Here is a 68,282-nt window from a genome sequence, read left to right on the forward strand (position 1 = left end):
GTCCTTGCGGCGCAGGCGCGGCATAGGGCCAAGCGCCTAAGCCCCCGCCCCACGACCGCTCGAGGCCCGCCGCCGCCACGTAGCTCTACCATTCTTGGCTGGCGGGGTTGCGGATCCAGCGTGGCGTGGAGGGGCAAGTGGATCCGCGGCGACGGTAGGGCAAGCGGCCGAGCAGGGTGGCGGCGCGATCCGCGGCGAGTTGGTGAGCGGGCGAGCAGGCGGCGTGGGCCGCGGTGAGCTGTCGAGCGGGCGAGTAGGCGGCGCGGGCCGCGGCGAGCTGGCGTGCGGGCAAGCAGGCGGCGCGCAGGTGAGGGCACAACGAGCGGGCAACCAGCCTGCTGTTCCTTTTGTTTCGGGGACGGATCCCCGTCGGGTGCCAGATCCCCGCTCGGGGACGGGGACGGGGACGGGGAAGAATCCTCCCCCGCGTGCGGGGACGGGGATGGGGACGGGCTGTTTTTCCACGTTCGGGGAGCAGAACGTCTGCTCGTTACCCGGCGGGGATAGCCCCGTTGCCATCCATAAGTTTGCTTGTCGTCGTCAACCCAAAGCTGCTCATTCATCCGATCCTCGCGTGCGCGAGTTGGGATGGACCGATCGAAACGCTTCTGGTTCCGTGCGGACTGCCTCGCTGATAAATTCGGCCTCGTCGCCGTCCCTGCCTCTGCGCCGGTCGCCGAGATTCGCCCGTTCCCCGTTCTCCATTCCCAGGGTGGTTTCTCCGCACGCAACGACAGACTAGCTAGACCGCCGCCGCGGACGCCACAGCACGCCGGCCGGGGTTCCAGAGCACGGAGGCTGACGCGTGATTTGGCCGCCGCGCGCATGCTCTCGCTCGCTCGGCGGGGCCGGTGGTTGACGACGTACAGCAAGCGCCACTGCGCCAGCCGTGTGAGCGCGAACCTTTCGCTTCGCGGTATCGGGACTGATATGATCGAGGTCGACATACTTACGCACGCACGCCCTATATATGCTTATCTTATCCAAGTGAAAGAGAGAGTGATTTGGCATACTCGTACTCGTTTCCACAAAAACAAAAGAAAGTGAAAGTGAAGGAAGTAGCAGTACGCGTTAGTCAATGCATGCATCGCCGTCGCTGACTCCATGGGATCAGACTGCAACTGCTGCTTTAATTCTGGCGAATCTAGCAACGGAGCTTTTAACTTCTTTCTTCTCCTTTTCATTCACCCTTTTCTCCTTCTCATTCTTTCTTACTTCTTTCTTCTAAAATTTTTAGGTGAGACTCAAAGAGGCTCCCATTGTCCGCAGGGAGGTAGCCGGGGCTCCGACCACCCCCACCGCTAAATCCGCCCGTGGCTGCTTGAAGCTTCGGCGTGGCCACGCTAAACAAGTAAACAACTAAACAAGCACATCCGAACGGATCCCAGGATCAACAGGGCGGGCGTATTGTACAGTGGTGATTGGCGGCGCCGCTCCCGGCCGCTCCGACGAATGATTTTTGGCGCCAGCGTTTACGAATTACGAGACGCGCGCGATGATTGGTTGGACCTGCCCGGTCTCGGTCGCGCCCCGGGGATTGACCAGACAGCCCGGGGCGTTCTGGCTTGTTCACACACTTGCATGCCATAGTAGCGGTAGTAGTGGAGCTTGGCTTGCATAATTGTCAAACCCAAGATGCTGGCAAGTCACGGAGAATGAGGCCACTTGAGAACGTTACTATTTTTTTCATTTCTTTTTGTATATAACAATGTGTTGACTTGACGAGCTGACTCGAGCTTGGTTTACCAGCAGGGTGAGTGGTGGTATAATACCTGAAATGTCCCATCAAAAAGTCTGCACACAGTCAGATTGCATATGGGACAAATGCATCGATAGTTATTTGTTTTCCTTTTTTCCAGCGAAACTCTAGAGCCTGATCTGAACGGGTCGTCATGGCACCATCTGTCAAAACAAGCACTGCAATTGTAAAAAGAAAATATTGTAATTAAGAGATGGAAGTTCAGGAAATGTTAGCAGTTTAACGCCTTGTTCGGCTGAGAGATTCAGCCAACCACAACAGTATTTTCCTCTCACGCCAAATCAGCCAGCCAGCCAACCAACAGTATTTTCCTCTCACGCCAAATCAGCCAGCCATCCAGCCAGCCAGCCAGCCGAACAAGGCCTAAGACTCTGAACCTTGGGTGTCTCTGGTGGGACAAAATCATCAATGGGAAATAAAATATTACTGCTAACATCATCATCTAGAAGGCCCTTCAATCTTCTGCCTCAACTGTTCGTAGTTCTGAAGCTCCTCCAGTGATAGTGATGGTGATATATCTCCTAATACCTGTGTAGTAACAACAATGTTTTTTTTATTTCCAAACATGCAACCACAAATTACCATGCTTACTCAAAATGGTTCAGAGTTTTACCGTCATAAAATCATCAATCTCAACAATGACCTCTTCAGCGCTGACATCGTTATTTCTTGAAGGATCAATTTCAAATGTTTTAACCTGAAAATACCACATGTAAGTTTAACAGAGCAAAGATAAGAAAAAACCAATGTACAAAGCAAGAGAGCAGAAACACTCACGGATCTCTTTGCTGCATGAAACCATGCATCTGCACACAGTGCATAAATATCGGCACCGGTAAAGTTTGGAGGACAACGCTGAGCAACTGACAAGAGAGAAACATTACTGTGGAGCTTATATTTGCGCGTCTGTGCTTTAAGGATCCTGTATATGCCAATTAAACTGAGATCACAGTTCCACGAATCTGAAATAGACAAATTGAAAACTACAGGTAACAACTAACAACCTTTCCCTGTATGATGCATCAGTATTTACACCAACATAGAGAAGCTTATCAAACCGTCCAGGGCGAAGAAGAGCAGAATCAAGAAGGTCGGGCCTATTGGTAGCCCCAATAATGAAAAGGTCCTACAAACAATTTAAGAAAAAATCCTTTGATGTCAAGCATCCTTCATGGAAGGTAAAAGCAAGTATAGCATGGTGGAGTAAACCTGGCTGTTATCGCTCAACCCATCTATCTCCACAAGTAACTATCAAACACGAAAAAAAGAGAAGTGAGACAGGACGACATTTTCAACAGAAAATTTATGAGGAACGGTGTCACCAACTCAGGAAAGAAGACAATTATACCTGGGAAACAACTCTGTCCATAACACCACCAGAATCTGCCGAGGATCCTCGTGCTGGAGCTAGGGAATCAAGCTCATCAAAGAAAATGACACAAGGGCGTGCAGATCTAGCCTGGGATTAACAATTAAAAATTGGAAAAAATAAAATCTATGTATTTTTACGATAATTATATGGCTGTGTAATTTTTCATACCTTCTCAAAAATGTCCCTAACATTCTTCTCTGATTCTCCAACATACATGTTTATCAGTTCTGGACCTTTCACGCTAAGAAAGTTCAACGAGCATTCAGTAGCTACTGCTTTCGCCAATAAGGTCTAAAAGTTCAAGTAAGAATCATTTTAGCGACCCCATATCATAGTGCCTTTGGATACGCTTATCTATTCGTAGGTAAAAATTTTTAAAAAAAATCAGCTCATTTTTAAGGACGAAACCCTTTAGACCTACCTTCCCTGTTCCTGGAGGTCCATAAAGCAGGACACCTGATCGCTTCCGCAATTTAGAAGAAAAAAGGTGTTTGTACATCAGTGGCAACTGAAATATCAAGTAAAAAAAGGTCAATATCCCCCAAAACTGACAAACCTAGTAGTGCTTAAACTACTGTAGACAAAATCTCATTTTCATATATAAGAGCGAGTAATATTGATGTCGTTGATATTTACACCTTAATCAAAGTCAATTTACCTGAATAGTATCTAGAATAACCTTTTTCACTTCCTCTAGCCCACCAACATCCTCCCATTTGACATTGGGAACCTAAAAACCAAACAAGGTGATCAGAGGAATCAAGGTAAAATCGGTATATACAATTCATGGGCTATCGACTGCTGGTCCTGAAAGTTAGAATTAAAATGTTTACTTTGGGTGTGCCCAGTGCAGCACGATTCCTTTTCTTAGCTCGTTCCAAGGAACACAGAATATATTCTTTGCAGAAATGTATTTCCTCATTTTGAGTGGCAGAAGAGCTTTCTGGAAGGATCTCCTCATGATCACTGATTCCTTTGCTATCTTTCTCTGCTGCAATTTTATGTGCAAAAGACACACCAGAATCTGCAACCAGTGCAAGTATGTCTCTCGGCATGAATCCTGACGTTTGTGCTGCTAAGTCTTTTACGAACTTGTCATCAATACTCTGAAAAGGGAAAATGCATAAGCAGGAGATGCATCGCAAGTGGAGGGAAAAAGGTTTTGGGCTGAAAAATGACTAAAAGGTACCTCATCTGCAACTGTTGCAATGCCTTGAAGTGTCTCAGATATCAGTTTCTTTCTCTGCTCTTCATTCATAGTCTTCATGTCAATCTCATGGCGGAAACATCGCCTAATTGATTGTTGCATTCCTTCAGAACTGTCTGCAGTTGCAATTAGTATAATCTGAAGAGAGCTTACATATTCAGGCTCCACAGGGTACTGCAAGAGACAACCCAATAATAAGGAATCTGATGTATAGACGGCCTTATATCATTATATCTTGTTACTAATAAGAGGAATCAAGACTTACTGAGATCCCATTTACATCTCTTCCTGGCATCGAGTCCGTAGCAGCCCAACTTTGTCCAGTGTACTGCTTGATAACAGATTCAATGTTTGACGCAATCCCAGATTGCTCAGATTCTGGGCCCTCATTGGAGGATGCATTCCCAATTGCATCAAAGTGTCGAAGAAGCATTATACAAGGGGAATACCTTCACAAAGAAAGTTATTAAATAAAATAAATGTCAAAGAGATAAATAAACCACATGAAAGTCAATAAATGTAATGTATTCCACATAAGAAATAAAAAATAAAGAGTACGGTATTTTCATAAGTTTCAATAACAGAGAATAAGAAGGGGAAAGACAGAAAAAAGTAGGTACTTCTGAGATTCTTTGAAGGCAGCTGTAAGTGCAGCAGGTGCACCACTTTCTGACGAAGTCATGAGATCATGACAGCTACACTCAACCACGTGCAGACCAAGATGGCTAGCAACATGCCTCACCACTGTGCGCTTTCCGCATCCTGTTAACCAACCATTTTTGGGGACACAGGTTCAATTGGAAATTGATTAGTAATCTTTAGAGATAAATTTAATCAAATTATCACTGAAGTGCACTAACCTGAAGGGCCGTATATAAAAGTGGAAAACTTGATTTTTGGTAATATATCTGAAGGGCATAATGCTGGGGCAATGATAGAGGCTAAATGCTCCACTATTTCACCATGCAAAGGAAGTGAGTCACCAGAAGCAGCAAAGAAGGAGTAAGGGGGGATTGCAGCAGAAGCAGCTCCCCCAAGCACAAGGGCTGTCTCATTGCAATTAACACGAAGAATAGGTTCATCTGATGGTTCCATGCTTGTCACCTAGCAAATTAAAACAGTAACAAATCAAAACTCTTATACAATTATGAGTAATGCAGCTAAGTGTAAGCTAAGAGTTCATTATCATCTGTCGTATTTATGGATTATAGTGTATTTGAAGTATGAAAAATAGGTAATTTACCTTAAAGTAGATCATATTACGAGGACGCAAATTATCATCCTGCCTATTGCATGCTAGACAGGAGCTCATGCCACAATTCCAATTGTTCCGTATGCAAAAGACATCCCCTCTTGCTAGGAACCTATCAAACTTAAAGTACTCGTTCAAAGCTTGATCCACCATGTCTTGGTAGTCACTTTCTCCAAAGGATGAATTTATCTTTAAAGAAGCAAGCACACCACATTCAGGAATCCTCACAACAGAAACCCGTAAATGTGAAGCATATTTAGGAACTTGAGCACATGGAAGAAGGTCTAAGTGAAGGGAAAGATCACTCCCAGCATTGGAAGCAGAATGAAGCTCTTCAGATCGAGAACAAAACTTGAAAGGCTCCTGTCCTTTTTGGATAAGAAGCTTCAGACAAGAAACATGCAATCCCAAGTTGAATGCCAAAAGTGGGCTGACATAAGCGATATCTTCATCCACAGATGCAAAACCAGTAGCAGGAAACGAACGAAAAGGTAAGATACCCATAGCACGACCATGAGGAGAGGCAGATGCCGCATGATCAGTCTGTTCTGTCCCAGACTCGTCAAGAGATGGGCGATCAAGTAATATTGCTTTAACAATTCTCCCGACATTATTGTCAGCATTCTTGACAAGCACCTGCACATCAATAGCTGCATATTATTTCACTAATATCAACAGTTGATAATCCTACACAGAACTAATTCACCATCTACCATATATTATATCAGAGATCAACTTGCTAAACCATTAGTCAAAATATAAGCATATGGGATATGACTGCAACGGTTAATTTTTGCAACTGCAATGCTCCAAACCTAATCAACAGAAGAGAATCCTACGCAGTATTACTAGTTAAGCTCAAAAAATTGCACAGAGATTATATCAGAGATTAACTTGCAAAGTCACTGTTGAATATACAAATTCATGGCCACAATGCTTAATCGTAGCAGCTGCGATGCTCTAAGCTTATTGCCCATGGCACCCATTCCAAATCTGGATACAGAAATCACCAATTCCCATGTATTTCATCACCAAAAGTGATGATGACAGGACAGCCTTTAATTTGATGAGAAAAAAATTCCAAACGAGATCCGATTCGCTCCTTAAAGCACCAGGCAGAGTTTCCTACATAGTACTCCTACCAATTTCCCATTAAAGCTCAAATGGTTGCACAGAGGTTGTATCAGTTAAATTGGAAACATAAATGCACGCTCAGAATGGTCAGTTTTTCCAGTATCCGTGATCTAGAAGTCATGTTCATTATACAGTAGTTATCAATTATTGGAGCCCATTCTGACTATCTAGCAGTCAAATTCATCCTTCTAGTTCTATGAGCAACCCAATTCCACGAGACCCGAATTTCCTCCTGAAAGCAGCAAGCGTAGCTTCCTCAACGAAGCCCCTAACGGATCGAATTTTGCCGCATGGACTACGCAATTCGCAACAAACAATTGTGTCCTGGCCCGAATCGAAACAGGTGGGACGTACAGGCGTGCCGGTGACGACCGCGAGCCTTCGGAGCGCTGGCGCGGGGAGGGCGACGAAGGTTGCGAGCTCCCCGAACTCGGCGCCGCCCCACGACGGGAAGCGGAGGACGCCGGCCCGGAGGCGCACCGGCTCCTGCGGCGGCGGCGGCGGGCGGTCCCCCGGGAGCGAGTCGAGGAGCGCCTGCGTGGAGGCGAGCACCAGCGGCTTCCTCCGCTGCGGCCTCTCCACCATGGCTGCCTGGCTGCTGCTGCTGCTGGGCTGGCCTGTGGCGGCCGCGACGGGCGCCCGGTGGTGAGAGAGAGAGAGAGAGAGAGAGAGAGAGCGAGCGAGCTTGACTTGAGGACCCGGTCCAGGAAGATGGAGCAGTAGCTGGGTAGCTGCACAGCCAAGTTCAGACCTCGATGAATTTGATGCGATTTGTTAAGTTTGTAGGATAAAAGCAGTTGCAGAGGTCGCGGATTGAGCAAATTGGCAAATTCTGCTCCTGCTCATCGCTCGAATTTGGACGCGGAAGACAAATAAACAGGAATTTGAAGCGAATATGATGGAATGCTTTGAAAATTTCAGGTTGGTTGGTTCGTTCGTGAAAGCCCCAAATATCTGAAGATCGATGATAACCATGCATCCCAGCCCAGCCCAAGTAGAACAGAGCTTTCTGGCCTAAGCCCAATAGGTAAAGTCGGAGCTGAACAGATCGTCGAACAGGCCCACCACCGCTTGCCAGGCAGGTTGATGCTGGGAGCTGGCGGTGCGAAAGCCCAACGACTCCAACAAAGCACATGCAACGCGCGCCTCTCTCCCTCTGTATATCGGGCGAGCATGGGCTGCCGTAACAAGCGCTCTTCTAGGATTCTGTATTTTGAGATCTAAAACTGGCCAAATAAATCGGTTTATATGTATTTTTTTTTCGAAACGAGGCCTCCCCCAATTCCATTCAAGAACAGAATTACTCTGAGTGTAGGGAGCAGAGATGAAGGAGGGAAGGGGGCAAGCCCAAGTTTTTCTAGCCTGACTTTCAAGCAAGAAAGTTCAACGGGAAGAAGCCTAACACTAGGATTCCTAGGTAGACCGATGGTTCAGAGTATAAAGAGAAACATATTATAAACCAAAATAAACGCCACAACATGGTGGACGCACAGTACTGAAGTACAGGAGGCGATAGAAGGAAACAGGCATCATCAGTCTTCCTCAGTTTCCTCGACTGTAGGGGTAGGCGGGGCCGGAAGCATTCTTGAGGCCGCCGTACCTTGAAGCGCCAGGGCCCGATGAGCACATGCGAGAAGAGTCCCGACTCCTCCAGCAACCCCAGCTGCACCTCCTCATTTTGCAAACATATCCAATATTTTAGAAAAACACAAGCATGTATTAAGATCTCGGCCGGATGTCGAATTATTTTGTTATCAAAGATAACTTTGTTTCTGCACTTCCAAATCGCCCAGCTGATAGCTGCAAAGCCAAAATCGGTTTATATGTATGATCTAGTCGAATTTATTGTGGGGATAATCTTTTTATTGTAAAATAATTTTTTAATTGTTCTAATAATAAAAAAAATTCTGCAACAAACAAACAGCTCCGTTTTGCATAATGATTTGACTATCAATCAAACATGTAACTTCCAACAATTGTTCATATTTCGGCATGATGTGTTGTACACTTGTACTCACTCCCCGTATCTCCCAACTCCCCTTCAGCGGCAGCGGAAAACGAGAGGCAAACTATCTGTCGCCTCACCTGTCTGTCCCTCCCGGAACGACCACCGGCATGGCATGCGAAAATGGTGCCGCCTCATGCCCTCTGATGCATCCGCCGACAACGCTGACGAAGAGGTTTCCGCATCCTGAAGAGCCCAACTGAAAGTCTGAAACTTCGATTTTCAGCAGCTGATCCAGAAAGAAGAAATAGCGTGTGATGATTAGTCCACGTGCCCCGCCGCGCGCCCCTGGAATGGAATGGAATGGCCGGGCCATCTCTGCTCTGCCTCCGCAAGCAGGCGGCGTGCTGGGGAGACGTCAAGCCGAAGGCAGCACGAGTACGTAGCACCTAAACCCGACAGGGACGTCGCCGTGAATGCGGGTCTCGACGTCGACGGTCACCGGCGCCATTAACTGCTCTGCCCCCAGTTCATGTTCCGTCCCTGCCACGGAGGAGCCGAGCCGAGCCTCCGCTGCCGCTGTGCCGTGTGCGGATGCGGACGCGGCTGCTGCATCGCATCGCGTCAACAGTTCAACACCTCCTCGATCGACCGCCTCCTAATTAAACTCCGGTCGCCGTCCGCCCCTCGACGGTCTCCGTCGCCGCCATCCCACTGCAAAATCTCGTCGCCCATAAATGCCGGGCGATCCCCCGCTGGACCTGACCTGACCCGACGGACGATCTCAACAGGGGGGCAAGCAGCTTCTCACACGTTTTCGCTGGCGACGTGCTGCGGACCCGTCCCGTCGTCTCAACTGTGCCGCGCGGTGCACGTACGTCGTCCCATCCATATACCGCTATTGGAACGGCTCGCCTACCCCCCCTGCAGACCGGACCTACCCTTTTTCGCGTGTTACACACACAGGGCGATCTCGCAGGGGATGAACGTTCAGTGCATTCAGTGGCAGTGGCACAGAAATATTATTTGGACAAAAGTGGCTCAAAGCCAACTACTAGCAAACTCATTTTTCATAAAGGTCTGCTGGAAAAATTACTGTTCTTACGGTGTTTAGAGTGCAGTACTAGACCGGTAAGCTAAACGTAAGCTACGCGTGATGTGATTCCGATCCTATTCCAACGACCTAGTATATATTTTTCATCTGCTGAGACGCTGTTGGCTACTGCCTGAACGTAACATAGGCCGTGTTTAGTTCCTCTTTTTTTTGAATTTTGAAAGAGAATCTTTTTATATTTGAAATACTAAATATAAACTAATTACAGAACTCGTCTGTAAACTACAAAACAAATCTAACGAGTCTAATTAATTCAGCAGTAGAGCATGTTCACTGTAGCTTTACTGTAGCAATTTAGTGTCTAATCACGTCCTAATTAGGTTCATTAGATTCGTCTCGCGATTTACAGTCTATTTATATAATGTGATTTTTTTTCCGACTACATTTAATACACCATGCAAGCGATTTACAAAAAATTTGAAATTTGAAACTAAACACCGCCATAGAAACATGAGCATAGTATCACACAGATGCTATGTACGTAATAACGACTTAATGAGGGATAGGGGTGCTCCATCTAATCGAGTACAGTAACCTCTCTGTACTGTACTGCAAGAACGCATTAAAATTCGAGGCTCTCGTTCGTCGTCCCCTCCTACTACTATTTCTATTTTCCACCGTAAAAATTTAAAAAAAACGAAGCTACTATACGGCTATCACTAGTCATCATTATCCGAACCCGGGCAAGTCTTTGTAGTACAGTACATGGCGGGCCAAATTAAAATCCCGATGGGTCGCCAGCTGCATGCTGACGCGGCGCCATACATCGGCGGCCGTCGATCGGGGACGGGATCAACGGCGGCGTCCCCGATCTCAAAAAAAAAAAAAAAACGGCGGCGTCCCCGTGACACAACCTCGCCTGATTAGCACCCACGGTCGCAAGGTCCAACCCCGGCTTTCAATACGAAAAAGATTAGGTGGACGCAGCCATCGCGGGATGAATGAATGAACTACGCCAACGAACGTGCCCGTTAATTTAATTTAATTTAACCCCGTCACCATCACCGGTCGCCGTGCGTGCAGTGGCGGCTTTATATTAATTAATTAATTAATTAATTATACCTGTACTCGCGGTGGAACCGCCAATCTAATCAGCGAGCGCCCCCATCAACGAGGTAGGAGGAGTAGAGCCACAGTTAACCGTGCATTAAAACTGCTTAGCCACTTCCTAATCGCCATTAGCGCGGCGATTAGTAATTAATTAATTAAGGGATGGATGGATGGAACGGGCCGGGGCGGGTCTCTGTCTGCATGGATTAATGGGCATTCATTGCGGGAGCGCGGCAACTAACCAGATGGATCGCCGAGCTAGCCTGGTTTGCCTGCTAATGACCATGTTAATTGCGCGCCTTTGCTTTTCCTGCCACGTGAGCCGCCGCTGTGCGCGCGAGATATGTGTGGCGCCCTCCCATCCCCATGCATTAATGCTTCCTTGTGATGCGCTCGCCATGAAGATATATACGAGGATATCTCATTGGATCTCCGGGTTTTTCAAACTGAAATTGATCGAGGCCGCAAGGGGAGACGCCATTCCCAACTTGAGATTCTAAAAAATTCATTGATTTCATCGGTTAATCTTTTGTCGCGGCAAATTTTCTTTGAGATGCAATTCGCTCAACAATGCAAGTTTGACTGAACTTTACAGTAAGGATGAAAACGAACCGCCCGAGTGGAAAGCTGAGATTATTCATGTATGCTTTGGGAAGATGATCCAGAGAATTTCCAAACCCTCCCTCCTTTTGGAAAAATAAAAAGAATTTTCAAGTCGTGTGTTAGTGGCTTTGTTTTAAGCACGTGAAATGAATAAGAAAAGTAGAAAAAGTTTGACAAAAAATACACATAGTAGAACTGTTTGGATTCGACACGTGAAAATGGTATGAGTGGATTTGTCATGGAAAATACTTTCGTTACTCCATAACCTGAACAAATTTTGGTACAAAATAAATATGGAAAGCGATGTCAAATTTTTTGGAGTTCGCAAAAAAATGGTTAATAAAATTGATATATGGAACAAGGTTTCGTAATTGCGTAGTAGCATCATAGATGGGATGACAATCTACTACAAGTGAGAAATCCAAAAATTATCATGTAATTTAATAGGATTACTCAGTCCAAATTGATTTCCCTTCTCCAAATGCAAACAATTCTAAAGCCCATGCGGTTTTGTATCGTAATGTGATTCGCAAAAAAAAAAAACTGTTTCATGCATCCAAACTAGTATGAAAACATTTTACTAAACCAACAAAAATGGAGACAACTATTATTTTGTACATAATGAAGACTTTAACAAAAACGAAGAAATTAAATAACAGCCTAAATTGAGAGAAGTAGTCCAACTTCTACTCCAGCTGTTTTGATCCTATGATCATACTCTACAAATATAGAACCCCCTAATATACTATAATCAGGAAATTCTTATCAGACAAGATGCTGCCTAAAGATCTCCATTTTCCGATTTCTATTTTTCTTTTAAGTTTCCGCTTCTCTCTTCCTCCATTCACTCGGTCTCATCGGCAGCCGCATTCAGGTCGATCCTCGGCTTCTTGCCGTTGCTGTCGTCATCGGCGGCGGACTTCCCGCGGAGTGGTGGCACCCTCGCCGCGCAACGCGGGCAGCGGGGGTCCTCCTCGGCGATGAGCACGTAGGTGAGGCAGGATGGGCACGCGGCTGCGCGCATCGCGGGGGTCGCGGCGGTCGGCGGCGACCTGTTGCGCTTTCCCGCGGAGGAAGACGACGATGAGGTGGACGCGGACGATGTGGTCGACGTTGCCGGCGAGGTGGCGGTCCTCCCGGCGGCAGCACGCACCAGAGCGGAGCGGACCATGTCGAGGGTGCAGACCGCGGCCGTGGTCGTTGGCGGCGCTGACGCCGGCGCGGCCGGCGGAGGAAGGTTGAGGTCTTGGTGACCGTCCAGGACGCTCGGGTGACGAGGGGTCAGGAACGTCCTGCCGGACTGCAAGAAAATCAGCAAAGATCGGGTTCAGTGCTTCGCGGAAGAAATTCTGAAAACTGATCAGTGCATCTCCCAGGCATGATTAACCAAGGAAATAATCTCATGTCAACAACTCAAACGAAAAAATTCCTGTTCGGAGGTATAGGGAATTTGGACTGTCTCTACCCCTTGCAAAAAACACGACCAGATTGAAAACAAGAACTTGATCCAGATATCCATCAACGACGACATGAACCCTTGAGAACAGTAGAGCGGCGGAACATACGAACCAGGAATGAAGAGGAAAGAATCAACTCACCAGGAGGTCAAGCCGTCGCTCGAACCCGGCGGGCACCGAGACCTCGAGGTCGACCACCTCGTCCTCCGCGGCGCCGCCGCCGCCGCCGCAGCTGCTCAGAAGATCCATCGTCACAATCTCCGGCCCGCCCTTCTTGCCCGCCTCTCCGCGGAGCAGCCTGGCCACAGAGCTCACGTCCGCCGCCATCCCCACGCGGGCCTCCTGGCCTCTCTACTGGTTTCCTTTCTCGGCGGCGGTCGTTGGCAATGGCGCACCTCTCTTCCTCGTTTGCGCGTTTGCTCTGCAGACTGCAGGAGAAGCGGTGGGGTTGGCACGCCTATATATATCCCGTAGGCCGCCGCCCTGGCCGACAATTGGGCCCCGCTCGCCAGGGAGGCGGGGTCAGGTCAATGAATATGCTAGTGAAGGACTGCGCCATTTATTGGCATTGTTGGCAAATGGTTGGCAATTTATATTCATCAATTGGCTATTAATTGAGTACTAGCATGGGTTTGAATTTATTTAAACACGGCTTTCCACTTATTCTTAAATTCATGCAGGGCATGGAATATTATTGGAATGCCACATTTCATTAATTGAACCTTTTGAGATGCCCGTTTAACCATCACATAATTTTATACCATTTTTCAATAAAATTATTTAGCATATGCCATTTTTCATCCCACAAACGACCATGCGACTTATTGAGTGTTTTTTTTCCCTTCTAGAAACCATGTTGGATATACTATGCCCTATTATTCATCTCAAGCAACTAATCCCATATCTTTTTTTTATGAAAGCCATGTTGTAATATGTACTCCTTTATTTGGCATTACCAAGCCACAACATTTAGTGCGGGCGACTTGCCAGTGCCACTACAGCTACATACCGCGTCGTAATATCATCCAGTGGCTTCTCCTCTTAATGAATTCGTGCTCAGGCACGTTCGCAAAAAAATATCATCCAGTGGCTAATAAAGCCAAAGATTGCATACGTTACCATATCATCTGGAGATTCCATACCATTTTGTTGCCAAACAAAGGCTCTTAGCCCTCGCTGTACACCCAACGCATCAACATATATATAGCTGTTTTACACATTATTATCATCGACTAATGATGACTTCATTTTTCTAGTGCCATGTATCCAAGATTTAAACTATATATTTAACATCTGCCATTTCATCTCATTGCGGCATACCGTGCGGCTTATTTATTTTTTTCTTAAAAAATATTTGACAAATGCATCATTCTTCATATAAATGTTTGCTAAATGACTAACTCCATATGTTTTTTTATAATACACATATTTAACATATGTGCCATTGTTCACCTCATAAACAGTATTGGTGAGTAACTATTGTCGCTACAGTTGCACACCACCATATTGTCTTTTTTTTTAATGTTGTGGCAGGCGCTCGGCCTTTCAATAAAGAGAGAAAAAAAAGAGTTTATGGTGCAATGCGTGATATTCCGTCCGCAAACAAAAAAGAGGATCGACCCTAAAAATTGAAAACAGCCCCTAAAACTGAAACAGAAATTGAAACGTGAAGCAGCCCCTGTATCCTTTCCCCCCAAAACTAAAACGAATTCCAACCTCTACAAAGTGTATACGGCCAATTAATTATTACAAAATAAAATTGTTGATTGGCTATCTGGGGAAAGGAATAAAGAAAAAAAGATTTAAAACAATACTAAGTTATGCTTCCACTCCTGATTGGCTATCTTCAAGGCGACGATCTCTAATGCAAGACTCACCCTTCGCAACAGCATATTTGTCATATCTTCATGCTGTAGGCGATCGTCTAATATAATGGTTATAGATATTACATATGCCACTACAAAACAAAGGCTATCGCTTCTTGTAGATGTAGGCCATCAAACCGCACGTCAACACATCCGATTTCCCATATCAAATGATGCTTTTTTGTGCTGACGGACTATTGCTGCTCTCCAAATTAGAGAGAGAGAGGTAAACTTAAAGGTTATTTATTTTTATATTCATTGCGCAATTATAGTTCATCTACAAGATGGCATGATAGATGGAGTAGTAATTAAAAAGAAAGGAATTGGCTATAAATTAAACAATTGCTAATGTTTGCACCACATTGTGAGTGGAAAAGACATTTTATATCTTTAATATAATTATAAATTGCCAGTTTTATGCTTAATTTATTCCTGCCAGGCTATGCAGATGCAAATGGAAAGTTTGAGTAGAAAAAATAAACACAACTGAGGGGACTGCAAGTCTAATAACTAGCTAGTAGAGTAAATTAGGAGTACACTTCATCATTAGCAAACGGTAGGATGGTAGGTGATCACAATGATCAGGAAGAAAAAAATAAAATTGGGGTACGTATCTTTCATATTAAAAAGATGTACTCTACTCCACTGGCGAAGCCAGGTGCAGGCAAAAGTGGGCTATTGCCCCCCTTGCCATGCAAAATTTCCACTAGATAAATAGTAAATTTGACACTATTTATTATTTTAGCACCTCAATTACCAAAGGTTGCCCCCCTAATTCTTTGTTCTAGCTCCGCCACTGCTCTACTCCACTCCACAACGCAATCACACTCATATCTTGTCACGAATTGATGGTGAAGATTGTTTTCCATAACCACTGAATAGAAAGGCTTTTAATGTGCACCAACAGTAACCAGCGAGATCGATGCATTGCACGCATTAAGCTGGGGAAAACAACAACCGTGAAGACCTGCTGCCTCGACTGATTCGTTCGATCATCCATCGAGAGTACTCGTAGAGAATGCAGTTCTCGTGTTGAGTAGTACTCCATGTACAACTATCTAATCATGCATGGCTAGGTATCAAAACTGCCATCTTAATTGTACTTATCTTTCTATAATTGCAGCTGTATTAAACACGCTTCTTGCAACTTTTGAATGGATCAATTTTGTCCATGCAAAAAAATCGAGGTTGTTGGTTGTACTACATGGCTATAGATGAGTTTATAAAGATAAAGAAATGAGTGGCAAAATTGAAGCAGTCTCTAGCAGTATCACTACCATTTTCCGTCCATTAATACTACTTCCCAACAATAATATTTTTCCGTACTCTATCTCCATGCCAAACCTATTTTCTCCTTTATGTAGCAGATAATTAGGTGGGGCTTGATTTTCAGTATAATTTTTTTTAGATTACACAGCACAACTAAGACACTCAACGCACGCACACTCACACCCTTATAAATACACATAGGCAAACCCTACTCCTATGAGCATCTTCGAAGACTGAGCTGGCAAATCCTCGAGATTGACGAAGTCACCACACAGGCGCCTCGCTGTCGACGGGAACGTCACCTACCACTGAATGCACAACGCCGTTAAATCCCAGAATATTCGCTCCTATGAGGAGTCGAACCCAAGACCTCAGGTGCTACCGAGACTCTTGTAACCACTAGGCTACAGGACTTTTCGCTTCTTTATAATTAATTCTGAATGAATTCGATCTAGCTAAATATAAACATTTACAGTTGGGTCAGAATGCTCCATTTCGCTGCATTTCCTTGGGTGTGGGGCCGGGTAAAATGACCCGCAACAAACGCATTAACTAACACAACGGCGACTGAATTGTCATGGGAAAAGTAGCTTCCTAAATCTTCACACCCAAGAGTTCAATTGCTCATTCAATGCAATCAATGTCTTCATCTTTGCCCTGCACTTATCAATGAACGGATTGTTAGGGGCCTTTGGTTATCTCCGCATTAATGGCGGGGGCAAGTGCCCACCCGGGATCCTTTGTGGTAGCTCAACGGCTGGTTATCGATCGGCCCTGAACTGAAGAAAGGCAGAACACTACAGGAATTGGAGTAGGGACACAGCATCTGTGTGTACTGTACTGAAATCCTATAGAATTTGGAATGCATGAGTTAAAATTTTCCTTTATGAGTACTTTTGTTACAAAAAGGCATGGCACGAGATTTTTGTGATATTGATGGCCAACTATCTCTCGTTTTGAGATCAAACTTATGACTAGCAATTTGAGAAGATCAATGGCTTTTATATGCATGCTTTGTATAAGTAAAAAGATACCAATAGATTCATTTCACAAATGTTTTAGTGATTTTGTATAAATTATATATTTATATTACAACTATATAGAAGCCACAATAGTAGTTGTAGTAATAATTAAACTGGTAACCTCAAATAATCTGTGGGTGAAGTAAAATCTCACCATAGCCGGAAAATGGGGGAACTTAATGAATTTCTATTTCCGCTCACTGGAATCCCAAAATATATATTTCTTGCAAATCCATCAAATGAGTACTGTCAATGATAGCACTTTACCCATGTTGTTCCATGCCCTCTATTTAAATAATGAACTATATGTTAATCCATGCCAATTATTTGTCACCTATTTTAATTTGTAACTATACCAATAATTGATGGAAAATGTCATCTCACATTAATGAGTGCACCCAGGCCTTAATGAACTTATACTATTTGGAATGATGGAGTATAATAAAATGTTTTTTTTGCAAAGATATTCATAGCATTTGAATTATTTGACATTCATACCAAGTTTTCTAAAGAAGGCCTCATCATTCATTTTTTTTTGGACAGATTACAATATCTGAGAAACAAACACCGGAATACTAAAGAAAAATAGAGTGAAAACCTGCATTGTCCACACCAAAGCCTTCGTTGCGCATCAGTGTCCTGTACAATTATTCGCAGCCCGGCAAGCATGTACATTATTGTTGTGCTTGAATTGCATAACTCTATCAGAAACAATTTTTCAGTATTACTGGATATAAGAGATTTCTATTTTCTTTGAGATATAGTATTTTTTTCTTGTGAGATATAGTATTTTGCCAGGAACTAAACAAACAAGTGTGTGGGGGCATGCTGGGTGACTGGATGAGCACCTTCTCCACCCCCTTGCAATCGATCCATGAATCATGATTGTGCATGCAGGCGTCATATGACTGTCCACACTTTTGACCGCCATTAAAACTGCTGACGGAGCCTGGATTCTTGACATGTAGAGAATGAGATGTGAAATAATGGAGCATCCAATCCAGTTCCTATTCTAATATTAAATACATATCTGTTGACCGTGGAGAAAAACATATCCGTCCTACTATGCGGCTCTGAAAGAAACAATATTTTACATGATGGGATGCTGGCCAAGCCCATATATATGGTCAACTTGTTGGCCAACCATAATCAATTAATCCTGAACAACTATTGCATGCATAGTCTAACTTGAGTTAAAAAATGGAAGAACCATGCTGATTTGACTGTTCAACTTGAATTTGAGCAAAAAGAAAAGAGGAAAAATAAAAACGTCAACAGGTTGAGTGGCCTCCCATGTGTCAACTTGCAAACAAGCATGAAGTATACTCTAGACTCTATACGCGCATAGCTACACGTAATCAATGAATGCATGGCTAGGAGGAGCAGTTCACAGGATGGACTTTCCGCTTGATGATCTGTGCAAATTGTTCAGAGGTCGGCCGATCCATAACTGGATGACAGTACAGATTATATATAGTATTAGCCCGTCTTTAGTTACAAAATTCCAAATTCCAAAAAAAAATTCCGGCACCTGCATGGAGACTTAAATCTAGACGAAATAAAAAACGCATTGCGACTGCTGCCTGTAAATGGCGAGACAAATCTAATGAACCTAATTAGGCTGTAATCAGACGCTAAATTGTTACAGTAAAGCTACAGTAAACAACCTCTTGTGACGGATTAATTAGGCTCATTAGATTCGTCTCGCGATTTACAGACAAGTTCTGTAATTATTTTTGTGATTAGTCTATGTTTAGTACTTCAAATATAGAAAGATGACTTTTCAAAAATTTTACGGAGCGAACTAAATATCCCCTTTACTCAAGCAACAGTGTTAGCGTACTGACGATCTACCTTCCAGGATCAACGAGGACGGGCGACGGAAGAACAGTTGCATCATCAGTAGCGTATCGCAGACGATGCAACCAATCGAATGCTATTGCTGCTGCAAGTACGCGCAGGAATCAGAGGAGCTAATAATCAAATCAAGGTCGTGATGAGCCCTAGCTAGCAGGTACTGCACCTTTCAGCGACAAATTCTCATGCAGCAGTCTTCAGTACCAGCTGCCCGAATGTACAAGCTGTGCAGTTAATCACGGCCGGGTAGGGTACATGTAACGCCCTGGCTCGCGGACAGTCCGTTTGGTACGGCGGATGGTCCGCGACGGCTCTGTTTCACTTGCTCTGTGATTGAGGATCGTCAGTCGCCGCCACGTGCCGGACATCGAGCCTTCCCCGGCCATTCCGTACGCCGCATTGAAGGCGAGCACATCCTCCTCCACCCATCCCGCGCCCACGCCCTCTCTCTCGGTTCACTCTCCCTCTCCCTCCCGACGCCATGGACGGAGCTTGAGCTCCTTCCGTTCGCCGACCGATTTCGCGAGCTCCCTTCCATGGATTTCAAATCCACCGCACCCAAAGCTCAACCACCTCCCTAGCTCCCTCCTCAACCCCTCCAACCACAGCCACAACCCCCACCTCGTCGGGAATCCCGGATTCCCCGGCCGCCAATTCAAGTTTCGCCCAAACTCGACCTCGCCGTGGAACACCATCGCCCGGCCACCATTTCTTTCGTCCAAGGACTCAAATCGACTGTAAGTGAGCCACTCATGCTCGTGCTCCCCTCGTTCCTCCACGTTCACATCGTTTCCATGCCCGTTCTCGATAAAGTCGTTTTGACCTCCACGGGCCGCACGTCGCCGACTAGGTTAGGTTTGATTTCTTCACGTGCATCACCCATGCCCATGTGCGTCTCGTCCAGTAGATGGTGTAGTGCTGGCCTCGCCGTCGGTTGGGCCACCGTCGGCGGGAACGGCGCGCCGCGCTGCCGCGCCGGCATCACTGGTGGCGGCGCGCGGTGTTAAAAGATATGAACTGCGGACGGTCCGTCTAGGAGGGCCGGACAGTCCGCAGGTTAGGTTAGAAATTGTCCAAAGACGTTGTTGTCTCTGATGGGTTCGCATAATTGAACTGCGGACGGTCCGCTATTGGAGAGCGGACAGTCCACCGCAGAGTTCGAGATTTGTCCAGAGACGATGTTGTCTCTGGTGGGTTTCGCAGGGTTGAACTGCAGACGGTCCGCTAATGGAGAGCGGACAGTCCGTCGTAGAGTCTAGAGTTTTGTCCAGAGACGTTATCGTCTCTGGTAGAATTGGCAGAGTGAACTGCGGACGGTCCGCCAAGGAGGGCCGGACAGTCCGCCGTAGAAATTAAAAATTTGTCCAGAGGCATCGTTACCTGTGATGGTTTTGCGGAGTTAAACTGCGGACAGTCCGCTATTTTGGAGCGGATAGTCCGCCTTATAGATTTGAAATTGTCCAGAGAGGTAGTTGGTGTCTGGTGGTAGCAGTTTGGGTACGGCGAGACGGATCTTACTTCTACCTGCAGCGATTATTGTAAGCATTTCGCTACTGTTTCTAATTTGTCACCTAACACAAGAAAGGTCTGATGAACTACAGTGTTGTTTGACCGTGGAGTTGATGATCTCCATCTCCATTCAGCTTGCCAATTCTCTGCAAACTCTCCAAGTTCTCGAAGCTTGCAAGCCAGCACAAACCTTGGTTGCTAACATAATTAAGCTGGTGCATGCACCTGTGCTGGCATGTGTGTCATGCTGATGATGGCAATGGAAAGCTAAATCCCTGTTTGACAGAACTGTGTCAAATTCTAGCAGGATCAATGCTTGGGAGAAGAACTACTCTTCAAGTAGAGGAGAGAGGAGGACTCCGATCCTATGGAGCACGAGCATGCAGCAGGTCGGGAGAAAAGTACAAGTCTTCAATAATACGCCCGCGCAATAAATGGTTCCATGAATGCAGAGTAGTTCCTAGTTGAAAAATTTAGGGGGTGTTTAGAAACAGGGACTTCAAAAAAGTCCCAGGGACTTTTTAGTATTTAGAAGTATTAAATAAATATTAATTATAAAACTAACTGCAGAACCCTGGGGCTAAACTGCGAGACGAATCTAATGATGTATCTTAATCTATGATTAGCGAATGGTTACTGTAGCATCACTGTAGCCAATCATCGATTAATTAGGCTCATTAGATTCGTCTCGCGAAAAAGCACTAGCTGTCAAAAAACATTTATAAACAGATTTTATTTAATAATATAAAATAGTAAGATTCCTTTTGATGTGATAGAGACTTTTGAAAAAAGTCCTGGAGTATGCAGACGATGGGGGAGGCGTCATTTTTAGGGATTAAATGAGGTGAAGTAATTAGGGTTAGGCTAGGGCGGGTCCACCACTCATCCATTCCTATGCCACCTACGCCTCCCTAGGCCTGCAAAGGAACAAAAGACACGCACATTTATCAACCAGGCTGATCCAAGCACCCATTCCCACCATTGAAATGAAATCTTCCTCCTCTCCGTCCCGTTATGTTTGGTTCCTGCTAAAAATTATATCAATTTTGATCGCTAATTAGAAGAATTAAATTAAAATAGTTTTTAAAACTAACTTCAAAATTCATGCGTTAGGACCCTGAAGAATCTGACGAGACTTTTGACCGTATAATTAGAGGATGATTACTGTAGCATCACTGTAGCCAATTATCGATCAATTACCATCATTAGATTAATCACAAAAAATTACACTCATTTCTAAAAAGATTTTTTATCAATAAATTTTATTTAGTACTTCATATATATAAAAAATTTTTCTCGAGAATCGTGTGCTATAAGAATCAAACAAGCCCCCTGCTAGCTAATCTTTTCTGCTGTGCAAGCTGTGGTGTGCGTCAAGTTGCGCCAACTGTTCCCAATAAATGCAAATTGAATGGCTGGCTATCTCTATCCCCGCATTCAATTTCCTCGCAACCAAAAACGAAGAGAAGACTGTGGGAGGCCAAGGACAAGTAGGATTAGGGCCCTGTTTAGTTGGCTCCTGTAAAATTTTTGAAAGAGTATTTTTCTATGTTTAAAGTATTAAATATAGATTAATTATAAAATTAATTACAGAATTCGTCTGTAAATCGCGAGACGAATCTAATGAGCTTAACTAATCCATCGTTAGAGATTGTTTACTGTAGCATTAATGTAGCAATTTAGCATCTAATTATGACCTAATTAGGTTTATTAGATTCGTCTCGCGATTTACAGGCAAACTGTGCAATGTATTTTTTATTTAATCTAGATTTAAGTCTCCATGCAGGTGCCGGGAAAAAAATTTGGAACTTTGAATTTGGGAACTAAACACGGCGTAGGCGTAGGACTCGTCGCTGCTCCTGTTTGGCTTGCTAATACTTTTTTTTTTAGAAATCGGGTTGATATTTTATTTATATTCTTGATGATTACAGCCCATGTTACAAAAATACTCTTAAAAGAAATAGAAATTACAACCCAGTCCTTGTAACCATCTCCCGGTTTTCCTCGCCACCGGCGACTGGCATCCACGATCTGAGGCCGGCCTCCTCCCTGGCGAAGAAAGAAAGTTTGTTGTTGCCGTCTTAAGCAGCATATTGAAAACAACATGCTTTGTTGTCGTTGAATGATCCGGCTGTAGAAGATGACCGGTGGCCAGCACATCGTCGGGCCATGGGAATCTGACAGCCCAAGAACATACAGACGCTTCAATCCGCCGGACAACGAAGAACCCCAAAGGGGAACTGAACCACCAAGACAGGTGGAAACTAGCAACCAACTCGATTTCATTTCTGGTTGGTAAGCAAACCTCTCCAAATCGACGACGACAAAAGAGGGACAAAAGAACCCAACGAGACCTGGAACTTCCATATCCATGGGACACACACCACTCCGGCTCATCACTGGCATCAGAAGACTCACCAGCGAGGTGGAGAAGAAGTCAGAGTTTCTTATTCCGCCGCTACAGTCCCGCCTCCACCGTGTGAGAGCTGTCTGGGCTGAGTTACCTATAGTAGATAGGTACCTATGCACCGACCATCTCACTCCTCGTTCTCCATCCTCTCCGGCGCCTGTCCGGCCACCGAAGTGGAAGGGGAACGGAGGAGATTGGCGCCGGACGCAGATCGCCTCGCGGTCTCCTGCTCTTAACTGTAGGTGGCGAGAGAGTTCGAGAGTACTAATCAGAATCATGAGGGTTAGTTATCGATTGCTATATTTGCTTCGCGTAATCATTCACCTCCAAGAACAGTTGCACGTAGCCATTCCTGAACAACTGTCTCGTGCAGTATTTTGTTTCTCTTTGATAAAGGAATACAAATACTTTTCTTGTTTTTCTATTTTTAGTTTGGAAAAGTGCATGCCCACGCTCCATTTCACTGTCTTCACCTTAACACGCGCCAGCTTGAGCGCTGATCTTTCGAGCCATGTAAGAGTCTTCATCAATGCCCCAGTGTTTAACTTAAAATTTCACTAATTTATGCGCAACTAGCATTTCAATATTGATTTTCAGGAGGATTTATAATTATTAAAACAACAAATTTCTAAATTTATCTTTTTAGTCACTTTTTTATTTTTTGAGACACTTTTAAAAATTATCTGAAAGTAATTAGTATAGAAAAGTACTATAAGCGATGGCCCAACGACGTGTTTTCTTCAATCCGCGGGCCTGCAGCCCAGAAAATGAACCATCTAGGCCTAAGAAAATTACTATTATAGAATCCCAGACAAGCGGCTTCGCTAAAATAGGACTCCTAACATTCGCTTCCCTAAAATAACACCTGAAATATTGGCACTTTAAAATACATAATATTATAACCATTTTAATTTCATTTTCAATACTGAATACATGTTTGAAGGCTTCATATGACAGTTTTGCCCTTGACCTGGGCGCCTGGCCGGGCTCGCCTTGGCTCGCTGGCCGTGGCCTGGCCGCATGGCTTAGGAGAGCTGGTGCATTGGCACTGGTGGCACGGGGCGCAGTGCGGCCGGCGGTGGCGGCGGCGGCGGCGGCAGGCTTCTACAAAAGCTGCCGGAAGAAAGGGTGCAGCCCCGTGGGCCGTGACCAAGATGTTCGCGCGCCACGGGTGCACCATGGTGGTACCAGGCGTGGACGCGTGCATGAACAAGCAGCACCATAGCGCCGGCTCCAACCCCTACCAGCTGCTTGTGCAGACCAAGAACGCGTGCCGCCGCCATGGCGCGCGCATCGGAGGCGGCGCGGCAGAAGAAACGTCGGGGAATCGATCGACAAGGTAGAAAGGATGGGGGCAATACGGGTACTATAGAAAAATATATGTATTTAGGATTATCAAATGAGATTAAAATGACCATAATTTCATGTATTCCGAAGTGCCAACATTTTGGGTGTCATTTTAGCGAAGCGAATGTTAGAGGTCCTATTTTAGTGAAGCCGCTTATTTGGGATCTTATAATAACAATTTTCTCTTGTGTGGAGAAGATCTCTATAGAACATGTGAGCAGAGAAGCAAACCAGATGGCACATGTTCTAGCTAGGCGCTATCATCACAAATGAGAATTGTATGTGAGATGATGAGCCCTCTAGTTTTATTATATCTTTCTTTGCAAATGATGTAATCTTACCCAATCAATAAAGCTTGCCTACGGAATTGTTAAAAGAAAAAAATAGTTGCAAGTATTTTCTTCAGACGGTCCAGCAAATGAACGAGGGCCAGCCCAACTAGTAAGCGAAAACAGTCCGTCCAAGGCCCAACGCGAGCGAGTACCCAGCTCCCCTCTCCCCAGTCCCCACTCCGCCGTCCGCTCCCACCGCGCAACCCGTCGGGGCGCCGCCGCCGGCGATGACCACCCCGCGGTCCGTCTCAACCTCCCTCGCCCGTTTATCCTACACGCCGACCTCCCCAGTTCCCAAATCCTTGGGGAGGGATTGCGGTCGGGTCCCCACTTTCCCCGCTAGGCCGCGCGGTTTCGCGCTCCGTCTCTGGTCGTCGCCTGTTATGGCCGCCGCCGGCGTCGGCGGCAACGGCTCCCCTGCCGCTCCCGGAGACTCCACAGGTACTTTACGTGGCTGGATAGTGGAATTCTCGCACTCTGTGCCGCGTCGTGTGGGCGTCGTTCTTCAGCTGTGTTCAAGCCTCAACACTTGCATTGTTCATGTTGTGCTCCTCTGGTAGCTATGTCGATGAGTTTTATTTATTTCAAGTTCATTTATTTATGATCGAGTTCAAAATCTTCAGGGTCTTCTAGGATTGGAGAGGTTAAGAGAGTGACCAAGGAGACAAATGTGTATGTGAAGATAAACCTTGATGGCACCGGTGTTGCCGACTGTAGCACAGGGATACCGTTCTTGGATCATATGCTTGATGTGAGTATAGTTTGCTTGGCTTGTGTGTTATCAGTAATTAGTTTTTTTGGGGGGGTGGGTGGGTGTGTGTGTGGTGGTGGTGGGGGGGGGGGGTATCTGTTCAGATATAATATGCTTGTGGTTTGCTTTCTATGTAATTTCCGGACCGAGATCGAGTGCAGTTGCTACTGTGACTGTAACTTTAGCAGTCGCCGATCCTCAGCCGCTCAAGTACCATCTGATGGCCAAAATGAGCTAAGCTTGCTTTCTTCTTCCTCCTCCGCTGGCGCCTTGGAAGGAGAGGTAGCTGTTGCTGCTGCCGCCGCTGTGATCTTGCATCCCGAGAAGAGCGGGCGGCGGCGCGGCTGCTGTCAGCTGCTGCTGGGTGTAGCTGTCGTCGCTGGATGCTACGACCGTGGCGCCTGCATGGGCGGCGGTGGAATCCACAATGGCGGCGTTGGCCGGCGGCGCGGGGGGCGGGTAGGCGTGGAGCTTGCTGTGTGCGAGGTACTGCGGGAGCGCGGCGGGGCCCGCGGAGAAGCATCGTTGTCGGCGCGCGGCGCGACGCGCGCGCCCGCTTCCTCGACCCCTGCGCCGGCGCGGCGGGCTGGGCCGCCATCGCCGCGGCCGCGTGGTCGGCCGCAGGCGCGGACGCTGCAAGACCGCCATGGTACGGCAGCGAGGCCGGGGCGCCAGCACCAGCGCCGGCTTGCGGGACGGGCGGCGCCGTCGGGCACCAGTGCAGCAGTGCGACAGCGGCGGCGCGCCGAGCTCCTCGATGCCGTAGATCAGCGATGACGTGCCGCTGCCGCCGAAGCCCGGGTGGTGGCATAGCAGCACGGAGAGCGGCGACGAGGAGTCGGCGGCTCCCCCGCCGCACGCTGCTCGCTGCGTCGAACTCGTTGTCCCCGCCGCCGCTGGACGACTGCAGGTTGGCGCTGTTGCCGGAGTCCATCCCGCCCACACGAAACGTACGCGCGCGCCCGCAGCCGGCCGGGGCGCTGGGCCATGGCGGTGCGACCAAGCTACGACCTTGGGGTCATTAACAAGTTGCAACAGCGGAGGTGGCCATAGCAGGTCGTCGGACCTTGGAGGGATCCCAGCTACGACCTACGAGTGAACGGCCGGGGGAGCTGAATTGCTACGATCTCGACACACCGAGAGGGAGGAGGCGTTCGGGGAGCGATGAAGTGTGTGTCCGTGTGCACGGTGCTCTGCTGCGCGACGGGCGGCGCGCGCGCACGGTGGTTTTGTTTGGAGAGGCGGACGGCGAGCGGGGGACACCGGGCCTGGCGAGCGCAGGTGAATGCACGCAGGTGAATGCAGGAGGAAGACGAAAGCGCTTAGCTCATTTTGGCCATCGGATGGTACTTGAGCGGCTGAGGATCGGCGACTGCTAAAGTTACAGTCACAGTAGCAACTGCACTCGATCTCGGTCCGTAATTTCTAGTATCCACGGGTGACGGGAATGGGAAAATTACACCTTATTTTTTGCAAAAGGGGAGAAAACGAAGCCTCGTAATTGGACGAGTGGAAACATCTTCTGATAGGAAAAAAAAATTATGCATACTGCATGCTGCTCATAGCTTCAGATAAGAGGGCCAGTAGCAGTCATATTATTTTTAGGAAAAAGGTGATGTGCTGTACCATTAGAACCAGAAGCAATATGGGTGTGCAAATTTCTACCACTTTTTTAGTTCCATGTGTTGCAGGTGATCACTCTTGGGACTCCGCTATCGAGCAATTACTTTGCAAAATGCTCATTTCGTTTTTCCTTTTCCTAGTATGATGTGATCGATGGGAAGAGTTTTGACTTCTCTTCCTCCGATCAACTAATGTAATGAGTGAGATGGATGGCTCCGGTTATTCCACATAGATGACAGAAATGACCACTGTAGGTGACTAGCACTTGTGAAGAGAAATAAATGTAAAATATTGGGTTTCATCTCTAGCCTACCCCAACTTGTTTGGGACAAAAGGCTATGCTGCTGTTGTTGTTGTTGTTATTAAAATACAACCAAAGCCAGCATGCAAAAAATTGTCTAAAAATTCCCAGCTATTTTCCTTATATTCCTTTACAAAAGCATTTATTTTTAATAGGTTTCTGCTGTTGAAATGCCCTACTATTCTATCCTACTTATATCACGTGGTCCAAAGTAGAAAGTTCTAATTCATGTTAGATAGGTATGCTTTTTTAGTCAAAGTTGTCCATTGACTTGAGTTTAAACCTTTCAGCAACTGGCATCACATGGGCTCTTTGATGTGTACGTTAAGGCAACAGGTGACACACACATTGATGATCATCACTCAAACGAGGACATTGCACTGGCAATTGGAACGGTGATTTTTATTTTCTGAGAACATTTTCAACTTGATATTTCTACTTCTAGAAGCACTTGTAGGGATCACTATTAACTTGTGGTTAGGATATCCGTATATTTTCATTTCCTAACTTTTATACTAAATTTAACATTGCACAAACATACTGTATTTTCAACTTATACCTTATGCTGAACCATTTGTAGTTTAGTTTCATGCATCTGCATAGGTAGGCAACAATCAGTGACATGACCTTCTCTGATTGTATATGCAGGCACTGCTTCAATCACTTGGTGATCGAAAAGGGATTAACCGATTTGGGCATTTTACTGCACCACTCGATGAGGCAGCAGTTGAGGTTATACTGGTAAGTCGCAATCTCTTGCTATATTTACATAGTATGGATGTGCAATTTTTCGTAAACCTGATGTGCCTATATATGCATCATTTATGCATTCATAAGCCTCCAATGTTGTGCGAGCATATACCTGAGTTACTCATGCCTGGCTCTAGTGCTCTAGACTAAAGAAATGCTCTAGTTTTTTTTTTTCGATTTCTACAAATTCATGCCTGGCTCTAGTGCTCTAGACCAGTGGCGGACCTAGGATTGAAATTTAGGGTATGCCATGTCAAAATTTCAACATACAATTCGGTATTCGGTACAATCTAAAAAAAATACTACACAACAAAAGAAATCCACCAGCAATTTGGTATGCAAGCAATTAGGTTCAATACTTGCATAGATTACAATATAAATAGTTGAAGCAAGGAGCAGTTGGCTTGAGCATTTCCACAAACACCTTGTGGTCGTCTGACATGAACGAGGCCATCATGCTAAACGCCGTTGCATGGCAGAGTACTGGTGTCCATCACTGATGGCAACCACGGCAATGCACCGTCTGCAGCTGGAGGCGAATTTGGAATTCTCGCCTAGCTTCCGGCTTCGGCGAACATCTGCGCACCATGGTGCTCTGTGCTCCGGGCGGACGGGCACGGAGAACGGCGGCGGGCGGTGGCAAGCCGCGAGAGCCGAGGAGAGGGAGTCGTGGGCGCAGCGAGCAGGCTCCGACCGGATCGGTCGGGCGGCGGCTGGTGGCGAGCCACGAGCGGCGCTGCTGGGTGAGACGCGAGAGTAGGAGAGGGAGTCGGCAGCCTAGGACTAGGAGTCGAGGGCGGAGGCGGTGTCCGCATGAGGAGCCGAGGAGGCGACGTCGCGCTCCATGTTGGCCGAGGCCGAGGGGCAGCCGCACACGCCGATTACGGGTGAGCTGGGGTGGGCTGGATTTTAGGGTATGCCGTGGCCGCATACATGGACCATCCTGTAGGTCCGCCCCTGCTCTAGACTAAAGAAATGCTCTAGTTCTTTTTTTTTGGATTTCTACGAATTCATGAGCATCTACTGTTACTAGAAGCTCGTACATATGCATTTTTTTTTGACAATTAACATTCAGACTTGTTTGCTGAAATTTTTCATACTCATGTTTCACATAAACAATGACAAATACAATTTATGTTACGTTACTCTTATTATATATTGTTTCCTATTTTTTTATCAATGTTTTAACTTGTCGTATGAATACACAAACTTTAACCACCTCATTTGATAAGCTGAACCAAACTGTGCTGTGTTGAGACTTCATGGGTCATTATTTCCCCCCTGTACCCAGGATCTGTCTGGTCGTCCTCATTTAAGTTGCGGCTTAGATATTCCTACTCAGAGAGTTGGTACATATGATACACAGGTAATTGTGAGATCTGCAAACTTTTTGTCATTTATCAGCCATCTGTTCAAAGAAAACATCCTTGATTGCCACCGCTTCCTGTGTTTAAAAAGAAATAATTTTTGATGAAATCTTCAAACAAAATTTGACAGTCATTTTATTCATCGTCAATGTCATGCAATCCTATTTGTCTTGTACACTCCTGCAGTCAAGTTAGGCAAAAGTTTTATTTATTCATTTTGGTTCCAGCTGGTTGAGCACTTTTTCCAGTCTTTGGTGAATACATCTGGGATGACTCTTCACATCCGTCAGGTAACATATTGCTATATGCTCATTGCTCAAATCAAATTCTCTTCAAAATAGCTGGATCAGTGGTACAATTTCAGTCGTTAGCAATCAAGTGCATCATAGGCTGAACATAAGAGTCGAGATAGTTGATTTTACCTTGTTACTTGACCTACTTGGCATGACCATGACCCTGCTCCTCTACTGCCTGATCCCGCTCCATTTTTTCTTTGAAGCTTGCTGGGAAAAACTCACACCATATTATCGAGGCATGTTTCAAAGCATTTGCTAGGGCCCTTCGACAAGCAACAGAATATGACTTGCGCCGTCATGGCACTGTCCCCAGGTTTGTCTTCACTTCCTGGCAGAGGATAGCTGGGGCAGATAGTTAACAAACATACACCCTGTCCTCCAATTCGGATTCAACCATTTACATCCCTGACGATACCTTTCTTGCTTTTCTATATGGCAGCTCCAAAGGTGTTTTGTCAAGATCATAGCATTACAGGTTCAAACGGTTGCTTGTCCGCTTTTAGCTCGGTGCGATCATAGGAAACAGAGCGGGCAGCTGTATACAGCTTGGTTTGTTCTGCTTTACATCGGGAGTCTGCATACAAGTTATGGCATCATTGCTAATGAGATTGTCAAAAATCAAATGTACCACCAATCAGTATTGGGCTTATTTATAACAGCGCTATAATGTATCTGCTCGCTACTGCAATTTTCTCTGCTCTCTGGAGCTACGAGATTATCTGAAGATTGGAAAGGAGTGGACAATAAGCTGCGACTCTGAAAGCAACTCCAGTCAGGATTCAGGAATAATGCTGTGCCTTGTATAAACTTTGCAACATGGGCTGAGTTAGCCGCATTTGTAATGATTGTCCGCGTTCAAGGGAATAAAATTGGTTTCTGTGCGTCTGTTTCTCGTGATACTGGAGTTGAGGAAACTAGCGGGGCTCGATGCGGTGCGGCGGTCGCGCGTCAGCCGCTGCGGGGCACGCTGTCCAGCTTACCATGGACCTTCGTTCCTGAACGTTACTCACCGTTGAATTTATGATGCTAAAGTAAAGCCACAACAACTAAAATGATATTTACATATTTTTTTAAATCATAAAAAGATAAATGGTCAAACGTCGTGTCCAAAAGTCATCGGTGATAAACAGAGAAATTTAGAATTTCACCATTGTCAAAAGTGGAATTCGCCAAAATGCCATCCCGCAACTGTGCTTTGCCAGATTGCTATTATGAAACAGAGATCATCTCGCTGGAATGCCTTTTCACTCTTTAGCAATTCATTTTGCGTTTTCTTTTTCTATTTGGCACATGACCTGCTCCCTTTCTTTCTTCTGTCTAGGTCACGAGAGCCCAGTCCTTTCTCTGCTCGAGATCTGCTGCTGCTCGGCCTCTCCTCTTTGCACTTAATTTAAGTTTATTTCATATAGAGGCAACGAACAATAAAGTTTGTAGTACACTTGTTGCCGTTTCGCCACACACTCCATTATTCAACCCAATCGATGGAGCTTCTACTCCTCGATCAACACAAACACATATGCTAGTACACTACGTGTGTGCTACACCGTGAACCTGACCATCACAATCTGCAAGTGGCTTCATGCATGTTTGGAGTATACTATATATACTTGTGTAATGACGGCCGGCCTGATCGATCGATGATCATCAGCATCTGCTCTTGTGCAGCAATGCTAGGCGCCGTCGAGGCACACCGCCTCCACCTTATTAGGGGTACCCTGGCACGCCGGGGTAGCCGCCGCCGGTCCCGTTGCCAGGATACCCGCCGCCGGGGTAGCCGCCGCCGGTCCCGTTGCCAGGATACCCGCCGCCGGGGTAGCCGCCGCCACCGGGCATGCCGCCGCCGCCGCCGGCCACCGGGGCCGCGCCGAACGCCTGCTGGACCCAGTCGACCGTGTCCTTCTCGAGCATGAAGGCCTTGGCGAGGATGGCGTCCAGGATGGGCGGCTTGGAGCCGAACACGGCGTTGGCGATGGTGACGGTGCCGGGGTTCTGGCTGCTGAGCGCGGCGATGGCGACGGCGGGGGCCTTGCCGTTGTTGAGCTGGAAGTGGATGAGCCCCTGCGGGAAGACGAAGACGTCGCCGACCACCAGCTGCTTGGTGAAGAGCGTGTTGTTGAGCAGCTGGTTGGAGGTGACGAAGCCCACCAGGAGGGTGCCCTGCATCACCGTCAGGATCTCCGACGCGCGCGGGTGCGTGTGCGGCGGGTTCTGCCCGCCGGGGACGAAGTCGATGCGCGCCAGCGAGATGCCCAGCGTGTTGAGCCCCGGGAGCACGTCCGCCGCCACCCCCGCCACCCCGGAGCCCTGCGCGTTCGGGGTGGCCGGCATTATCTTGAAGAAGAAGTCGTTCGCTGTCACCACATTTGGGTTCTTGCACACCAACCCGTTCACCAACACTGCACACATCATGCATATATATACATATATATATCATGTCTAGAAACGTGACTATACATATATATCATATCTAGCTAGAAACGTGACTATATACAAGTTTATTTACCAGCTTTGTTATTGTTATCAGCGACACAGAAGTCTTGGAGCTGGGTCGGGTCAGTTGCCAGAGCACGGGGAACTGAAGCAAAGCCGACAAACGCTAGCACAGTGAGCAGCGCAGCGAGGGCACGGGAAGCCATGGCTTCGTCTGCACTAGCTTAGCTATGGCAATGTTTGCAAGTGAGATCGCGCTGCGTCTTGTGATCTACCAACACTTGCCATAGGCACCAATTTATACTGCCATAAAGGTCACTGGAGTATGCTGTAGTGGACTGCTTGCACGCTCTACTACAAAATTCACCATCACTGTGTAGTAGTTGATCGAGTAGGCATTCCACGATGATACTACCACCAATGGCTAGCTGACGCAGGATCTATTTGTGTGTCCTGTTGTTACAGTCCCACTAACTGTTTAATTTGTTTACAGTGTGATCACGTGCCCAATGATGTATATCTATCCTTGTTGAAATACAAGCGTGCACACGATTTGGTTGGAAAATGTGGGAGAAGATAACCAAAAATTTCAATCGGTGCAACAATTCATCCACTAACGACAACATTTCTACGCCACTTGTGCCATTGATTGATCCACATCCGTAAACAAGTGTTACTATGTACTGAAAATTCTTCGTGTGCACCTCCTGAGAAGATGACCATATTTTTTTCTTAAACGTACCCATACGCCACCTCTTCTGTTTTGTATAAATTATTACCCAACTCTTTAGCTCATGTCTCCAAGAGTCCAAGTCCTCCGCCATGTCACAATACCTTTTCTCCCACCTCCTCCTTGCCGCTCTTGATTGCTACCTCGATAACGCGGAAAGGCCACAAGAAAATACGCTTCCTCGTATGCATGCATGCTAGCAGCTCTACCGCACCTACCCACTATTTAGCGTTCAAGAAGTGTATGTCTTATTCTCTACCTTCAACTTGCATTGAAAATAGGTTTGAAAATAGGCAGCAAGAGATAACAAAAAGTCCTCACATGCGCGCAGTTCAGAACATGCATCCACCAGACCACTAACAAGCAAGGGTTTCCATGAGCTCCACTTCATTTGTGACGTCGGATACGATCAGTTCGTCAACAAGTTTATTGGTTTGCAGCACTGGAAATCCCACTCGTCGGCCAGGATAGCTTAACAGACAGTACGGTGGTGAGTAATGGCATTAGGTCATGTGCCATTCCCCAGTGCTTATCCTCCCCTGCATTAGTATTTGACTTTTAATTGCACATTAGTGAGTGGCGGCTGTGCAAATGAGAAGGTGTCACAATCTCACAGATATCTTGGAAAAGAATGAAGTGGGATTATTCATAGCACCTAGCTGAATTTTGTGTAGTGTTTATGTAGTGCAGGTTGTGATCTTTGAGGTTAACTTTTGGAGAAAACCATGTAATATGCTAGTTCCTAGGACACGTATCGAGCACAGGTCTCATGGGATGGGACCTGGCATCTTTGGAAGGAAACTTTAGTAAAATTGATATCTCGGAAGAAGCTACCTACATATAACTTTAGCATAAATTTCTTCCAAAACTCGGTGTTTTGTTCTCATATCTGCTTTATTCGCTCTTACTTAACACCACAACATGTGCGAAAGGGCCTGTAGCCTATTGGTTACAAAAGCCTCGGTAGCACATGAGGTCCTGGGTTCGACTCTCCACGGGAGCGGATATTCTGTGATTTAACGGCATTGTGCATTCAGTGGTAGACGACATTCCCGTCAACAGCGAGACGTCTGTGGTGACTTTGTCAATCTCGAGGATTTGTCACCTCATAGGTTTAGGATTTGCGTACGTGTGTTTATAGGGTCGTGAGTGTCCGAGTTGTACTGTGTAATCTAAAAAAACACCACGGTATGCTGTTCTTTGTCTGAAAAGACCGGTGGGAGTAATATCTCAGCATTTCGTTGTTCTGCCAGACTGACGAATTACTACTTTTTTTTAGACCAGCAGGCGGTGCAAGTTGCCTTCTCCACCTGCTCTTCAATCTTTCAACAAATAGTTTGCACTTTGCATACAGCCAAATTCTAGAGATTTTTATGATAAAAAATTGAGCCATCGATATTGATTCTTTGCGCACTAAAATATACTAGAAACCTGGCGCGCCGTTGGCGCTCCCCACCTTATGACCCCTTCATTTGAGCAATGGGTTAATAATGCTTCGATTAATTCACCTAATCATAATAATGAAGTAATGCAATTACATTAGTACTTGACAATATGCAATTCTTGTCTTATTGATAATCTTTTGGGGAATATGTGCATACATATACGCGGCATAGAAAGCTATTCATTGTTAGTTAGAGACCGTGGATCATAACATGCCGTAAAAATCACTTGCTACAATATGAACTTGGTGCTTAGAAGTGTACAACAATTTCAGAATTGCTGTGCGCAAATAAAAAAGGGCACAACCTGATTGAAGTGAGTTGGGTATCTCAAATATAAAATGGCATATATAACCTGATTCATTTTAGTTGGACATCCACCAAGTAAATTAGTTAGTTTGATCTTCAAATTGACACCACTTAACAATTGAACCTCCAGGAGTTATTATACAGGTTGCTTTCCTCAGTGTAAATCTTCAGGTAGTTAAACACATGCCTAATGCAAGGTCGAAAGGTGAAAAGTAGATGATATTAAGCAATAAGCAAGTATAAGCATGGCAAAAATAGCAAATATATAGTTTTAGGCAATGTGTAGTTCAATCACGGTCATCATATGATATTTTTAGTAATGGATAAATAGAATGCAAATGACTGCTACTGCCTTTCCAGTGAACAAATATTTGCAAAAATAGAATGGTACTTTTGCCGGGCTGTTTCTACTCATACCATGAAGTTCGATGAGTTGACTTTTCAGTTGTGAGAGAATGTCATGCTTTGAAATTTTATTCTTTTTTATCCTTAAGTCGTAAACATAGATGTATTTCATTCGAGGTGGGAGAATGTTCACCAAAGGTCCTATTCTAGATAATAGCAAAAAGAATGAACAATAACAGATTAATATTTCATTTTAGAAACACCATTCCTATATTCTCCAAGGTGGAAGTTGCCAAATCTTTTGTTGGTTTAGAAACCAAACACAAAAGTCTATTTAGTTTTTCTTGGATTAGGACAGAACAAATTGCATTGTTTTTATAATTTTCTGGATAGAACATTGCTTTTTCTTATCTCATCTCCAAATTTTCAATAGAGTGCATAGGAATCCATAATTTTGGGGCATGGAAACAAATGGATTAAGAAGTCGCTAAATATTTTGTATGTTTGCTGAAAAGAAACTGCATTTAATTTCCCTCATTATCACCAATGGAGTACAGCAGACTACAATTTGGAAAATATTAGGAACAAAGATTCGAAGTTTAAGGCTCACAAAGATCAACCAAGGCTAAATTACATAGTCCGAACATGGTATGAGCTGATGGAAACTCTGCCTGCCATCCTCCTAGAAAATATGACGACAGAGTATTACCTTTCTTGCTCTATATGTTGTAGATGCGGGGAGCCGAAGGCGGAGTCAATCACACGGAAAGCTAGATGTAGCACCAGCTAGCGGAGTGCAGAGATAAATTATTAGACAAAAGATGGATCAATCTATGAAGCCTTTCTACCTGCAAATTTCAAACAACTGAAATAGAAGAAGTTTGTCTATTAAACTTGTCAGTTTGGCATTGTCTCCCTAGTAGCCCAATATACAATATGGATACAGAAGCAACAAAGTAAAGGTCATCTGTGTAGCAAAATTGTGACCTAAAAATAGTGCTGGCCTGAAAAGAGTTGGGACCCGTTAACTCAAGGAATTGAATCAATAACATTTAATCTTGAATTACAAAACAAGCAGATTGTAATCCATAGACTTCATTATGGGTCTGAATGTGGAGATCTGATGGCTTCATTTGCTATGTATTTAGGATCTGTGCACACGACAAAAAGGAAAGGACGAAGATCCGATATAACATGTGCAGTTATTGGGAGGGATATTGAAAGACACAGTTGCAGCTGGATTTTCCTATCGTTGCCTGGAGATGCTGGTGAAGCCAAGTGACGATATCAAGGTCAGGTGTGGCTGCAGGGTGGGGAGAGTGAACAGCATGCTATCATAGATTGTTGCTAAAAGATCTTAATAAAAAATACATGGATGTAGAATTGGTAAGCTTCTATGTTGGTGGTATACAACATGGTTGGTGAGCATACCGTTCTAGAAGCTGAACATTTTGCCAAACACCTTTGCAGGCAGCTGAGGCAACGTTGGCTACAGGCTACAACAGCTTCATCCTGGGGAAGGGGCGGCGTCGGACAGTGCCAGTAGCCTAGGAGGTGACGGAGCCCGTGTCGCCACCATGATTTCAGCCCGCTGTCGTCTTGAGGCCGCCCGCCGCCGGCGCCCAACATGGCAAGTCTGTCTACCACCATCTTCAGCCAAGGTTCTCCATGAGCCCACCACTTGTAGTCCAACGACAAGGAACTTGATTCTGAACTCGATTTATGTTGCGGTTAGGCTACAGCAGGGAGAGCTAGCAGCGGCAACCCGTCGGGCGAGAGCGGATCGGTGGCGTCGAGGGCGATGTAAGTGCTAAGTCAGCACAACGGATGAGGCAGGCGGCAAAGGGGCGCTCCTGTGTTGCAGGCGAAGGGAGGCACGGGCGCGGCGCAGCAGGTGTAGAGTAGAGGGCAGCTGAGAGGCAGAGGGGACAGCGGGTTCGCGAGGACTCGCGAGTGCTCTGATTGGTGGATTAACGGGCGACAGACCCGCTCCGTCTTGTATCGGACAGTTGATATCGCGAGTTCGTCCGTCCTGTATCGGACGGTTGATATCGCGAGTTCGTTGGATCCAACAGCTAGTAGGTTACCAGGCGACGTGGACCGATCCACTACCCGCGAAATAACCCAGCTTTCGATTCTTAGAGATATGGATATGGTAGGCTGCGATGTTCTAGCAATCGCGAGACGGAAATTCCAAAAATGTAAAAGGTGACAAAAACAGTTCGACCACGATAAATGTAAAAGGTGACAAAAAACAAGTTCGACCACGATGGGACTCGAACCCACAATCTCCCGCTCCGGAGGCGAGCGCCTTATCCATTAGGCCACGCGGTCGTGTCGTGGTGCTAGTCACACCGTTAGACTTTTTATAGATTATAGTTGGGCTTCCTACGGAACAGCCCAACAGGCCTTTTTGCAGAGTGGATGTACAAGGCCAAGGCCCACCATCCTTCCTGGCTTTCTGCTCTTCTTCCTGTCTGGCCACTTCGCCGCCGGGGGACGGCCGCCGCCTCCGCTTCTCCACCTCCGGCTCCGGTCCTTCCCCTCTCGCCGCTGGGCGGGTGTCCGGCACAGTTGACCTCCCTCCCGCAAAGGTATTCCGTTCCACTCCGCCCCTCACCTCTTCTATACGCTCCCTCTTATCACAGTAAAGCCTGAAGCTACATAGTTTTGATGCCCTCCGGCTTCTGATTCCCTCCCTCTAGTCCGCAGATCATGTCGAGAGCCTTAGCGCGTCGCCCGGTGCCTCCTTTCCTGAGACTGCGCTCCACCATTTGCGACGACGGCTACTGGATGGGTAGATTGGACCACAAGGACTGGCTCGCCCCAAACGAGGTGCTCAAGATATTTGCCAACATCAGGGACCCTAGCCTGATAACCAGTGTGTTCAATAAAGCATGTAACCGAAGGGACTACAAGCCCAGTGAGGCGCTCTACAGCTTGATGATTGACAAGCTGGCCTGCGCCAGGAGGTTCAGTGATGTAGAGGAGTTGCTGGCCAGGGCAAGGACTGAAAAGTTCAGGTTTTCAGACGACTTCTTCTACAGGCTGATCAAGATGTACGGCAATGTGGCAGAACACCCTCAAAAAGCCATCGACACGCTCTTTGCGATGCCTGGGTATAACTGCTGGCCTTCTACAAAGACATTCAATTATGTTCTTCACATGCTTGTGTGTAAGCGGCAGTACGAGGTTGTCCATGAGATCTACTCGAGTGCGCCCAGGCTTGGGGTGACGTTGGACACATGCTCCTTCAATATTCTTGTCAAGGGTTTGGCCCAATTTGGTAAATTTGATGAGGCAATCTCTTTGCTGCATGAGATGCCAAAGCAGGGATGCCGGCCTAATGTGACGACCTACTCAACTTTGATGCATTTCCTTTGTCAGCGCTGTCAGGTTGATAAAGCATTTGAGCTGTTTGAGAGAATGCAGAAGCAGGATATTGCCGCAGATACAGTTGTGTACAATATTTTGATCTCTGGTCTCTGCAAGGAGGAAAGAGTGACTGAGGCCTTCAGTCTGTTCAAATCAATGACATCTAAAGGGTGCTATCCTAATTCAGGGACTTATCAGGTACTTCTTGATGGTCTTATCAGTTCAGGAAAGTTCGTGGAGGCCAAGAATCTAGTTAGCATCATGAGTAGAGAAGGCGTAAGGCCTAGTTTCCAATCCTACAAGCTGCTGATTGATGGCCTATGTAGTGATGACTGCTTAGACGATGCACACCTTGTCTTGAAGCAAATGGTGGGCCAAGGTTTTGTTCCTCGAATGGGCACTTGGAAAAAACTTCTCACATCCATGTGCTAATATTTTTTTCATGTTGGCGCTTTTATTGACCTAAGAAGACAACTAAAGGAGATCTTCAAATTTCTCAAGACATCTGAGTAGAGAACTTCAAGTTTTGCCAGAGGAACTGCAGGATCAATAGCTTAGTTTCTGCAACTTTTGCATATTGCAGCCATATTGGAAAGAAACAGTGATATCAGCCAATCCCAAATTAGTCTATTTTTTTTTTCTCAAACATGCAGGAGAGCTGCGTATCTTTATATTAAGAGAGAAAGAGTGATCCAATTACAAAAAAGATTGAGTAATGTAAAGAAACTAGTAAAGGGTTGTCACAAAATCTAACACGCAGGACCGGACAACTAAACCCAAGAATCCTAAGTTTGGGTTCCTCCCAGCTCGAGGCAGAGGATAGTAAGCCTTTTAGCCCCAGAAAACTGCCACAGGCTGGCCTCATCCTTGAAAGCTTGAATTGCCACTTGCAAATTTGGGGGAGATCCATCAAGCACACAAGTGTTTCTATGTTTCCATAGTGTCCAAGCTCCCAGAATGCAGAAGGAATTGAAACCCTTTTTAAGCTGTTTTGGAATCCTCCTCTCAGCTTTCTTCCACCAACCAGCAAAAGAAACTCTCCTTGCAGGTGTCAAACTTTCCAAGGTGAGAGGCTGCAAAATAGCGCACCAGAGCTGTCTTGCAAAGACACATGTCGTGAGAATGTGTTGGACTGTTTCGTCTTCTTGATCGCATAGAGGGCACCGCTCAGGATGAGGCAGACGATTCCGAAGGGCCAGCCATAGAAAAGTTTTACATTTGCCCGGTGCCCAAGTTTTCCATAGTTTCTTCCACGGTTCGAAGGTAATGGAGCCAACAAAAATAACTTTTGTAGGCAGATCTTGTAGAGAAAACTCCAGAAGCTTCGTGTCTCCAGCGATGTACATCCTCTGTATCATTCAAGTTAACCTTAGATAACAAATCTCACAGCTCAAGTTATTCTGTTAGACCACGCAAACCAAGTGTATTTCTAATATCTGCCACCCAAGCATTATTATTTGAATCCTCCGTTACTGTTCTCCTCTGGGGCTAGGTCTGCAAGACAGCAGCGATGCATCCACCGATCGGTTCAATAGAGAGTATTACTTCCATTCCCTACCGTAGTTTCAATTGAAATTGCAAACATAGCAGAAGTGTTGGAGTAGACCGGTACTTGTAAACCTGCCCAAGGCCGATCAGGGCTGGTCTTCTCGAGCCAAAGCCATCTCATTTGGAGCGTCCACCCCAATATCTCAAGGTTGTGGATGCCCAGTCCTATGAATGCTGCCTATAAGAACTAGTAGTACATGATTATAGTTTGGTGTTAGCTTTCACGGATGTTAATATGAAATGCATATTTGGTTGATGTAATGCTGACAAAATACCTGATTGATTTTGTAGATTTGTATCTTCAAATTAAATACTTTAGATGGAAAATTAAATAACTAACTGTTCAATAGTCTAAGATTGAAATGTGAGGTATTAATCTGAATATGTACATCTGTGAATTTGCAGGTGATTTATGCTTGAGTGGTGGAGCCTTCTCTTCTTCTCTCGAGATGTGGTTTGCTTCCAGGCCAACAATATGAAGATGCATGCCATGAGGTAGTAGTCCTTTTGGGGGCTTTTACATCCTTGAAGCGCAACAGAGCATCCTAAGTAGTTCTTTTCCTGGTTTTTCTGTTTCCTGTCCAGCTTCTTAAGTAGTTGCATTATCACTATATTCCGCTTGCTATGTTAGCCTTGTATGACAACTGTCCATGGAGAGTTGTCTGGTTATGGAACATAGAGGGCCTTGTAAGGTCCCGAAATGAAGATTTTCAAACTATTTGTCTCCTTGATTTACTTATTGCAATTCTATTTGCAGTTTTGATTCGGTCAACTTGCAGCAGGGAAAGAATGTAGTGAGTAAGGAAGCAGCTGCATAGCCAGCAAGCATAGGACAGCACTGTTGTATCTCTGTTTGACAGAAAAACCCTGTGCTATGAAGCTGTAGAGGCAGCCAAGGCAAGGCAGGGAAACTTTGATTTGGTGTGTAGCTCTTCGCAAAAAGTTTGCAATTTATTCTCTGAGTATAGCATGCATAACTTGCACTTGTTCTGTGCAGCCAAGCGTCAGAATCTAGATTCTTGTTGGAGTCTGCATAATATTGCTTCTCAAATTACAGCCGGAGAAATGGGGACGACAATTTAGATGCCCATATATAGAGCAGCATATCCTTCAGAAAACAGAACTACTCTGGTTTGAGGGCAGACATATGTCTACCTAATTTGTTTTTTTTTTCTGAACGAATGTCTACCTAATTTGTAATGTTTATGAGGAAATTGTGATAGTCTGGAAGCACCATCTTATTAAGTAATGGCTGACTAATGTGTACATAGTACTAGACAATCATGTGCACATGACTTGGATCGTGAAAGTCGTATGTGCTTTCAACTATCTTGTACTGGAATAGAAGTGTATTGCACAGGACATTTATCATGGTCGGTACAATACTTCATTTCAACAGATCCTCTACGTTTTCTTTTCAAATGCGACCTGTTGAGAATTTTGTGACAGGATAACTTTTCCAGTTTCCCACCCTGGGATTATTGGTGAGGCTCCAGTATTCAGAAGCTAATGGTTGCAGTATCATCCTTTATATTCCCATTTCCATCTTTTTGTTTTTATAATTCCAAAGCTGAGGTTCCTGTATTTGAATCCTGAGCATGTGCTCCAGGACTGTGTCCACGTTGAGGAACATGTGCTTAACAGTTCCCAGCGATGCCAACAGAGCATTCCTCACTGATAGATCATCAGGCGGCTGCAATTGAGCGTAAAAGCTCTGGGTTTTGTTGCTTTCACATCATTTCGTTTTGGGCATCCCATTCAGCTTTTTCCTGGCGTCGAACATGACTGGCGAGCCAAGATCTGGACTACTCGTCACCAAACCAAACCTACTGAAGACGAAAGCTCAGGCTCGGGGAGCTCTCGCTCCATTCTTGGCTGCCATTGAGCGCGGCAATTGGCAAGCAAGCGAGTACCAAAAGTTGAGCATGAGTAGTTTGCCCATGACGCAGGCAGGTGCCGGTGCACTATTGCGATGGGCCACCGCTCGCCGTTGTCGAGTGAGCCCTGACCAAATTTTGTCAGCGATTGCAAGCCTCCCAAACGCACACAAACTGACCCAGTGCTCGCTCCAATAATTCAGAGGTGTTTGGTTAGGCAGGATGCGATCTACTCGTCGTCCTGCCAAGTCCCGTCCAGCGGTGGAAGATTCCTAGAAACAGACAAGGAAAAGAAGAAAAGAAAAGAAAAACGAGAGTAGCAAGAAACAGAAACAAAAATGGTGGATGCATCGCGGCCAATACTCCTACAGACTCCTGCTACCGGTTAGGAATTGTTAGGTACGACCTCAATCTCTCGCACAGTGGCGTTGACCGGCACACACACCCCAACCATCGCTTGTTAACTCGCTCTGTCACCAACAGAATTCGATCTTATTCTAATTTACACCGGCAAATACTGACGCCTGACCCCGCCGATCACTGCTGATTGCCCCAACTGATTTGGGGTTAGTGTCGTCTTGCTGCAGCAGGAACGGGTGCCTTTTTTGCATCGCCAGTGGGTCGAACCATCGTCAGAAAAGTACTGACGTATGCGCAGGATTTGATTTTTTTCCATTCTTCTCCAGTGGTATGGGCCTACCTGGTCCCTTTCATCTTGTTGCATCCGTGCATAGGTCAGTGAGTGGATAGAATTTTTTTATCATTGATTGCAGCTGATGAATCAATGCAAAGATATGTATCGACTCCTCTCTCTCCTATATGGTTCGAGGTGCATCATGGATTGATTTGACTCCTGCAGCCACGGAGGACGATGTATCGGTTTGCTTTTCTCATTAGAGAAGCCCTAAGTTTGTGTTTTCTCTCCGAATCCTGCGTTGGAGTGTGCAGCGCCCATCACTGCGCTGACGGGGCCCGGTCGGCGAGGCCGGGCACGCGAGCCCAAGGCCGAAGCTGCTAGGCAGCGGAAGGAAACTCGTGGAGATCGCGTGGAACAGTTGAAGTGAAGGAAACGAAAGGGGAAATCCATCTTCCAATCGCGTGACTGACATGAGCAACACGGAAGGAGTCGATGCAAGAGGAGGAATTGGGGAAAGCCATTGACTCGCACAAATCTCTGCCGCTTTCTCGCAGCCAAGCGACCCGTTCTGTGGACTTGTGCAGAGCTCGCAAGGAAGCTTTTTCTACTGGTCCTTTGGACGCCACTCAAAGCTCTACGAAATCCGTTCTGCTGAAGCATACGAAGAACACCTTTTGTAGGCTAGGCACAAGAATACTGCTGTGTCTACAGATATTGTTGTAGAGATGAACATGATTTTCACAAAATGGTGCTATTGGGCAGGACAGAAATGCAAAGTCAGATTATCTGACCAAATGACAAGCACACAAGACTTGTTACACTCATGATTTAGCAGAGGAAAAAAAATCAAGAGTTCGGCCGATGAGATCACCATTTGTACCATGTCCCCACGACGAAATTGCCAGAATTATATAAGAAATTCAAGGAGAGGAGAACTTTGTACAAATACGCAAGAATCCAGCACAGCCAGCTCAGTATACTTTGTTAAAGATTCCTCATCATCAAATCAAAGGGGGGAAAAGAAGCGAAAAAGATTCTGGTACCGCCACATAAATAAACAGGCACATGCCCAGAAGCTAATTATGACCCGGTAGTAGTAGAAAGGAAACGCCCCCCGACGACCTGCTCCTCAGTTTGCTCCCCTTCCGCCTCCGCGTCCGCTTCCCATCTTGGCCTGGACACCTGGGCTGCCCCCCTCCGTTTCCGCGCTCCCCGGATGCGCACCGATCTCGCGCCGCGCGCCTAAGTCGCCGCCGGAATCCGCCCCTCCCTCGCGCCGCTGCCAGCGTCGGGCGACAAGGTGTGTGCTCCCTCGCCGTGATCCAATTTCTTGTTTTTACCCCGCATCGTCTTTCGTAGCCTTTCGCCGGGGATTTGAGTTCTCGCGACGCGTTCTGGATCGGTATGCCGTATGCGCGATGCTGATCCTTGGTTTCTGCCTGGAGCTTTTCGCCGGAGATCTTTTTTGTTCGCGCGTCTGTGTGTGGAGATGGCACTGCAACTTGCAAAGTTTTGTGTTTGATCTTGAGACGAATTTAATCAGGTGATACTGGTGCCAAGGTAGGACGAGAGGGGTCAAGTTCTTACTGGTTTCATTCTTGAAGCCGCCGACTTCACATGCCAACAACCCCGAGGAGCAGAAGCCAGGCTAGGACCACTAGGCCTTGGATCTTGCCAGGTAACGTCAATTTTGCAATTTTCTTCCTGCTTTTTCTTCTTCTTTGTTCTTCACTTCATTATTGCTTCTAATTCTACTGATCTGGCTTTAAACAGTGAAGGTAATTTAATGAATAAATTATGAACCAAATGTTTGACATTGAAATTTACCTAAAAAAAAAAAGAGAAACCAACTGGAGTATCTGATCTTGTAAGTTTAATGTTTGTAGCGTGATCAAAGTCCAATGACTAATGTTGCGTACCAGTGGAGTTAGCTCATCTTTCTCAGCTCACAAACCATAGTTGGGGCCAACCCATTATGAGTTTACTTGTACAACTTTTAAATTCTCATTGTCGTTTTTCCAGGGATGGACTTTGCGGATTCAAGACGGAAGCCTAATTTCACGGGGAAGATTGCTGTGGCTGCTGCCCTCACTGTCATGTGCATAATTGTATTGAAACAGTCGCCTGGTTTCAGCGGTACCAATGTGGTACGTGTTGAATCTCTCCACACCTAACCGTGTCACTGTCACCTGCTGTTGAGTTGGCAGTTGTCATTATTCCTCCTACCAGACGACTTAAGTAAACTATTTAGTTTCCATAAAACATTAATACGATGAACATCGGGGAACTGCCATTATGGTGATTGGAAGAAATCCTTGTGCATGCCTTCTATTCTCATGGTTTAATGTTGAGTTCGCTGTTCTAACTCTAGTGTGCTAGGGTTATTTTCCTGATACATTCACGCATCATTACTTCATTAGTTTGTTATAGTTACAATTCTACCAGAGGTGTAGAGTTTCAGCAATTTTGTAGAGGCATTTATGAATTATGATTGCCATTCAATTCACTAGTTTGAAGTTCTTTACTAGCAGTTTTACTCTCTCAAACCAGAGGTGTCTTGTTAATGCACTCACTTGTTCTGCAGTTCTCTCGCCATGAAATTGGGGTGACCCATGTCTTAGTGACAGGAGGGGCTGGGTATATTGGCTCGCATGCTACTCTTCGTCTCCTTAAGGACAACTACCGTGTTACCATTGTGGTAAATTCTTAATGCCTAGATTGCATTCTATTCCTTACTGTTGGAATTTGGTAGTAATGCCAATCTGACATTTGATCTTTACAGGATAACCTTTCCAGAGGTAACATGGGAGCTGTAAGAGTTCTTCAACGGCTGTTTCCACAGCCTGGAAGGCTTCAATTTATTTATGCTGATTTAGGCGATGCCAAAGCTGTATCCTTTGTCTAAGCCTAGTGGGGTTTTTTTTTTTGTCTACGTTTCTGCATTGCTGTGATATGTTTTGCACTTAACCAATACCCAGGTGAACAAACTATTTTCGGAAAATGCATTTGACGCTGTTATGCACTTTGCGGCTGTTGCTTATGTTGGGGAGAGCACAATGGAGCCACTGAGGTAAAGGCTTAAAATATGCTGGTGTTCTTATAATGCTCAGATATTTTAAAGCTTAGCCCTTTATGATTCATGTGCATTTTATTTGATGTGTTATTTGCAAAGCACCCTATTTTCTTTTATTGTACGAACAAAATTGCAAATTACGGCCAGATACTTCCACAGTATTGCATTATATCAAAATTCATTGATTATGCAAGTCACACCGTTTTGTCATCTCAAATGCACATTCCTAATTTAAGTGGGGTGTAATTTTAGTTGGAAACACTCTGCTCCTTTAATTCCTTCTGTGCTGCTTCCTGGGTTGCATCTGCAGAAATTATCTATAGCAAACGTTGACCCTGCTATACGTATGCTCTGCTAACACTGAAATTACAGGTACTACCACAACATAACATCAAATACACTGACAGTGCTTGAGGCAATGGCGGCGCATAATGTAAATACTCTGATTTACTCGAGTACTTGTGCAACGTATGGTGAACCTGATACGATGCCTATTGTAGAAACTACTCCTCAGGTTGGCCTTTGGATGCAAGCTTTTACTTTCTAAACTTTATGTATTCTGTCAACAATCTGATTCTAATATTTTTCTAAACTGATGCAGAATCCTATCAATCCTTATGGTAAGGCAAAGAAGATGGCAGAGGATATCATCTTAGATTTCACAAAGTCGAAGAAATCAAACATGGCTGTCATGATCTTAAGGTTTGTTTTTCGTAGCCCATATAGAATAGAATCCATGGAATAATTCTAATCCAGTCCCTGCTTCCCATAAATTAGATACTTCAATGTGATTGGATCTGATCCAGAGGGGCGGCTAGGAGAAGCTCCAAGGCCAGAGCTGCGTGAGCATGGTCGAATTTCTGGTGCTTGCTTCGATGCAGCTTTGGGAATCATTTCAGGGCTTAAGGTACTCTGCATGCTCATTTCAACCTTTTAAGTAGCTGCATTTATTAATTTCACATTAATAACGATTATATATGGCTTCTTTTCTCATTCAGATTCGTGGAACTGATTACCCCACTACAGATGGAACTTGCATCAGAGACTACATAGATGTCACAGATCTTGTTGATGCCCATGTCAAAGCTCTTGATAAGGCTCAACCTGGCAAAGTTGGAATCTACAATGTTGGCACAGGCCAAGGTTGTTTAAGATCAATAACCAGACCAACAATTTCCCAGCAATGTAAACATAAAGCATACTGTCCTTTGTTTTTCTGAACATGGTGTTTCATGTTTTATCAGGTAGATCAGTGAAGGAGTTTGTAGAAGCTTGCAAGACGGCAACAGGAGCTTCCATCAAGGTTGAATATCTTACCCGTAGACCTGGAGATTATGCCGAGGTATACAGTGACCCATCGAAAATCCACCGTGAGCTCAACTGGACAGCTCAATACACTGATCTTGGCCAAAGCCTTGCCCAGGCGTGGAAATGGCAGAAAGCCCACCCAAATGGATACGGATCAGCCTGATTCAGAGTTTAATAGGTTCATCACGCAGATTCGTGGGTCCATGTGCAGTCATATAGGCTTCATCAGACTCTTTGTTCTTGACCATAGAAAAAGCATCGGGGACAGTCACAGAAAGTCCTGAAATTTTTTGATTCATGGGTCCATGTGCAGTCAAATGGAAGAAGACGGAATCACAGAGAGAATGGCTTACGTGTTCCTTGATTAGGTTCATATATATATAGGTTCTCTTTTGAGTGTTGACATTTTATTTGTTTTGATATGTGCCGAGGCACTATATAATAACACAAATGCAAAATTGTGTTGTAGACAGAGTAGATGAATCGTTTGTACGGAACCTATTATGGTGGTGGAATGAAAGGATATAAATAAGTTTATGTATCTTTCCTTCTTATTTCAAGTGTACAAGGCTTTGTTTGCCATGCTCAGCGGGCGGAACTTTCTTGTGTTGTGTGATATAGATACAGGGACAATGCATTTCTCTCAAGTGATCTCACATGCAAAAATATTATACAAAGCATGTGGTTACATACAGTACAGAAACGCTTACAAGAAAAGAAAAACAAAAGAATGTTAGCTTAACCAAAAGCCCAGCATTACTGGCTAATGAATCATGACAGATTTGAAGGGAGCCTATCAAACTCTGCTGCACATTGTTTTCCAATTTATTCACTCTGCTGTACACATCCCATGTCTCGATCATGGGCCCCTGTACTCTAGAGGTATATTCTCCCTTTGGACCTTTTACAAAGTTTATCGTTAAATAGGACAGACATGTAAATATGCGTCTGAGTTATCCCACTTTTGCGGTTTTGCCCCTAGTGGATTTGTAGCACCGCATATTAGCCCTCCCTAAACTTGTCAACGCTCTTGTGATACCTGACAAGCGGGCGAGCAGACATGATGACACTGATTTTGCAAAGGCAAAGTGGCCAACTTGGAAAACTTAAACGCAAAGCACATGTCCCTTCCGTCAGTCAGATTGACTGTTAAGATTTATTTTTTTTCTATATAAAAGGCCCAAATTGAGAGTACTACCACCCGTGTCCACCAACCTGCTAGGAGCCCAGGAACCCAAAAACACACTAGGGACACATAGTGAAAGTAGAAAACGAAGAAAAACTCACTAGGGCGCGTTACGTAATTTTTGAATTGCTCTCAGAGCAGTTCGATGAACTCACCGAGACATCTGAAATCTGTGTCTGCTGGGATGGTGGTGGTCGTCAGAAGAAATCGAACCAGGCTTCCAGAAACGGGGGCAGGAGCAGGATCATCACGGCCAGCAGCCTCTCAGGTCCACCCGGGTGCAAGAGCGCGGCGCCCGCGGCGTTCGCGACGCGGCGAACGAGAACGGGAGGCCGCGCGCCGCGCGCCCGCATGCCGTACATGATCAGCAGCAGGCCGGTGGACATCAGACCGAAGGCCGGGATGGCCTCCCACTCCGTGGCGGATTTGACGCCCTCGCCGTCGGTGTCGTTGCTGCCGACGAGGACGAAGAAGAGGCACGACACCGCACTGAGCACGAGGGTGAAGCCTATGGCCACGAAGTCGGCGTCCGCGGCGATGCCGCCACGGCGGCGGCCTGGGTGCATCGTGGCGACGCCTCGCCGACGACGGATGGCGCAGATGGATTGTGGGAGCTGGTAGGATTGGAAGCGAGCGCGTTGGTGATCGCGGCAGCAGTGAGCAGCAGCGCGGAGAGCTGCGGCGAGGAATTTTGCGGCAGGACTTGCTTGGATTGGCAGCTGAAGTATAGGCGTTGGTGCCAGCTCCAGCTCGCGCGGAGCCATCGCTATAAAAGGAGCGGGGGTCGTGTGTCATCTGTATCTCTGTCTGCGCGATCAGGAAGGCGGAGGTGTGTATGAAGGAAATTGGCGCGGAAGTTTTACGCCATTTCGTCAGAAACGTCCGGGATGATTCTGTACGCGCATACATTAATCCGTGGGGGTAGTTTCCGCGGTAGTAGGGGTGCTTCTTCGATCCTTCCTATGAACGGACAAATTGGAATACTTCTGATCGATCAGCTCCTACTCCGATTGATTTTTTTTTTAGCTGTAGAGATTTCATTCTCTAGAACATCCTAAGATGCAGTGTCCGCATTACAACTACAAAATTTGATTGTTCGGATATTATAAAAAAATGTAACTGAAGACAGAGATAGACGGTAGTGCTAGCTATCGTTTCTAAAACGAGATTGCCAAGAGGGATTTGATATTTCCCTGAAACTCTACTGATCATAGACGTTGGCACATGGACATGGTCATGGCCATGACGTTTTTTGCAATGCAAGAACACTAACTTACAAATGCTCGCCTCGGTTATAATTTCTAGGACCCTTCCTACCAGAATCCCTGCTAGACATACCATGATCTTTGGAGATGTTAGACCCTGTTTGGTTCCAGCAGCTTTTTTCTAGCCCATGTCACATCAAAAAGAATCTTACTATTTAGGAATATAAAATAAAATTTGTTTATTAAACTTTTTTGACAGACGAGTGCTAATTCGTGAGACAAATCTAATGAGCCTAATTAATCCATAATTTACTACAGTGATGCTATAGTAACTATCCATTAATTATGAATTAGTATATCTCATTAGATTCGTCTCACAGTTTAGCCCCAGGGTTCTGCAATTAGTTTTGTAATTAGATTTCATTTAATACTTCTAAATATTAATATTTTCTTTAACATGATATAATCTAAAATTTAGCCCTTGGATCCAAACAACTTCTTAGTCTCTCACTCGGTGGCCGCATGACATGATGCCCACAAAGCCGGCAGAAGCTCGCCAAGCCGGCAGAGATGGGACGCGCATTAGCTCGTGTTAAAACTGTTTATGAGTACTAGTTTACTACTACGGAGGATTTATTTCACCTGTACTTGTCTTTTAGCAGATTCCAGTTAATTAATTATCAGGCTGGTTACTTGTTTGTACCACCATAATGCAGGCAGGACAATTTTAGAGGCAGGGCCGGTTCAGATGGAAGAACTGCTTCGATTTATTTCAGATGTGAGGTTCATTGCTTCCCCCTTGATTTTGCCAACGGACAACGTACCGGTAGTACGTACTATTATTTTTGGGAAATCACAAGATTCCCAAAAGAGAAATCACAAGATTCATTGTTCAGAGAAAGAACCTTCAGTGTACAGCATAACTTGTCAGAAACAAATGCAATCAACGGCAGAGGGAGATGGGGATGCCTGTGCCGCGCCCGCGACCGGACGGCCGCCGAGCTGGACTCTGCGGCGGTCATGCGACCTGAACAAACAAGTGAACAACTCCCAAGTGGCCAAGTCCAAAGCGCTCGTGCGCACGCTACCAACACTTTCCGGCCAGTGACCGTCCGGCGTCCGACCCAGATTTTTCTCTTCCTAGCGGCCTGCGTGTCTCTCTGTCCGTCCACTAGGCCTGAAAACCACCATCAGGTCCCGGAGGAAAAAAAAAAGGCGTGGCGCAACTTTCTGAGAAAACCTGCTGACAGTGGCCTGCAAGAAGGATTTTACTCGACCCGGACGTGAGTTGGGGGGAATGTTACCGCTGGACTCGTCAGAGTTGAGACTTATTACGAACTTGTAGTCAGAGTTGAGACCACCCTCTGGCATGATAGATACCCTGCAGCCGGGAGTTGGGGAAAAGGAAAGGTTCTCTGTCGCATCGCACACGACGGCCGCCGCCGTTGCCATGCATCGGCACGCAGTGAACTTCCTGGTGGTGGTGCGTGATGGATACCCCTGCGAAAATGATTGTCGCGCGCCGAACCAACCAAGCACAAGCTGTGGCGTCGTGCTCGCCGCGTGCGGAGCGCGGCTGAGCTGGCCACCCGGAGGCGGCGTAGTGGCGCACAAGGCGCGGCTGCCCGCAGGCCGCAGCGGTTCTGACCATCGTCCAGCGCGCGCCACGGCCCACGGGTACGGTGACACCGCAAGGGACCCAACCCAAGCGCCGGACGGACGCCACCCACCGTGTCGCCGCGTGATGAGCGAGCGCGTGGGCACGGGCGCACAGCCATCCTCGGATCATCGGGTCGTGCGTAGTATATCGCAACGCGCAATGCAATCTCTCCTGAGCGAGCTCGTACGCGTCGATTTGGTTCTTTGAACCGCTGCAGACGAGTGGCGAGTGTGGGCGGCTACACCTCCACTTGCGCGTCGGCGTCGCGTGCGCACGCACGCACAGCAGCGCAGCGGAGGGTCGGAGAAAAAGGAGATGGCAGCTCAGTACGTCTCTTACAACGCAATTGCGTCGTTATTGTCTCTGCGGCCGGCAAGATCCGATCCTCACGTGGCATGGTCTCTTTAGCTTTGGCCACGGCTCTGAAAATTCCTTCCTTTTGGGTTTCTAGAACGTGAGCAACTCCAACAGCCTTTTTAACCCAAATGGGATCGGTAAAATCGTTATCCAATGACCAAAAGGCTCGTTGTTTGTACAATAGTTATGACTTACGAGTTGTTTGTACAAGATAAACTAGTACTAGTAGTGTGGTTTGATTGTATTGTTTCAACAATGACATGCTCACGTACGTTTTCAAAACACATTACAAATGCATATACTCAAATAACACACATCCCTATAAAATACATGAATACAAACGGCATCCCTAAGAAGAGATTATACTATCAATTATCATATCTTTTTTTTTGAGATTTAGACTATACATATCTTAGGTTGACAAACTCACTGTCACATACTCACATACGACGGACATACCACACTACTTCTCCAAACAAATAATAAAAAACAAGACCACCACGGCCTTGTTAGGACGGCCCACTCGAATCCTGGCCCGATGGCTGGGCACAAGTGCATGCGACGTGTGAGGGATGACGTCCCGAGAGAGGACGGCCAGCTGCCAGCACACCAGATTATTATCACCCGATACATGGAGAGTAGTGCACGTCATTGTACATTTGTACCCACGGTTTTGGCGAAATAAACAGCGGTTTCGGTTCGGTCATTAGTACTCGTTTTGGGGTCAGTTTATTTTTAGCTCTAATTGTCCAAACCCAAACAGGACCGGCTATCTACACCCAGATAGAGAAATATAAACAGTATTTCTGGGCGATACTCTTTCTTGTCACTCCCGCGGGCGGGGAATCATCTGCGGCGACTGGCTCACCGGCGTGGAATCACATTGATTCAATGGTAATTTTACTTCTGGACATTCTACAATGTTGATTTTTCTCTGAACACTACTCAATCTCTTTTTTGCTGCTGGACACTCTAAGTATATATCTTTGCTCCTGGACACCATAGCTAATATAATAACAATTTTCTAATTTGGAGGATAAAGAAGATGAGTAATGTGACCAAAATATCCCTACAATACCAAGCTGCTATGCTGCACTGTCCCAAAGTAACAAACAGACCTGTTCGTATGTGCAGCTAGGAGAGAATCCGTGTAGCAAAGCGCGTCCCAACTCAGACCCAAAGTATCACACACGGTTCCTTTTTCAAATCTAACGAAAGTGAACAAGGGCTGGTTGGTTCAGTAGCGTTAGGTACTGTAGCTAACTTTGACCATTAATTACGAGTATTAAATAAAGTCAGTTTATAAAACTAACTTCACAACCTCTGCGCTACTTCGCGAGACGAATCTAACGAGGGGTTTGACCGCACGATTAGAGGATGATACTGTAGCATTATTGTAGTCAATTATAAATTAATTAGGCTCATTAGATTCGTCGCGCAAAGTTGCACCTCATCTATAAAAAAAATTTATAAATAAATTTCGTTTAATACTCCATGCATATAAGATTCATTTCCTAGCGCAAATTGCGCTAGGAAACCAAACAACGCCCAAATCGTCTGACAAGGAAGTGTCGGGAAGCCCCAATTCGCAGATGGTTTCACAATTGATTAATCCAAACCAATTATGCCTCTAAATGGCAATTAATTCACAGCTAAATGACTCGGTCTTTCAGGGAGCAAAAATCTCCAATTCGACGCACGGCGAATCCAGCAAGAATTGGCCAATTTGATTCGACACGTCCGTCGAGATCTCGGCTTCCCCCACCGAGATCCTCACATCCGCACGCAATCCCATCTGAAATCGACGAAGTCAGAGTGAGGCACCCAGCTGATGGATGGGCCGAAACATGGGCACTCCAGCAGCTCGTGCACGCTGGTCGCCGGCGCCCGCCCGCTCCTGACGCGGCTACGGCGAGCCGCCGCGGCCCCGGCCCCGGCCCCGGCATTCACCTTGGGGAATGCATGGCTGGCCTTGGCGGAGGCCAGGTGGGCGGGGTAGAGTGGGAGACTGAGGTGGACGTGGTGCGGGTGGGTGTCGACGTCGTCCACGTTCATGGGTGCTGAGGGAGGCGGCGGCGGCGCTCCTGGGTCGCGCCGTCGGGGAGCGGACGGGTGGGCGGAGTGGGTGTATCGGTACAGCAACGGAAGGGTTAGGAGGCAGGAGTAATTTGGTTATTTTAAAATTTTTCTCGCTCTTTTCTTTTAAAAATGAGTATTATATTATATAAGGTGTCCAGAGTAAAGATGCACATTTAAACAGTGTCCAGCAGCAAAGAGAAGATCGAGGATTGTCCAGAAGCAAAAGCTAACATTGTAGAATGTTCAGGAGCAAAATCACCCTTGATTCAAGGGCATTTTTCTCGCAGCTGTTTCGCAGCCGGAACTACTGACTTTTCTGCCCTCAAATCTCGTGTTCATATGCCGGCGGCGGTGGAAATGGACGAATATATGGTGAGGTCGCCGGGACCAGGACGGGTGACGGGTGCAACAACGACCACCTACCTGTGCTGCTTCTGAAAGAATGTCGGTGCAACATAGCGCTGCAGGCTACTAGGACTAATTTTGATCGAGCACAGAGCTCACTACAGCAAACACAAGCTCAGAGCTCGATATACAGTCGAATTACAGGCAGGCTACCGAGCTCTATTCTGTTCTGGCCTTCTGGGGAACCATCAGTAAAGATGCAGTGCCGCTGCCGGATGTCTTGCGTCGGGCCTGCATTGCAGTTGCAGTTGCAGCAGATGGGCTTTCGCAAGGCTGCCGCACTGCACGTGCGAGCAAGGGTTCGTCGGCGTACCTCCCTCTGGCCTCCGGTGACCGACCGTCGTGCAGTTTGCACCGGCGGCGACGACCAGCGTGTGCCCCGAAACACGGGGCGCCTTAGTTAATCCTGATCTTGTCCCGTCCTCTTGTCCATAGCATATCTCCATCACTCCATCCAAACGACACGAAGAGCTGTCATTATCGACCGCGACGGGGCTTTGTTTTTCTTTTTTCCTTTTTCCCTTTGCGTGCTCCTATTTTTTACCTCAAGGAGTCAAGGTCTTCAAATAGTTGGTACGAGGGGGAGGAGGAGGCAGACGGTTTCTCTGGCCGGCACTCCTCTGCAGTCTGCTCGGGCTCTGCCTCGACGCTGCCGGAGCCGGAGCGCAGTGCCGTGGCCCGAGGAGGCCATGCGCCGGGCGGGGGCGCTCGTGGGGCTCGCCGCGGCGTCCGCGCTCGTGCTCGTGCTCTTCCCCGCGCCCGCCGCCGGGGAACGCAGGTACGCTGACCTCGTGCTGGCCCTGTTCGCCGCCCTGCTGCTCGGCTGCGCCGCCGTGCTCCTCTCCCCGGCGCGCCGCGCGGTCGCCCGGCTCGCGCGGCGGGGAGTGGAGGCTGCCGGGGGACCGCGATGGTTCGGCTTCGCCGGCGTCGTGTTCTACGCGGCGTACGTGATCGGCGACGCGTGGAGGCAGCCGCCTGCGGCGGCGGCGGTGTCGGTGGACAAGGTCAACGGCTTCCTGGTCTTCTTGGCGGGAGTGTGGACTGTGAACATGTCCGTGCTCGCGGGAAGGGGTTCCCGGCCGGCGGCTGCGGAAGGAGAGCTTGGCTGCTGGGAGGTGGACGTCGTGCTACCGTGATCTGCACTGCACACGTCGTTGTTGATTCTAAAGTTTGGAAGGTTCAAGACTCTGTCTTGACTTCTTTGGAGCCTCTGAATTCTGAAGATCAGCAGCTTTATCTGATCTGATAAAGCATTATGAAAGAAAGATGGGTATTGTATCATAGAACAGGAGTCACGGAGAGTAGCAGAATACTCCGTACCTTTTTTTTTGAAATAAAAGCAGAATACTTCTGATCATGCTTTGTATTGGTCTAGGAGTCGGTCGTAGATTCACAGTTCCATACGTAGTAGTTTTTTATGTTCAGTTGCTCACACGCCTTGTAACATTGTTACTTACCCCGTGTCTGTAGATAAATGCAGCTGCACATTTTAATAACTGGCAAACCGCAACCTACCTGGTGATTTATGCTATCTCAATCTGTATGCCTAACAGAACAAAGGGCAAAACATACTGAATCTGAAGGACTGAAAGATCAGGATCGTCGGTCCCCTTGGAAGTTTTTTTAGTCATTTCTGTAATAGTTGTCTATTTGTTTAAACTGTAAACCTCAGATTCTTTTTTAAATACCTCAGCAGTGCTCCTGCCTAATTGTTCAAAAAAAAAAGGATCGTTGGTCCGCTTGGAAGTTTGGACCTCTCCAGCCGGGTTGATAGTGGACACCCTGGTGTGCACAGAGCACCCTGCAGCTGCCATGAAAGGCAGTAACTCTTCGTTGATTGGAAAAAGGAACTCGTATGATCGTTTCTTTTCCCCGAAGTCTGCACGCCGTTACGGAAGTTTTAGTTTCCAGTGGCTGATAAGAATTCGGCCGTTGTCTTGTTGACGTTACGTAAGCTATATGACTAAATCTGACCAAGCAGCAGAGCAGTTTATGTGAATCTAACATGCCTGTTGATTCAAGACTGTACTAGACTGTACTAACTAGAGTACTACTTTCTTGATTAGAGCACCTGTCCAACCTGATAACATAAATTTTCAAGCCTATTGCTGCGATGCTTGGTGTCCAAATCGTGGGAATTGTTTGTTTCGTGGCCCAATCACAGATCGACCCGCCGGTGGCCAGTGGCCCACAAGCGCCGACCAGACTTGTACACAAAGGCGGAGTCCGTCTTTCTTTGTCAAGGCCGGGTCGCGCTGCCGGCGCGCGGCTGCCAACGAGCACGTGCCGGGGGGCAGATTATGATAGGAATTAAACTCTGAACTCATGGTTTGTTCCGACATAAGAACTCTGAAAACCTGATTAGTAGTAGGAACAGCCTCCAAGCTGTACCGTTTGCTTGCGAAGGTTGCATGGAAGCTCGCGACCAGCGTCCTGCTTTTGCTGTAACCTTCAGGTGGGGGAAAAAAGACGTGCCAAGAACAAAAGGAAACAGCCAACGCTGATGGCCCTCTTCGTACTAGTAGCAGCTGCAGTTGTCTGTATGCAGCTACATCAGTTTGTTCGGTTCAGTTTCAAGCAACGTCGATGGATGGCCAGAGGACTTGCATGCCCCGTCTCTCTTGGAACGAAGTGGAACGGACTCGTCGTCCTTTGGCCTTGTGTTCGATGCTGCCAGCACAGGAGCGACGCAAAGAAATACTCGTATTTGCGTGCTGCCACACGTTAACGTTATTCAAGCCTAGCTGCGCAATTACGACGACGTTGGTGCTTGGTGATCATTCTGTTCCTGTTCTGGAGTAGTGGTAGTCTTCTAGACGAGGACGACAGGGAATACATTTGTTTGGGGTTTCAGGGACTCCAGGGCTCCAGGCTACTGAACTTGACAACGGCAAGCGCAGCCTTTCGCCTGCAAGAAAGCGTTGATAGTATTCTCAGAGTTGAGACCATTTGACATGATACTGGTCAGATTCCGCACTTGGGGACGGAGAGTTCCCTGTCCGCCTGTCGCATCGCACACGACGATCGCCGCCGTTCCTATGCATCCGCAGGCACTTTCCTGGTGGGGCGGCAGGCATGATGGATACCACTGCGAAAATGTTTGGATTGGATCCGGCGCGGCTGGTACATCGAGCTCATCAGCTGTTTCGTTGTAAAACAAGTCGCCGGCCGCTGAGCGCGAGGGCAGCCGTAGGACATGTGCTTCACCCGTGCGGTGATACGTGCCGAGCGTGGAGCGCGGCTGCCCACACGAGCATGGTGGCATCGCATCGCCTCGCCTCGTTGCGGTGATTGGGTCGGGGAGAGCCGCGCATCCGCTCACTGCGTCGTCTCTTGCAACCGGCAGCAGCGCGATTGCGTCGGTACTGCCTCTGCGGCCAGCAAGTCCTCGTGTGGCGTGATCTCGTTAGATTTGGCCACAGGTCTGAAAAATTCCTTTGGGTTTTCAGACAGGTCACTGATACGGATGGGGAGCACGAGCGCCTCCAAGCTGCCGTGTGCAAGGCAGGCGACTCTTGTTGGCAAACTGTACGCTTTGACCTGCGAGTGTCAATCCTCAAAGGGGTATCGCCAGGCGTATCGGTTGGAATACCCAACTTTGGAGATCGGGAAATCGACTAGCACAATAGTAATTGCATTGGTCGTCTCTACTACTAGTGGTAATCTTCTATTATCTTATTATTTGGCTAACAAACGGAGTCTCCACGTTCGCTCTCAAGGCTTAGAAATTCTCACTTTAATCGGAGAAAAATAGAAAAATAAAATTACCCACCACTGCCATTACGATAAAAATTAGCCTAAAATACCCCTGTGCCTAATTAAAAATCACCCACCAATGTCATTATGGAAAAATAAATATAAAATACCATTTAGCTATGTATCAATTACAAATATACAGTATTAATAAAAATCTAAAGCTAACAACAATCAATCAAAATAAAATGAAAATAAAAATAATTATCTGCATAATATTATTAAAGCTCAACAAATCAAATTGTTATTATAGGTATATCATAGTTGAATTGTTTTAATCAACAATAAGACATAATTTACGATAATGAATAGGATGATGTATGGTAATAAAAAAATATAACTTTTAAATAAGGATATAACGATATGCAATTTTTTTAATTTTCAATAGTAGCTGCGCAAATGCGCGGGCTACACGCCTAGTTATCTTATTATTTGGCCAACAAACGGAGTCTCCACGTTCGCTCTCAAGGCCTAGAAATTCTCACGTTAATCGAAGAAAAATAGAAAAATAAAAATTACCCACCACTGCCATTATGATAAAAATAAGCCTAAAATATCTCTGTGCCTAATTAAAAATCACCCACCAATGCCATTATGAAAAAATAAATATAACATACCATTTAGCTATGTATCAATTACAAATATATAATATTAATAAAAATCTAAAGCTAACAACAATCAATCAAAATAAAATGAAAATAAGAATAATTATCTGCATAATATTATTAAAGCTCAACAAATCAAATTGTTATTATAGGTAGATCATAGTTGAATTGTTTTAATCAACAATAAGACATAATTTACGATAATGAACAGGATGATGTATGGTAATAAAAAAATAGTATAACCTTTAAGTAAGGATACAATGATATGTAAATTTTTGAATTTTCAATACTAACCGCACAAATACGCGGGCTACACGTCTAGTGCTTGATTGTTTGAACAACTACGCCCTCACTTAAGTTTTCAAAACACATTACAAATACAGACGCTATAATAACACAATTGCCTTGTGAACACACGCATGCAAACCATATCTCTGTGAAGAGACCATAACTTGAGAATTGAGATCGACACGATCACAGTCAACAGACATACCATACTACTTCCCCAAACAAATAAGAGAGAGAGAGAGAGAGAGAGAGAGAGAGAGAGAGAGAGAGAGAGAGAGAGAGAGAGACCACGGCAATGATCGAATCCCGCGCGGCCGCCGAACCCACCCACTGCGCCGAACCAACCGGGGCAGGGGCAGGCGGTGTGGACAGCGGCTGCCAGGACAAGCACAAGCTGTGGCATCGTGCTCGCCGTGAGGCTGAGCTGGCCACACGGCCGGAGGCGGCGTAGTAGTGGCGCACAAGGCCGGCTACCCGCAGTGGTCCAGCGAGCGCCACCAGCGAGACCGCAAGGGACCCAACCCAAGCGCCGGGCGGACGCCACCAGGGTGTAGGTACAAGTACTACCGTGTCGCGGCGTGATGAGTGCGTGGGCACGGCCATCATCGGGTCTCGCAACCAGCAATGCAATCTCTCCTGAACGAGCGGCGAGTGTGGACGGCTACACCTCCACTTGCGCGTCGCCGGCTCGCACGCACGCGCAGGCACAGCAGCGCAGCGGAGGATCGGAGAGAAAAGAGATGCTCACTCCGTCTCTTGCAACGCAATTGCCTCGCTATTGTCTGCGGCCGGCAAGACCGATCCTCATGTGGCATGGTCTCGTTACCTTTGGCCACGGCTCTGAAAATTCATTCCTTGACGACGGTAAAAACATCAGATAATCACAATCATACGTAAGGAAAATGAGGGAGCCACCACCCAACCATCCACCCGCCTGTCCACCACCACCCACCTCGCCGGCCCCAGCGTTGCCGGTGAGCGCCGTCGCGTCGGTCGTCCCCTCCGAGGCTTTGGATTACAACTTTTCCAGCCCCGAGCCCTGCTCCCCCGGGGATGGGCTAGGAGGTGAGACCTACCGCTCCCCTTCCACATTACCACAGGATTCCCGGCCTGCGACCCTGCCGGCCGACGGGGCTGGGGCTTAGGTGGAGGGGAACCCTCATCATGGCGCTACTCGGTTGCTACGCTCAATCGTAGTAAAGCCTACCACATACAGGAGCTCCTACAGAGATGCTGTGACTGGGGCTAGCCGCTTCAGGAGGAGGGATGGGAGAACTGTTCGAGTTGACGGGGGAAGATTCATGGTGCCCACCAACCGGGGCCGGCCACGCATTGATGCAGATGGTTTTGAAGAAGTCCGGGGGAAATACTGGTGGCGCAAGGAGCGCCGTCCTGTCCTCTCAAGGCTGGGGCCACATGTGCATACTGATCACTCAAGAATCCCGGTGAAGGAGCGCTTGGGGCCGCGCATTCAAGACGAGAGCAAGGCAGGTGACTACCTTCAGCTTCTAAAAGTTAAGGCGGCTGGGAGGTGCTTCCGGTGCCTCGCTTCGGACCACGTCATTGCCGTCTGCCGGGACCCGCCGCGCTGCATTTTGTGCGCCAAGTCGGGGCACAAGGCACACTACTGCCGATCTCCGTCGGCTGATAGGTGGAGAGGAGAAACTGGTGATGTGTGGAAGGAGGTGGTCGGCGGTGTTCGGGAGGCGGCCAGCGGCAAGCGGGAGGCGAACAAGACCCACGGTGCGGCTGTGGAGGGGGTCACAAGAAGGAAGATGGAGTTCTCGGAGATGCACCCTGGGAACCCGGACTTTCGTCCGGACCATGTCGTCGCTTGCACGGCGCGCACGTCGGCGCTCGTGGAGGAGGAGAGAAGCCTGGAGCTGCACAGCCTGCTGGCGGTGCAGGAAAATGGGCGCGTGAAGCTCACCGATGAGCAAGTTCGCCGAGATGCTGTACGTCAGCTTCGCATCTCGGAGTGGTCCCTCAGGGTGACCAAGATCGCGGCGGTGACCTTTGTAAGGATCGATGGACCAAGAGGGGGGTGAATTGGGCCTTTTTCAATTTCTAAAACAAAGTAAAACAACTTTAACCTATGCAATGCTAGTAAGGCACCAATTCACCAACCGGATAACTAAGCTACCTACACAAGCTAAGAGAGATAAAAAGAGAAGTAAAGCCTAGCAAGGTAGAGCTAAGTTATGATCTCTAAGTCAAGCACATGAATAAATTGCATGAAAGAAAATGCTTGAATAAAGAGAGTGGACAAGAGACAACCGGATTTTTTCCCGTGGTATCGATGTGTTGGCACACACCCCTAATCCACGTTGTGACACTCACAAAGAGTCTTGTCACCTCCCAAGTCACCGAGACGAGGGCGCTCACTAAGAGTCTCCGTTCACCATCCCGGCGTGGTGGAGATCAAGCCACGTACAATCTTTTTCTCCGGGCTCCCACAATCCTTGGCAAGCTCCGCGAGAAACACCTCGATCACCAAGATCGCCTAGGTGATGCCAATCACCAAGAGTAACAAGCTAAGGCCTTCACTTGAGCAAGAACCGATCACCAAGAACGGATGCACACAAGCTTCTCTCTACTCAAGTCCTTAATCTTGCTTCTTGATTGATTGGATGAACAAGTATGTGAAAGATGAAGCTCAAGGTGGCTCTTGACTATAGTATGAGTGTTTGGATGTTGCCTGGTGTCAAGAGTGGCAAAATAACCCATTGGAGGGGTATATATAGGCAACTCACACGAATAGAGCCGTTGGAGAAAAGCTGACAGAAAACTGCGTAGCGCCGGTTAATCCGACGTACCTCCAATAGTCATCGTCGGTTTAACCGATGAATGTAAACTGCCCCTTCTGAAAACTAGCCGTTATAACTTGGGCAGATTAACCGACGTATCATCGGTTTAACCGGTTAGTGTAGTTGTCCACTCAAACCTATCGTCGGTTTAACCGGTGAGTACAACTTCTGAAGTCCTTGGAAAAACCATCTCACTGGTCAATTGCACCGACGTCCCATTTCAAACATCGTCGGTTTAACCGGTGTATAGAACTTGAAATACCCTGGAAAAACCAACTCTGGACTAATGCACCGACGTTAAATTCAAACACGTCGGTTTAACCGGTGTATTGACTTGTCCAGACTCTGCTGACTTCGTTTAACCGACGTATAGAAAATTGAGGTCGTCGGTTAAACCGGTGTTAAAGACTTTTTCTGATTTTGCCTTTTCTGATTTGAGTCTTGAATGAAATCCAAATATTCTTGAGATATAAGTTGAGAACCACTTATTTGAACTTCTAGAAACCTGAGTGACCATAGTGTGCATCCATTTTCAAATGACCATGTCCATGCTCAAGTTACTTAGCCTTAACCCCTCTTAATAGTGCGATCACTACAAAACTATAAAACCTATACTAACCTAAGTGTCCTTCTCAACCTTATGACACTTAGGACTAGAAAGATCCTTAGTCTTGACATATAATTGAGTTGAATACCGAGATCGCCTTTTTGAATAATGAAATTGAGGGGCCTCTTTTGACATATGACCAAATGAGCGATAATGATCTATTAAGCTGCACAAACTCATTAGTCACAATAATGATTGTCATTAATCACCAAAACATACCTTGAGAGCCTAGATGCTTACAATCTCCCCCTTTTTGGTGATTGATGACAACACAAATATAAATAACGAGAGAGCGAGAAAGATAAAGCAAGATAAACACAAGCAAACTCGAAAAAGGACCAAAGAGCTCAACGGCTCAAACGAAATCCATAGATATGTCTCAAACCACAGCATACTCAAACGACAAATGTACATATCCATGAACTAACACCAAATGAGGTAATAAAATATCAAGGTCCTGATAACTACGAGCTCTCTCTAACTCTACCCTCCCCCTGACTCCAACTCCCCCTGACTCTCTCCCCCTTTGGCATCAAGGCACCAAAAAGGCGAGCTACTGGTCCGACTGTCGTGGCACTGCGAGGAAGCGGTCCGGGTCATCATCGTCGTCGTCGTCGTCGGACGGTGTACCCTCGGTAACAGATGGGAGCTGCTGGTCAGTACTGCCTGCTGGATCTGAACTGACTGGGGGTGTAGCTGTCGTCGAAGCTCGCGTGCTGGCACTGCCTGGAAGAGGGTCCGTAGAAGTAGTAACTGGCTCAGCAGAAGATGTGTCAACATCTGAAGTAGTGAGTGCTGAAGCTGCCGACTGTGTCGACTGCTGAAGCAAAGAACCCTCTCCTCCTCCCCCTGAAGGTAGTGTCTGTGGTACGACGGGGAGGGCGACTGACTGGACTGCTGAAGGAGACTCCTGGAAGAGTGAAGTCGCTGGCAGTGGTGAGAACAGTGGACGACCGGCAGACCCAAGTAGTGCGGACATCGAGAACGTGGTCTCCGGTGTCGTTGAGGTAGCTGGAGCTGCAGTAGGGGCTGGAGCTGGTGTAACGGCAAGCTGAGGTGCTCCAACACCCTGAAGGCCTGGCTGTCCTGGCTGTTGCGGGGCGAGTCCGGTGTGAGAGTAAAGCTGTGAGATCATCCCGAACATCGCCATCATGCCCTGCTGCATCTACTGGAACTGAGCGTCTGTCCTCTGAGAGACTCTGTCAATAAGCCCGACAAAACGCTCCTCCGTCGCAGCCCGCTCTCGGGCGGCCTCCCTCTGTATAGCAGCAAGCTGAGCCTCATGGGCTCTCCTGGCCTCTCTATGCTGAGTCACGAGTTGCTGTAGAAGTGCGGTGAGCTCGGACGGCTGAGACACCTGGGACTCAGAGACTGTAGCAGGTGCTGGTGACTCTAGAGCTGGCTCTCTAGACCCCCCTGCCTCGTGGTCGTGACTAGCTAGGGCTGCTGCAGGGAAGTACTCTACGTCCTCGGAGGAGTCTGACTCAAGCTCAGACCAGTGTATCTCATCCTCTCCTCCGGGAAGCTGTGCCTCGGCGGCAAGCAGTGCCTCGTCCTCCTGTGCCACACGGGCCTGTGCCTCTGGGGACAACTGTGCCATGGCAGCTCTCTCTGCCTGTCTGCCCCTCCTCCGGTCCTGTGGTGTTGTCGGACAGTAAACTGGGAACCGGGGAGCCTCGTCCTGACGGTAGACGGCACTGACGGGTGACTCAGCTGGCACGATCATCGAACAAATATAGCTGATCCAGTGTGCATAGGGGAACTGCCTCACGACCCCCATCCCATCAGTGATCACATCCTCGATCTCAGCCAGTATAAAGTCAACAATATCAAACGGCTCGTGAGTGAGAATGTGAAGTAGTAGCAGCTGCTGCAAACCTGTAAACCCCTCTGGGTAGCCACTCCTCGGTAGCAAAGTCCTCCGGAGGGCCATGTGAACTGCGTACGCCTCCGGGGTCAGCAAGCTGGGCACTCTGGCGTAGGAAGCTGGGAACGGCTGGCGGAAGCACTGAGAGATCGCCTCGTGAGAAGGTGCAATCCCGCCAATCATGGCTCTGCGCGGTGGATCTGCATCTCCGTAAACCATCTCGTGCAGGGATACGTCAACCAAGTCAACTCCAAGTATCCCTGCTATCGTCGCTCTCGACAAACCAAAGACCTGGCCTCCAAAAACAAAGTGTACTGCTCGACGCTCGGGAGCAATCCAGGCCGTGGCATAGAAGACTCTGACCCAGTCCTCGATATATCTGTTCTGCTCAATCTGGAGTAACCTGGGCAGGCCCCTGAAGTGAGCGAAGTGCTCTCTGACGTCTGCTCCCCCTGCGGCTGTCCTCAGAGACACCCTGTCAAGCACTCTGTGCGGGAAGATCCTGTGGCCCCGCCTCTGGTAGGTCTCGTAGAAACTGGCCTGAAGAAGCGTCCAGAACCTACGGTCGACCCTGCTGTCACGAGTCACGGGGAACCAGTCCTCCTCCTGAACACTCCACCTGAGCCTCTTGACCTTCGCCGCATTGGCCTTGGTCAAGTTCTGGAGCAACACACCCGGCTCCAGACGCACAACAGTGTCCATACGGAACACTGCGCGCTCGGCCTCCAGGGCCTCGGCTCTACGAGCTGCTGCTGCTGCGGACCTGCGAGGCTCCTGTGGCTGGTGACCTCCTCGCGTCCTCAGTCCAGTGCGATGCTCGGTCGCTGGCGAAGTGTCTCCTGCTGGGGACGTCTGCCGAGTGCGGCCAGAACGTCGTAGAGTCGATGACTCCTGTGTGCCCTGCCCCTGCGACTGCTCAGACTGCTCTGCCTCTGTATCTCCATCTGACTCTGCAGCTGAAAGTGAACGATCTGACTCTGCTGCTGCTGCCTCAGTCGTGGCTCTGGTGGCCCTGGCACCTCTGGCTCGGCCCATACCTCGGCCTCTGGCCCTGCCCCTGGCTGGCGGATCCCTGATCGCAAACGGGCGAGCACGGCCTGACGCCTACTCCTCGGCGGCCTTGGCCACCATCTCGGCCCTCTCGGCCTCTCTCTCTGCGTGAGTCCGCTTGCGGACTGGCTTCTCCACAACTACCTCATTTCCCTTCCTCTTCTCGCGACCCATCTCGATCAGACAAACTATCGAACACTTGGCGTGCACTGATCGGCTGCGGCTGCGGCGTGAATGGCGTGGAGGCGCGGCTGCGTGGGCGGCAAGGCGTGTGGGAGCGGCGGCTCAGAACGCGGCGACGGCGTGGAGTAGCAGTGGTGGCGGCGCAGAGGCGCTCGGGCGGCGGTGCTCGAGCAGCGCGGGCGGCGTGAGCGCGCGCGCGGGTGGTGGCGCAGGCTGAGGGGCGGCGCCCTTGGCCGCCAGCGAGTATGGCGTGTGGCGCGGCGGCTCGGCGTGCAGGCGAGCGGCGGCGTGAGCGTGGGCAATCGACGGCGAGTGGTGGCGGCGCGGAGGCGGGTGCGGAGCGGCGGCAGCGTGAGATGGGAGGAGTCGGGCGAAACAGAGAAGGAAAGAGAAACCGACGGCCCGCACAAGACACATATATGACAGGTGGGACCCGCGATTTTCTTTAACACCGGTCGATCCGACGCATAGGGTTTGAACGCCGGTTGATTGCGTCGGTGTAGTTTACCCGAGGCTCCACCAGATCTGTATCTGAACGCCGGTTGATCCGACGATATGACTTTTGTATACGCCGGTTGAACGCTGATATCACCGGTTGATTTGCATGTCAAATCTGTGTTACGTTCACCGGTTGATCCGATGCTGTCACTTCTGTATACGCCGGTTGAACGCCTGAAACTGACTGAGCTGAGACACAACTTAGTAACGCCGGTTAAGCCGATGGGTATAGATCCATTGAGCGTCGGTTTAACCGGTGAAGCCAAAAACCCCCACTCAGCTCACACTTCTATGCTAAGTCCAATAACTTATAAGATTCAAATAAACTCAAGTTAATGGACTTGCATAGGAGACTTTACCCCTCAAAATAAATAGGATAGCACACTAGCTTAAATAATTTTCTTTTCAAACACAAGGAAAAGCCGCAAGAGAGACAAAGCGCCAAATAAAATGTATGAGCCATGTCATAGGAATATTGAAGATAGAAAGCTTCAAACTCCTCATGACATTGCTCACTAGGCAATAACGCACCTAACACTTTGCTCTTTTCACTTTTCATGAATTAAGATGTTGTAAATGAAACAAGTCTCATTTTCATCAAGTGATCTCCTTTGTGACCCTTACGCATGCAATGATAATGCAAGCTACAACCACATGCAAAAGTAAGGTAAACATGAAGTGCACATCTATATGACAAGTAATGCATAGCAAGAATTTAAATTCTACTTGTCAAGTTTGAACCCACGGGAAGCTTCTTCATGATGAGCCTTTCTACAAGCCTAGAGGAAAACAAGTGGACCACCACCTCTAGCTAAACCCTTGCTCATCACTATCTTACCATGGTTAGACAAGTGTCCTATATGTATGCATTTTTCTATATGACATGGCAACTTACATGACGTTTGCCGCATCTAACACATTAAGCTCATTCCTTAGCCTAACAAAGGTACTCTCGTCTAAAGGTTTTGTGAATATATCCGCCAATTGCTCCTCGGATCTCACACCTTGAAGGGAAATGTCCCCCTTGGCTTCGTGATCACGCAAGAAGTGATGGCGAATATCAATGTGCTTTGTGCGAGAGTGTTGAACCGGATTCTTGGCAATTTTTACGGCACTTTTATTGTCACAAAGGAGTGGTATCCTATCTAGTTTCACACCAAAGTCCAAAAGGGTTTGCTTCATATATAGAATTTGGGCACAACATGCACCGGCCGCTATATATTCCGCTTCCGCGGTGGACAAAGCCCCGGAATTTTGCTTCTTACTCGACCAAGAAACTAGAGAACGCCCAAGCAAATGGCAACCCCCGGAGGTACTCTTGCGATCCACACGGCTTCCGGCAAAATCCGAATCCGAGTATCCCAAGAGATCTAAGCTAGCGCCTTTGGGGTACCACAAGCCTATGCTAGGGGTGTGCTTGAGATACCGAAGGATCCTATTCCCAGCCGAAAGGTGTGATTCCTTTGGGTTAGCTTGAAAGTGGGCACACAAGCACACACTAAACATTATATCGGGCCTAGATGCGGTAAGGTAAAGCAAAGACCCTATCATAGAACGATAGAGGGATTGATCAACTGGTTTACCGTCCACATCCAAGTCGAGATGCCCATTGGTAGCCATGGGTGTCTTGATTGGCTTGCACTCATCCATCTTGAACTTCTTCAAGATATCTTTAGTATACTTTTCTTGATGGATGAATGTCCCTTCCTTCATTTGTTTGACTTGAAAACCAAGGAAGAAGGTCAATTCGCCAATCATGGACATCTCGAATTCCCTAGACATCATGGTAGCAAACTCATGGCTTAGCAAATCATTAGTTGAGCCAAAGATAATATCGTCAACATAAATTTGACAAATGAAAAGATCCCCGTTGACGTCTTTTGTGAACAAAGTGGTGTCCACCCTCCCGATCTTGAAGCCTTGCATGATTAGGAAGTCACGAAGCCTCTCATACCAAGCCCTTGGAGCTTGTTTGAGTCCATAGAGTGCCTTGTGCAACCTATAAATATGATTAGGATTCCTCGGATCTTCAAACCCGGGAGGTTGGTCAACATAAACAAGTTCGTTAATAATGCCATTTAAGAATGCACTTTTCACATCCATTTGGTACAACTTAATGTTATGATGTGAAGAGTAAGCAAGAAGGATGCGGATAGCTTCAAGTCTTGCGACCGGAGCAAAAGTTTCATCAAAATCCAAACCTTCGACTTGAGAAAACCCTTTTGCCACAAGTCTTGCTTTGTTGCGTATCACCACCCCATGTTCATCTTGCTTGTTTCGAAAGACCCACTTAGTGTCAATGATATTTTTGTCTTTCGGAGGAGCTTCGAGGACCCAAACTTCATTGCGGGTGAAGTTGTTCAATTCTTCTTGCATGGCCATCACCCAATCCGAGTCCTCAAGTGCTTCCTCTATGCTAGTGGGTTCAATACAAGAAACAAACGAGTGATATTCGCAAAATGAAGCATGCTTAGAGCGAGTTCTTACTCCCTTTGAAGGACTACCAATGATTTGACCAATTGGATGATCCTTGGAGATGCGACCATGCTTCACTAGCGGTACTCGCGTGGATGCTTGTTGGGGTGGATCATGGGTGACTTGTGCTTGTGGTGGAACACTTTGCTCTTCTTGTTCTTGGATTTGGGGTGTTGGCGTTGGCACATCTTCTTGAGGTAGTGGATCATCTTTTTCTTGATCTTTATCCGCTTGGGGTGCCGTGGAGGTGCTTGGTGTAGATGAGGAAGGTCCTCCCCCTTGATCATTGCCTTCATGCTCCTCTTCCGGCTTGATATCCCCAATGGACATATTCTTCAAAACTTCATCAATCTCTTCATCACCTACATTTTCATAGCCAATAACCTTCTCTTGGGAGCCATTAGATTCATCAAACTTTTCGGACGTGCCATAATCATCCAACATTGCTCTTGCTAGGGTGATGAGTGTCTTGTTCTTTCTTTCCACCACTCCATTTTGTTGAGGCGTGTAGGTGGCGGAAAACTCATGCTTAATGCCCTCTTCATCGCACCATTCTTCAATCTTCATATTTTTGAACTCGGTGCCGTTGTC

The 68,282-nt window shown here is 47.0% G+C and overlaps 7 protein-coding genes and 1 non-coding gene across 24 annotated transcripts; 3 read left to right on the forward strand and 5 right to left on the reverse strand.

Annotated features, from left to right (window-relative positions):
- Positions 1-1,656: 1,656 nt before the first annotated feature.
- On the reverse strand, positions 1,657-7,619 carry LOC120641791 (peroxisome biogenesis protein 6-like). 4 transcript variants are annotated; one of them, XR_005662409.1, is made up of 17 exons: positions 7,079-7,619; positions 5,582-6,226; positions 5,199-5,442; positions 4,959-5,100; positions 4,604-4,787; positions 4,321-4,512; positions 3,965-4,237; positions 3,790-3,861; positions 3,553-3,639; positions 3,300-3,422; positions 3,108-3,218; positions 2,969-3,007; positions 2,764-2,885; positions 2,537-2,622; positions 2,373-2,456; positions 2,137-2,287; positions 1,657-1,902 (listed from the first exon to the last, which is right to left on the reverse strand). XR_005662409.1 is itself a non-coding variant. In XM_039918024.1 (16 exons), the coding sequence occupies exons 1-16, from the start codon at positions 7,307-7,309 to the stop codon at positions 2,198-2,200; spliced, it is 2,784 nt and encodes a 927-aa protein (XP_039773958.1). In that variant the 5' UTR covers positions 7,310-7,401; the 3' UTR covers positions 1,931-2,197. The 4 variants fall into 4 exon arrangements, 1 of the variants encoding a protein (XP_039773958.1); XR_005662408.1 differs by having other exon boundaries at positions 1,657-1,917; positions 2,537-2,681; positions 7,079-7,401; XR_005662407.1 differs by having other exon boundaries at positions 2,537-2,681; positions 7,079-7,399.
- Positions 7,620-11,987: 4,368 nt separating this feature from the next.
- LOC120641793 lies at positions 11,988-13,325 on the reverse strand. Its single transcript, XM_039918025.1, has 2 exons — positions 13,035-13,325; positions 11,988-12,736 (listed from the first exon to the last, which is right to left on the reverse strand). The coding sequence occupies exons 1-2, from the start codon at positions 13,218-13,220 to the stop codon at positions 12,281-12,283; spliced, it is 642 nt and encodes a 213-aa protein (XP_039773959.1). The 5' UTR covers positions 13,221-13,325; the 3' UTR covers positions 11,988-12,280.
- An 11,297-nt stretch (positions 13,326-24,622) lies between these two features.
- Positions 24,623-30,477, forward strand: LOC120641794 (imidazoleglycerol-phosphate dehydratase 3, chloroplastic-like). Of its 3 annotated transcripts, XM_039918026.1 has the most exons (8): positions 24,624-24,945; positions 25,128-25,255; positions 27,470-27,574; positions 27,828-27,920; positions 29,221-29,295; positions 29,524-29,586; positions 29,796-29,905; positions 30,032-30,477. In XM_039918026.1, exons 1-8 carry the CDS (start codon positions 24,732-24,734, stop codon positions 30,057-30,059), a joined length of 816 nt encoding a protein of 271 aa, XP_039773960.1. In that variant the 5' UTR covers positions 24,624-24,731; the 3' UTR covers positions 30,060-30,477. The 3 variants fall into 3 exon arrangements, with proteins under 3 accessions (XP_039773961.1, XP_039773962.1, XP_039773960.1); XM_039918027.1 differs by lacking the exon at positions 29,221-29,295 and having other exon boundaries at positions 24,623-24,945; XM_039918028.1 differs by lacking the exon at positions 27,470-27,574 and having other exon boundaries at positions 24,623-24,945.
- A 493-nt stretch (positions 30,478-30,970) lies between these two features.
- On the reverse strand, positions 30,971-32,293 carry LOC120643117 (germin-like protein 4-1). The gene is made up of 2 exons (XM_039919642.1): positions 32,096-32,293; positions 30,971-31,988 (listed from the first exon to the last, which is right to left on the reverse strand). The coding sequence occupies exons 1-2, from the start codon at positions 32,226-32,228 to the stop codon at positions 31,297-31,299; spliced, it is 825 nt and encodes a 274-aa protein (XP_039775576.1). The 5' UTR covers positions 32,229-32,293; the 3' UTR covers positions 30,971-31,296.
- A 4,816-nt stretch (positions 32,294-37,109) lies between these two features.
- On the reverse strand, positions 37,110-37,182 carry TRNAR-CCG. The gene has a single exon. It is a non-coding gene; the product is annotated as a tRNA-Arg (tRNA).
- A 110-nt stretch (positions 37,183-37,292) lies between these two features.
- Positions 37,293-41,169, forward strand: LOC120641795 (pentatricopeptide repeat-containing protein At3g14580, mitochondrial-like). Of its 10 annotated transcripts, none has more exons than XM_039918035.1 (5): positions 37,293-37,442; positions 37,561-38,421; positions 40,177-40,266; positions 40,529-40,692; positions 40,769-41,169. In XM_039918035.1, exons 2-3 carry the CDS (start codon positions 37,564-37,566, stop codon positions 40,189-40,191), a joined length of 873 nt encoding a protein of 290 aa, XP_039773969.1. In that variant the 5' UTR covers positions 37,293-37,442; positions 37,561-37,563; the 3' UTR covers positions 40,192-40,266; positions 40,529-40,692; positions 40,769-41,169. The 10 variants fall into 10 exon arrangements, 9 of the variants coding, with proteins under 9 accessions (XP_039773969.1, XP_039773970.1, XP_039773971.1 ...); XM_039918036.1 differs by having other exon boundaries at positions 40,551-40,692; XM_039918037.1 differs by having other exon boundaries at positions 40,554-40,692.
- Positions 41,170-43,367: 2,198 nt separating this feature from the next.
- LOC120641797 (probable UDP-arabinose 4-epimerase 2) lies at positions 43,368-47,220 on the forward strand. 2 transcript variants are annotated; one of them, XM_039918039.1, is made up of 11 exons: positions 43,368-43,585; positions 43,846-43,963; positions 44,308-44,432; positions 44,870-44,983; positions 45,068-45,175; positions 45,264-45,355; positions 45,731-45,872; positions 45,960-46,060; positions 46,136-46,265; positions 46,357-46,501; positions 46,603-47,220. In XM_039918039.1, the coding sequence occupies exons 2-11, from the start codon at positions 43,903-43,905 to the stop codon at positions 46,827-46,829; spliced, it is 1,245 nt and encodes a 414-aa protein (XP_039773973.1). In that variant the 5' UTR covers positions 43,368-43,585; positions 43,846-43,902; the 3' UTR covers positions 46,830-47,220. The 2 variants fall into 2 exon arrangements, with proteins under 2 accessions (XP_039773973.1, XP_039773972.1); XM_039918038.1 differs by having other exon boundaries at positions 43,370-43,585; positions 43,829-43,963; positions 46,603-47,207.
- LOC120641798 lies at positions 43,941-48,655 on the reverse strand. Of its 2 annotated transcripts, none has more exons than XM_039918041.1 (2): positions 48,008-48,655; positions 43,941-44,044 (listed from the first exon to the last, which is right to left on the reverse strand). In XM_039918041.1, exon 1 carries the CDS (start codon positions 48,614-48,616, stop codon positions 48,050-48,052), a length of 567 nt encoding a protein of 188 aa, XP_039773975.1. In that variant the 5' UTR covers positions 48,617-48,655; the 3' UTR covers positions 43,941-44,044; positions 48,008-48,049. The 2 variants fall into 2 exon arrangements, with proteins under 2 accessions (XP_039773975.1, XP_039773974.1); XM_039918040.1 differs by lacking the exon at positions 43,941-44,044 and adding an exon at positions 47,304-47,705.
- Positions 48,656-68,282: the final 19,627 nt, after the last annotated feature.

The sequence above is a fragment of the Panicum virgatum genome, chromosome 7K, assembly GCF_016808335.1.
Source record: "Panicum virgatum strain AP13 chromosome 7K, P.virgatum_v5, whole genome shotgun sequence".
NCBI classification, from domain to species: domain Eukaryota; kingdom Viridiplantae; phylum Streptophyta; class Magnoliopsida; order Poales; family Poaceae; genus Panicum; species Panicum virgatum.

Bases quoted from the DNA above. Each gene is read 5' to 3' on its own strand.
- LOC120641791 (XM_039918024.1), bottom strand. From the start codon at position 7,309: ATGGTGGAGAGGCCGCAGCGGAGGAAGCCGCTGGTGCTCGCCTCCACG. The intron at 4,788-4,958 runs GTACCTACTTTT...TTCTTTGTGAAG, and splicing joins GCCTTCAAAGAATCTCAGAA to GTATTCCCCTTGTATAATGC. The intron at 2,682-2,763 runs GTTGTTAGTTGT...TGGCATATACAG, and splicing joins GATGCATCATACAGGGAAAG to GATCCTTAAAGCACAGACGC.
- LOC120641793 (XM_039918025.1), bottom strand. From the start codon at position 13,220: ATGGCGGCGGACGTGAGCTCTGTGGCCAGGCTGCTCCGCGGAGAGGCG. The intron at 12,737-13,034 runs GTGAGTTGATTC...ATTTTCTTGCAG, and splicing joins AGCGACGGCTTGACCTCCTG to TCCGGCAGGACGTTCCTGAC.
- LOC120641794 (XM_039918026.1), top strand. From the start codon at position 24,732: ATGACCACCCCGCGGTCCGTCTCAACCTCCCTCGCCCGTTTATCCTAC. The intron at 29,296-29,523 runs GTAATTGTGAGA...TTTTGGTTCCAG, and splicing joins TTGGTACATATGATACACAG to CTGGTTGAGCACTTTTTCCA. The intron at 29,906-30,031 runs GTTTGTCTTCAC...TCTATATGGCAG, and splicing joins CGTCATGGCACTGTCCCCAG to CTCCAAAGGTGTTTTGTCAA.
- LOC120643117 (XM_039919642.1), bottom strand. From the start codon at position 32,228: ATGGCTTCCCGTGCCCTCGCTGCGCTGCTCACTGTGCTAGCGTTTGTC. The intron at 31,989-32,095 runs GTAAATAAACTT...TGATGTGTGCAG, and splicing joins TGATAACAATAACAAAGCTG to TGTTGGTGAACGGGTTGGTG.
- LOC120641795 (XM_039918030.1), top strand. From the start codon at position 37,564: ATGTCGAGAGCCTTAGCGCGTCGCCCGGTGCCTCCTTTCCTGAGACTG.
- LOC120641797 (XM_039918039.1), top strand. From the start codon at position 43,903: ATGCCAACAACCCCGAGGAGCAGAAGCCAGGCTAGGACCACTAGGCCT. The intron at 44,984-45,067 runs GTAAATTCTTAA...TGATCTTTACAG, and splicing joins ACTACCGTGTTACCATTGTG to GATAACCTTTCCAGAGGTAA. The intron at 45,873-45,959 runs GTTGGCCTTTGG...AAACTGATGCAG, and splicing joins TTGTAGAAACTACTCCTCAG to AATCCTATCAATCCTTATGG.
- LOC120641798 (XM_039918041.1), bottom strand. From the start codon at position 48,616: ATGGCTCCGCGCGAGCTGGAGCTGGCACCAACGCCTATACTTCAGCTG.